We start from the raw sequence: 72,089 nt of genomic DNA on the forward strand, positions 1-72,089 counted from the left end.
AATTGTTAGTAATGATTTATTATCTTTTATGGAAAATATCTTTTAATTAACAGATCAAATAATATTTGGTCGTGTGCAGGCTATTATGAATACTGACTTCCATGGCTGCAACATAATGGGAGCATATTTTTGAAAGGCAGTTACCATTCATATAAGCCTGAACTCTCTTTTAAATCCCGATTTGATTTTGTTTAGATTTCAAATCAAGATGGAAGTGGAAGTTGTTGCAACAGTGTGTACCGTCATCTTGTTCGTGTTTGGTTTAATCGGAAATACCTCAATCATAGCGTTGTTCTTTAAAGTTCGTAGTTTACAGACTGTCTCCAATACGCTAGTGACGTGTTTGGCCGTTACTGATCTCATTGCTACGGTGTTATACCCAATACAATGTCTGGTGGACATCAAGGTACTGAACAACAACCCAGAATGCATGGCGTTCTTTTCTGTTATTATACTCGTATCTATAGCGCATACTTTCTTTAAGTTGTCATTATCCGTTGAGAGGTACATCACCATAAGTAGGCCACTGACTTACTCTACCATCTTAACAGAGAGAAGATGCTACATTGCCATTGTCATATTTACTGGATACTCTGTCACGATTGGTGTTCTTCCGGTTATGATGCCGCTATTTGGAAACACAGGTTCTCTTGAAACCGACTGCCGATTGGCAACCGTATTCATCAACGGCTATACTCCATGGATTTTCGCGAATTGGATTATTCCTCTTCCAGTAATAGTCGCCCTGTACATCCGGGTGTTTATTCTTGTAAAACGTCACGTCAAGCGAATACAGGCATCCGAAGTAACTTCTCAAATATGTGCGCAGAATTCTGGATTTAAACTAAGACGGGAAGCGAAGACTGCTCTTTTGTTGTTCTCTATGGTTGTGTATTTCGTTATAGTGTGGATTCCATTGATTATCTTGATTTTGAATACAGATCCTTCCGAAAGGGTCATGGGGTATATAATAACGCATTTTTTAACATACAGTACATCTGCCGTCAGTCCGCTTATATTTGGTTTTGGTAATAAACAATATCGCAGGCATTTCCTATCGATTTTGAAAAGAAGAAACATTGATGAAAATCAAATAGATTCTGTTTACCACGCGAGCTAAAACTTATAGTTCAAATTAATTTTCAAGTTCGTTTCAGTTGCATATTGTTTTAGTATGAAGGGTAAATATTATGCAGTTGCCATTGGGACATTTTCTGATGTCACTTGGTGGTTTGATGGAAAAGACGGAGAACATTGATCGAGTAACCTGCGTTGAAAATTTAACAATATGGTAATTGCGAATACAATGTTCCTGTTGGTAGTAAACCTAAACATCAGGATCAGAAGATGCATTTTTCTTCTCTTCTCTAAACGCCACTTTATTCACATTAATACATGTCGTCACCATAAAATCATATTATTTTCATTATCATCACATTTGTGTTAATTTGATCAACTTCATCAGTAACATTTTAAATCTTGTAAATCCACTTTGTATTTGTTATAATCTTTGTATTATATTTACCGCAATTTACACTTCCAATAGAAGTTTAAGAAGTTAACACAAAGACGATATGCCTAAATAACTGCATCGTTAAATACAGAACTTAACTAGCAACAGCGCGTTTGACGAATACAATATAAGGCTGAACAAATATATACAATGTTAAACCACCTGCCGGCCTCTGTACAAAAATACTGAAAAATAAAAATGTAGTGATTCATTTGTTCATTTTTTATAAAGTTGGGTCAGCTTAATAAAGTAATAACAATTACAAAAAAAAACGCTCTCTCTCCCTCGAAATGTATTCAGAGTTTGACAATTGAGGGCTACATATCCCCTTTTTCTTGGCCTAATACAAACTTTTCATCTGGGAGCTAAATTGTTTTGGTGAGGTTCCCTACTTTTGGCTATACCTACTCCACTCCTACCTTAAACAAATATTTGAATAGTACAGAGAAGTATAACTTGACAGTTTTTCAATGCTGATCACGTACCGTAACTAAAAGTATGAATCTATACCGTAAATTAAAGAATCAATATTTTAGATACATATTTAATAATATGTATCTAAAAGAAAGGACATGTTGTAAAAACTTTAAAATATTTAATAAATCTGTTAAAAAAACATATATTTCCAAATATAATCATAATGACGAATGTGCCGTAGTTAAATTGGTATTAAATGAAATATCTTGAAAAAATTTTTAACATTAGAAAATGATGTTGTTGTTTATTATTTCTTCTGTTTAGGGATTGGTATAAGTTAATTTACTTCTATTTCTGATCCCTGAAACAGTTCCTATTATTGTTAACATTTAATTTATTGTAAATGTAAATGTATGATTTTTACTTTTATTGGTCTGTTTTCAAATAAATGTGAATAAAATGACCAATGTTAAAATAAAAATTGAATATGTATTTGAATAATTATAAAAAATTTGTCTAAAGTTAAAAAAATTTGTGTAAATATTATTATTAACTGAGTGTCACACTGTGTGACAGTTGATTAGTATTGAATTTCAACAGGAAGTTTGGAGTATTTAAAACCATAATATGGTTTTGAATACTCCAAAATTCCTGTTTTATGAATAAATATAGCTGAATATATATTATATGGGCCTATTCAGCTATATTTATTCATAAAAAAGGAAATCAATAATACAACGGCAGCCAAAAGGCTGAAAAGTAGTATTTTACAATATTTGATAAAAGAATATATAAAATGTATAAATAGTAAATTTTTAAACTAAAACATTAAATATTAGTTCAGCGGTAAGTTAAATAGTGCCAGCCTATTCAATATTCATTGAAACATCATCATTAATGAGTCGGGCTAAGAAAGGGACTGGTGAAGATCTAAATCTCTCTGTACGACCAAACGGGATTTCGAGTCTAAGCTTACACGCAGACCTTAGGGTTCTGCTAATGTCACGAACAGGGAGAAGAATACTTCTCTAAATGTATCGGACATTATTAATCCTTTACATATAGGCCGTTATTGACGGTACAACAGTGTTTTGGCATTATCTTATATATGGGAAGGGATATACATTGCGGACTCAATTCCAGTTAGGCATAATTATTATATTGAATATCTTCCTTAATACCGTATACTGGACAACAAGAAATAGGCGTTGTTTATTTGTTTATTTCTGTCTGTTACGCTGTTGGCTTCTTGGTTGAACAAAGTATGGTGGTTGCAGCTAATGTTTTGCCAAGGACTTTCTCTAAAAAGCAGAAAGACGGTGCCAATTTTGAGTGAGCACATGATCAAATTTTCCGTGCCCTGTTATCTTTAGATACTAATAAATCCCCTGGGCCCGACGGGATTACCTCTATGATGTTGAGTATGGCTGCACCTGTTATATCCCCAATTTTGCTTAAAATTCAAATGTCAAATGTCCCTTGACCAAGGCATAGTGGTGAAGGAATGGAAATTGGCCAATGTTGTGCCAATTTATAAATCTGGTAGTAGAAATGATATAAGTAATTATAGACCAATATCACTTTGTTCAGTTGTTGGTAAAATTCTAGAACGTATTGTGGCTGATAATGTTTTATTTCATCTTCAATGTAATGGGTTTGTTAGTCCTGTACAGCACGGGTTCTATCCTGGAAGATCTTGTGTTACACAAGCTTCATCCATATACCACGAATGGTCCAAAATATTAGATGGTACGAACCAACCAGTCGTCGATGCTGTATTCCTTGAATGGGAAATAGCATTTGACCGTGTGAGTCACCCTAAACTATTACGTAAGCTCCACAATTTTGGTCTATGTGGTCCTATTTTGAAATGAATGGGCTCCTTTCTTACTGATCGTTGCCAACAGTTTGTCCTCAATGGACTGATATCTGACCGTACACCGTTTGTTTCAGGTGTACCTCAAGGGTCGGTACTTGGCCCATTACTTTTCAACTCGTTCGTTTTTGACCTCCCTATGTCGATCACCTCTCAAATTAGACAATATGCCGACGATACGGTGGTGTTTAGGCCAATTAGATGTGAATATGATGCGATATTACTTCAGAAAGATCTAGATAACATCGATGAATGGTGTCAAAATAACATGATGAGACTTAATGCTAAAAAATGCAAAGTTATCCATATTACTCGCAAGCGTAATCCCATTCATGCTCGTTATCATATTCACACTAATGACCTTCAAGCAGTTACCTCCTACAAATATCTTGGTATTCACTTTGAAAGCAATCTCTCTTGGTCAACGCATGTGTCCGCAATTACCACAAAATCTTTCCAAATTGTCGGATTCATAAAGCGTTTTGTGATATTTAACGACCCTGTAATTTTGATGAGGCTTTTTAACGGTTTATGTAGGCCTATACTTGAGTATGCTGCCCCTGTTTTGGTGCCTCATCAAAAACAACATATTACTAGCATAAATAAACCTCTTCGAAGGATCACAAAATTGTGTGCTAAGGGCGATTACGAGCAACGGCTCGAACATTTAAATTTACCATCTATGGACGTGACCAGAGAGTTTGTTTTCTCAGTATACTTTTTATTATGAAATGTTTGTATGGTTGAATTGATCTTAATATTTATTATATGATTTTGTTGGTTTTTATCCAAGATATTCTGAATCAGTTATTTTTAAACACAAATATGCCAGAACCAATTCTTTTAAATATTCATTGTACACTAATTTTCCCGTGTATGGCAAGAGATTCCTAATTATTATTAGAGAACATTCTTTATTTAGTTTTAACACATATGTGACAGCTCTCCGGTATTTTTTTTTTAATCTTTAAACAATCACTTTTATCTGTACATAATTTTTAGATTCAATTTTAACGATTGTTCAATTTGATGCCTTGCAATTTTTCAATTTTTATATCTTTGTATTTTTATTGTTTACTTATATGTTCAAGTGCAGTATATGGAGAGCCATCTCGATAGTGCTTTGCACTCATTGCAATCCTCAGGGTGCTGCACCGCTGCATTTTTGTGCCTGAAAATTGAATAAAATAAAATAAAAAAATAAAATAGCATGAAGACATTTTAGGGGGCGCTAAGCATGTATTGCCAGCTCTTTGCCTTACGATGGAGTGACTTGATCTGATGAACTGGTTCAATTATTGGGGTTATTATATAATAATTAAGAGAGATTATAATATAGAGCTCTCTCGGATTTTCAGGTAAAGTCTTTTCATATTCAGCCGAATGATGATCATGTAAGTCTTATAATGGATTTGGTGACGATGATGTTGAAAATGGGCTTTCGATGCCATGACAGGACAAGTGGAAAATGCTTAACACGATGACAGTACACAACACGCCTTGGTAATGGACAACATAATTCTATTTTATTAAACTGACCTAGAACTACGTTAATTGGATGTTTAATTTCTCTGCTTTTTTCTATGATTTTTGCGATCTTTTAAAGGTCTTGATATTAAATTTGAAAATCTAATTGTTATCGCTTTATTAATAATTGTTATAGACACCTTATTAGTTCTAATGAGTTCCAGCGTCAATACTTCAGTTAATAATATTAATGTTGTACTGTAATGACGGAGGACATTGCTTTGTGCTTTATAATTAATATCATATCTAGACTATAATAAATAAATTATCATTCACCGTATTGGTCGAGAAACAGACCCAAGGCAAACTTCATCAGACATACTTTGAAACACGTATAAAGGCCTACAAGTTTACCTGAAAGTCTATCATGCAAGCTGTTCTCTCGATAGTCTGGCTGCTGCTGCACAACATAAATGTGGAAGGTTTAGACAAAGAATAAGCGTAAGTCAAATCTGGCAATTATTGTTCTACTGATTGGGAGTTGCCTAATGGTAGGAAGTTGTTTAGTTTAAGTGTGGTGCCACTGCGAGCCCGTAAACAAAGTATGTCATATTGTGATATTGTTGAATAAAATGGGACACATAATTAGATCGGGACAACGTTTCTTGTTTTGCTGGACTCATAGACTCTCGTTAATCAGTAAATGAGAAAGTATATTATGTTGATTCTCATTTCTACAAATGATAATTTAATTGTTGTCTTATATTGTGCTTCTTAACCGTGACGAGTTGTAAACAATCCTAATTTAGCATATGCATAATATGTACTCATGGTTTGAAATCTTTGTTTACTTTCGCTCGTGACGATTTTCCAGATAATAATAATAATAATAAATTAACCTAATTAGGCTATAATCAAGATGGAAGTGGTTGTTGCAACAGTGTGTACTGTTACCTTGTTCGTGTTTGGTTTAATCGGAAATACCTCAGTTATAGCGTTGTTCTTTAAATTTCGTAGTTTACAGACTGTCTCCAATACATTAGTGACTTGCTTAGCCTTTGCAGATCTCGTTGCTACGATGTTATACCCAATACAAAGTCTGGTGGACCTCGATATACTGACCAACAGCCCAGAATGCATGACGTTTGTATGCGTTATAATAGTCTTATCTATAGCCCATACTTTCCTTAAGTTGTCACTATCCGTTGAGAGGTACATCACTATCAGTAGGCCACTGACTTACACTACCATCTTAACAGAGAGAAGATGCTACATTGCCATTGTCATAATTACTGGATACTCTGTCACGATTGGTATTCTTCCGGTTTTGACGCCATTTGGAAACACGGGTTCTCATGAAAGCTACTGCAGGTTAGAGACCTTGTACACTAAAGTGTATGTTAGCTGGATTTTTGCAAACTGGATTATTCATCTTCCAGTAACAATCACCCTTTACATCCGGGTGTTTATTATTGTAAAACGTCACGTCAAGCGTATACAGGCATCGGGATTTAAACTAAAACAGGAAGCGAAGACTGCTCTTTTGCTGTTCTCTATGATTGTGTATTTCACTATAGTGTGGATCCCATTAATTGCCTTGATTTCGTCTACAAATCCTTCTGAAAAAGCTATGTGGTATATAATAACGCATTTTTTAACATACAGTACCTCTGTCGTTAGTTCAATTGTCTTTGGTTTTGGTAATAAACAATATTGCAAACATCTTTTCTCGATTTTGAAAATAAGAAATACTGAGGAACATCAAATAATTATATAGATTTCATTTTATACTAACTACAGTACTTTTATTTATGCAATACAAACTGTACTTTCCAATTGCATATGGTTTGGCATGCCATTTTCTAATCGATGGAAAAAATGGAGAACAATGAAAGAATGATAATTACGTCAAAATTAAGCTGAGCTGCTTCGGAGATCAAAGGGTTTATCTGTGGCTGCGATAGATAAGTTCCACTTATTTATATATAAGGATATATTTTAGGACAGTTTACTAGTTTCGATTTTATTTACTTGGACATCGGTCTTTTTTATTTCAGAAAATTACTGGAATATACTCGGCTTCATTTTTTAATCAATTTAATTAACGATTTTTTATGCATCTGTAAAATACCCACACTTGGTTGTCCTACATTGATTATTAATTTACACACGTGACACCTGAAGCAATCTATTTACAGTATAATATGAAGCATCTAGTACCTATGGTAACGCCGACGATCTTCGTTCCTCCGTGGTCAAGCTAGACTAGTCACGGGCGTCCGTAGTCTATTTTTTTGTGATAAAACTCCGGTGAAATAGTGGCAAAGCATTCATACTACCGAGGACACTATACAAAGACGTTGTTAACCATTGGAAAACTATTGGTAAGTTGCTGTGACATGAGCTTTTTTTTTCTCTATCATTGACTTCGTTCATATTAGCTACTTACCTAGATATCGCTAACTTTTGTGTGGGTAGGAACCAACTTACTTTCGTTACTTACTAACGGGTCAATTGAAAGCAAACGAGACAAGTTTACTTTTTTGCTTTTCCTAACATTGTATTCACTGTAAGTAATTAAGTATGCATAGCCTATGTGACAAAATAAATGTTTTATGTATACAGGTTGGTACAGTAAAATAAAAAAATATTTATGATTTTAAATGTCTGTAGTACTAAATTAATTTAGATGGAAAACTTAAATGGTAAAAGTTATTGATACAGACTGTTAATTGATCAGACCAGGAAGAGTAGGCCTATGAGATTGTAATATATTTATATCAATTTGATTTATATCGCATGAATCTTAAAGATGTATTGTCCCTAAAAAACATAAAAAATGAAGATTGAGTTATCCACATATGTAAAACAAAAACAAAAATAAACGGTTAAATTTAACGCAACATATTTTGCTTTAAATTACATTTTTTTTCCAGTTAAATACAGTTTTTGGTCAAAGTGAATAATTATTACGTGACATTAAAATGGCATATTCAACAAAAAATAATTTAAAAAAATAGAGGACAATATATCTTTAAATGTAGGCCAATGCTTTCTTACGCGTTGTTCCCACTAGATATTTCATTTCATTTCATTTCACATTTATTCAATTAATGAAAACTTAAACAATGTAAACAATATAAACAAATAATGATTTCATTAATTTGGATCAGACTTAGAGGCCAAGGCCTGTCTCAGAAAGACCCAACAAAACATAAATACAAAATAAAAATGTGTACAAATTAGATAAAAGTGGCATAATAATAATGATATATTTATGAATGATAATTTTCCAAATAATTAAACTTAATTTGATGTCTGAATATTTTTGCATTTTCACATTTTTTTTAGATTCTCTTTTAAGTTATTCCACAATTTAGGTCCATGAACTGTAATAAAAAATTGGCTTTTGCTAAGTCTTACAAAAGGAACGCAAGATACGTAACGCAATGACGTACGCGCAACGCCCAATGACAAAACGTTGCGTTATGAACTTACGTTGCGTCAACCAAGCTTTAATTACGATTTTGTTACACTTTATATTGGATGATCTACTAAAACATTTGATGAATCGAAATGATTTGATGAATCGAAATGATTTATTGCGTAAATGTCATACAATGTTTAGTGACGCGTTAGGCCTGTCAACCTCATTCTTTATGTTCTGTGTATTACCATGCAGCGGTACATTAATCTGTTGTAGGCAAATTGTAGGTCTGAGCAATTTCATCCGGTTTAATCTCTCTCTCAAATACTCAAATAGTTTCCTATAGTCAACACTAAGAGGTAGTAAAACGCAACAAAAAAAAACCGGTCACAAGACGCACTATCGGCGGCCGAACTTCTTGTTAGCGGACGACACACACCCCCGGACACCAGGGTGTTTGACCAGTATAATTTAAAGGGGTATAATTTACTATTACAATATAAAAATTGTAAGTATTGGCAATAACTGATACTTCCAAGTACAACAAAAAATGATAGAGAACATTTGTTAAAATCAATTATTAACAAAGGAAGTTAGAATGCAGCTATTAAATTCAGCACAGCACTTAATATTGATTATAAAAAATGGGTTATGCTTTTACATTACTGGCCTTATTGTGAAAAATGTATAATGACATCCATTGGGCCAATTGTGTCTAATGAACATTTTCTAAACATCACTCAGTTATTTAGTGGTTTGTAATGTGTCTTGAAATCAGAAACTAAAAAAAGGTCAATGACTGGTATATTAATTAATTTATAAAACGGAAAATTAAAAATAACTATATCAAAGGCAGGAGCGCGCCACTGCATTTTTCATTACTAAAGCTTGTTTCCAACTAGAGACGCAACGCAAGACGTAACGCAACGTAAATGATTTTACCAATCATATGCGATGGATTATTCGAAAAGTGGCTTGTCATTGGTCAACTTGTCTGCGTTGCGCGTACGTCTTTTCGTTGCGACTCCAGTGGGAATCACGCTAAAGCTTGGTTCCCACTAGAACGTAACGCAAGGATGTAAACGCAACGCAAGCGTTTTAACCAATGACCTTGTGTTGCGTCGCTAGTGGGAACCACGCTTTAACTCGCTTGGACGCAGCGAGAGCGTAAGCAAACTGCAACTGACCAATCACGACGTGATAGATCATCCGAACTGTCGCTTGTGATTGGTTGTTGCGGTGTAATTGCTTTTAAGTGAAAACCAAGTTTAATCTGACGTCGACATTTCCTAGTTATATGGTCGCGTATATCCAAGCTGTCAAACTTTTGAAATTGAGCTTGTGGACCACTCCGACCGGAGCAAACCATAACGTTGTCGAGTCCGGGACAATAATTACGTTGTCGAACTACGTGTAACATTTTACAATTCTCGATGTTGTTTTAGGCCTATTGGGTAAAATACACAATATACATATTAATGATGTATTTTCCCCAAAAAAATTGAAAAATGAAGATTAATAAAATCAGACTTTAAATAAGCTATTTTGCAGTTTTAATATTAATAAAGTTATTCAATCCTGTAAAAAAAAAGAATTATTTCACTTATAAAAAGACAAACGAAACAATTAGCCTAAATTTTAACTAAGAACCATTGTCTGACAAACAATTTAAGTAAATCTAGTAAATTTAGGTAAATCTTTTTTTTTCGATCCAGTTTTTGGTCAAAGTGAATAACTACTACGTGACATGGTAATGGCATATTAAAAAAAAGAATATCTTTAAATTTAGTATGAGGTAAAAAATTTTTCGTTTATTTGTCTTTATTTAATATAGTATAATAGTACAATAGTGATAAAACAAAGTACAAATTGTATCAAAATGCTTTGTAAATTTTAGATTATCTGCAGTCAATAAATGCTATAGATAAAATTGTTATTTGACTATACACAAAGAAAATCGGTTACAAAAGAATGATAGATCCACTGTCACGCCAAGATCTTAATTCGTATAAATCAACAATTCAACTATTTCTGTTAGACCTATTGTACTTCGGTTTAATTATAGTTCATTCGGCGCAACGAGTTGTAAAGCAGAAAATTAATACAAAAACACAAATATTGTTACAAAAAATAACATTTACAACTAGAGATGGATACTTGAGTTAAACAAATACGAGGATATATGAAATCAAGAGTTTGAATAACAATATTATTAAATAGACAAACATCGATGTTTTCATTGTTGTTATTTTAATTCCAAAAGTTTTTTTTTTATACACCTTTATCATTCCAATATTAGTGATTATATTACTCCTGAGAGACTTCTTTCACACTGAGGATCGGTGATTGGCAGTTTAGCACAGATAGCAGTTTGTTTAAACATTAATTGAGAACAAATCTAGATTGGTTTTTTTAATTGTCTACACGCCATTGGGCAGTCTAAAAAATTTGGATTCAATCAAAATCTTTATTTATTCACGAAATTCTAAAATACAAAAGTACAAAATATAAAACTTGTTCACCATGAAATAAAGTTCGTGATAGGTAATATAATATATACAAAAAAATACAGTGTATACACATTTATACAAAAATATTAAAAGAAAGAATTTATAAAATAATACAGCATTAGGCTTCCAGTTTAATTTTGTTTTGCAATTTCTTTTTTGAATACGTTCAGAGATTGTGGCATCTTATTGATATCAATATTATGTTTATTCCAAGTTATAACCCCCCTATAAGAAATACTACGTTTTTTATACTCAGTGCGAGGTTTCGGAACATAGGTTTGTATCATTATGTCTAAAGTTATAATTGAAATTATTTTGTTTAAGTAGATTTGATAGATATGTGGGTGCACGCCCCGTCATAACTTTATAAATTAACATGCAACATTCATACTCATCTTTAGTTGAGAGGGTAAGCCAATTTACTCGCTGAAGTGCATCTTTACTTGGTGTGTCCCAAGATAGGCCAAATATGATTCGGGCTGTTCAATTGTGTACAGTTTGTACTCTTTTTAGAAAGTTCGAGCCACAATTACCCCAGATTACACTACAATAAGTTAGATGTGGAATAATAATAGAATTTGCAATATCTCTTAATATAATATTTTGAAAAATGTGTCTACATCGTTTAAGCATACCTAAACCTTTTAGAGCCTTCGCACGAGTATATTTCATATGGTATTTCCAGCTTAGCGTTTCATCAATGTTTACACCAAGATATTTACTGTAGCATACTCTAGGAACTTGAACATTATTTATGTGGACAGAACGTTCTCCGTTTTCAATTTTGGAGAGTTTCTGATTTGATTCTATTAGCATAAATTCTGATTTTAAGATGTTAAGACTTAGTTTGTTATTCTTCAGCCAATCATAAATGTGTTCAAGCTCATAGTTTATTGTTTGATAAATTTCATTTTCATTTTCTGATGCATAATATACAATAGTGTCGTCTGCATACATACTAAGTTTACACTTTTAACAACACGTGGCATATCATTTATATATATAAGGAAAGCCAAAGGGCCGACGATTGAACCCTGCGCACCCCGCATTTGATGACCGTACGTTCAGATAACATATCATTGACATTTGTGAATTGGGATCTTTCAGAAAGGTAGCTTTTAAACCACTGTATTGTATAATTATTAAGTCCATATAATCTTAATTTACTCAATAATATGTGATGGTTTACCGTATCAAATGCTTTTTTGAAATCAAGCATGCATAGACCGACCATCCTACCCTGATCGATTTCACTGTACCAATTTTCAGTAATGTTGGCAAGTGCTGTAGATGTAGAGTACGATGGACGAAAACCAGATTGATTTACATATATTAGGTTATTAATAATTAAATATGTATATAGTTGATCAACGACAGCACGCTCTATAATTTTTGAAATTACGAAGGACGATAGTTACTTGGGTTCGAGTTATCACCTTTCTTAAATATGGGTTTTACCTTTGCAGTTTTCCAATTTGTAGGAAAACAGCATGTAGTAAACGAGTGATTTATAATATGCGTAATAATTGGGGAAATTGTTTGAGCAGCTATTTTATAAATATATGGGGGTAAGTTGTCAAACCCAGTAGCTTTATTTGTTAGAAGATTTCTCGGATAGCTAAAGACCCATTCACATGACACGGGTTCAAAATTGAATACATTGTCTGTGAAGGGTTCTCTTCCATCATAATCAATTTTACTTTTGGGTTTATCTATACCTGCTGCAAGACTGGGACCTACGCTTGAAAAAAAATTGTTCATGACATTTGCGATTTCTTTATTATCCATTGATTTTATATTATCATTTCAAATACTTTGAATGTGTTGACTTTTCTTATTTGATGGTATGATATGTCTTATTACATTCCATGTTTTTTTTAACATCGTTTTTATTTTCGTTTATTTTGTATTTAATAAAATCTGACTTACTTTTTAAAATCAATTTGTTGCATGCATTTCGACATTTACGGTATTTTTTTCAAGGTTTTTCATCATTAGAATTATTACCTATTGTTTTTAATTTATCTCGTTCTCGCATCTTTTTAATAATATCTTTACCAAGCCAAGGAGCCGTTTTCTTTCTTATTCTATGTTTTTTCAAAGGAGCGTGTTTATCAATTAGATTTATAAGGTGATTTTCAAGTAGTTGAGCACTTTCGTCCACATTTCCACTATTTATGATTTCATTCCAATTTATATTTTGGAGATCAGAGATAGTCATTTTCATTAAATCTTTTAAAATTTCGAACAAATTTGTACTTGTGTTTCTGTTTATTTACCGTGTTATGGTTTGTTTTCCCAATATATAGCGTATATCATGGAGGGGTCACTGAGACCAGGCATGTATAACGCCGGATTGTGAGACCTTTGAAACGTTGCTAAAGAACATTACATCAATAAGCGTTGAACTATCTTTGGTTATACGAGTAGGTTCATGTATGACGGGCTCAAGTTGAAAGTTCGTAGAAATTTCATTTAATCTTTTGGTGCAACAATGTGGTTCGATAGATAGGAGGTCGCAATTGTGTTTAATAAGAGTATATTAACTTTGAACAATTCAACCACACGCGCTGGTTTCACCTAATTTGACATTTATTATATTTGCCAATGTATTTAGGTCATTTGACACATTTTTAGGCCTCATCGGCCAAGCTAATAAAATCGATCTGTGCGCTTGCATTACATCTTTTATATAATGACAATTCCATAATTTGTTATGATCGATGACGTCAAATGGCTTTGATAAATCCATGTACGTTGCGAATTAATTTATTAAAATTATGTTAACTATGTTAATTATGGTGGAGTGTTTGTAACTTCTAGTCATTTAAAGTACATATTGTATTTCAACAGGTAGTTATACAATCTGACGGAATTAACAAAATAGTTGTAGAAATAGTAGTAGAAATAGTTAATAGTTACGGTATAAGTTGACTTACCGATGTTCAAAATAAAATTTGTAGCTTATAACTCCTTCCCGATTGTTTACAATATTTTCCCAGACTTGAGTAGATCGGACTTCCCCGGGAAGAATTCAGCTTCGATCCAGCTCGGTTTTCGTACACATGATTTCGTGTGGATTTCTCAAGACAGAGGTTTCAAGTTCAAATCTTTGATCGGGTGTCTGTCGGACATTGTATATATAACTTCATTATGTACAATTTTTAATAACATAGTATTATTTTATATGTTTGTATTTTATATAGATTTTTAAATCAAGATGGCAGTGGAAGTTGTTGCAACGGTGTTTACGGTCTTATTGTGTTTATTCGCTTTCATCGGAAATACCTCAATCATAGCGTTATTCTTCAAAGTTCGTACATTACAGACTGTTTCGAATACGTTAGTGACATGTTTAGCCGTTATCGATGTTGGTATCGCTTCTTCGTATCCCATACAATGTTTAGTGGACCTCAAGAAACTATCCGATAATCCAGAATGTATAGCCTTCATGTGTATCATCATGTGCTTATCTGTAGCTCATACATACTTTACATTGGCACTATCAATTGAGAGGTACATAACCATCAGTAAACCATTGAAATGCTGTACCATCATAACAGAGAGAAGATGCTACATTGCCATTGCCATAATTTCTGTAGTCTCTCTCGTGATTGGTATTCTTCCGGTTATGATGCCGCTATTTGGAAACACAGAATCTCTTGAAACCGACTGCCGATTAGCAACCGTATTCATCAACGGCTATACTGCATGGGTTTTCGCAAATTGGGTTATGCCCCTTCCAGCAATAATATTCCTGTACATCCGGGTATTCATACTTGTAAAACGGCACGTCAAGCGGATACAGGCATCCGAGGCAGCATCTCACTTGGGTGCGCAGAATTCTGGGTTCAAACTAAAACGAGAAGCGAAGACTGCTCTTTTGTTGTTATTTATGGTTGCATATTTCATTGTAGTCAGAATTCCGTTCATTCTCGTGGTTGCTGTTACAGATCCTTCTGAAAGTGTTATGGCGTATATAATAACGCATTTTTTTGCATACAGTACCTCGGCTGTTAGTCCATTCATCTTTGGTTTTGGTAATAAAGATTATAGGAAACATTTTCTATCAATTTTGAAGATAAAGTAACAATAAAGTATTCAACTAAATTTATCTAAATGCTGTCACAAGTTGATTTCAATCAAGTTTAAGTTAACCCTTCACAATAGTGGCATTATGGATTGGCCACTAAATTATTGATAATAATGTAGGCCTAAATTGGTATATTATATATATTCGTAATATTTTGTAAAATTATTCCGTAGTATTTGTAAAGTTGCACACTGATATGAAGTGTAAATCTTATTTCCACGTGTGATTCCAAGTGTGTTGTATGTAAAAGAAACAGTATGCATATGTGGTTTTGAACCTCTGTCAATGATAGATTGAACACAATACACATAATAAATATCTAAATGTATGCAAATAACACTAGTAAGGTAAGGGTTGTGGTACACAAAGTGATTCCAAAACACGAATTAAATGTAATGTTGAGAATGTCGTTTTTTTAATCGTAGTCTACAATTGGCAAACTTTGCCAAACATTTATTTGCAAACTCCAGTTTTCCACAGTTTGAAGAAGATACTGGAGGCCACCAGCAGAAACCCACGATTACAAACTAGTGTGGCCTGTAAACTAGTTTTCTGCAGTACATACTTTCTCGGACTATAACCTTCTCTTACAATGTAGTTTTAGAAGTATGTGTAGTTTTAGAAGTATGTGTAGTTTTAGAAGTATGTGTAGTTTTAGAAGTATGTGTAGTTTTAGAAGTATGTGTAGTTTTAGAAGTATGTGTAGTTTTAGAAGTATGTGCAACATGAGAAGTATGTGCAACATGAGAAGTATGTGCAACATGAGAAGTATGTGCAACATGAGAAGTATGTGCAACATGAGAAGTATGTGCTGCATGAGAAGTATGTGCTGCATGAGAAGTATGTGCTGCAACTTTTCTTTCTTTTCTTCAATTGAATTGTATTCATCTTATTGGCAACATTTCAGCAATATCGTAATATTCTTTTTGTTGGCAACATTTCAGCAATATCGTAATATTCTTCTTATTGGCAACATTTCAGCAATATCGTAATTGATACAAAGCATGTGGAATTAAAAAAAAACAAGTCCTTCGGTGCATAGCAGATTTTAAACTGGCATTATTGACCACCACACCCTCACCTTTATAAAAATGAATAAAATCAAACTGTGAATATACCATTTTATAGCCTTAGTCAATATAATAAATATTTCAACGGTTAACCAAAAACATGTTGTCTAACAGCCAATGCTTTAGGTAGATCATATTTAGTTTGATCCAATTTTCAGTGTTATAATGTTTATTTCTTTTCAGAGGAATATAGACCTATACTTAGGTTTATTGCAATTTTAAAATAATATTTGTATGTTTTGTAATCTGATCCACCATGTAGTTAAATATTGAATGAACAATACGAGTGTATGAATGAATGCAAGTGTCACTATCACTACTATTATATATTAACCTAAATAAATTCCTCGGCGTTGCCTCGTTGATATGTAACATTTCATCATTCATCTCATGCCATTATTTGTACCATTACTCATAAAAATTCATTATTTGTATATTATTGTTAGTCTCGCCGAATCACATAACACGTTCACAGATATTATTTCAAGATCTAAATCAATCAATTAAAGTAACATTTTTTTCTCTTATAAGTTCATAATAATAAATTATCAATAATTTGATTAAACTAAGAGAGGCAAATAAAAAAAAAAGAGAGCGAAGCTTGTGTGAGGCAGCACATGCAGCTTAAACTAAACAAACTAAATAAAGATATGTAATCAAGAATGGGCCTAGATGTTTTGGAAAAATGGAGCAGATGGGTTGTCGTAAATATAAAAATGAAAATGTGTATAAAATGAAATTCAAATGATAGTGTTAAGTGGCTTTTCGTTCGAAATTTAAGGACAACAGAAAATAAATATGTTAAGGAACACAATGCAATTATATGCAAATTAGCAAGCAATCCATGTGAATTCCGAATTTAGTGAATACGGTACACGTTGTTTTTGTAGTGCATTATTATAAATATAGCCTATATATTGTTGAATGAATTAAAAATATATATGTGGAGTAAAATGTTCATAGCGTTTTCTTTAAGTTAAACTTGAGATTTATGTCAAATTATTAAATGAGCTAAGCAGGCCTGTTATCTGATGGTTTATATATTTCACTAAAAAGTTAACAGAGATGGCGAGATAAGAATACAAAATTCACCGCGCACGCATGAATATTCTAATCAATGAATGCTTATATTTCTAATTAATGACAGTCCCAACACGAATACCTTCGCATCAGAATATAGGCAACGGTGAATCAGCCTGGCTTCTACAACATGATGGTTTAAATTGCAATATTCTTCGGTGTACAACCACAACCATAACACTGCAACTAAACACTTCTTTAGTATTCTAGGATTGCATAATAAATACTATACTTGCAATACATGTTTGTTAATAGTATAAGTAAATGAGAATAGTCGTACTTACAATGGTCACACTGGCAGAGAAGTGACATCTCCCTTTATCGAAATGCGAGGCGTAGGCCTACCCGTTAAATTCTATAACGTAGCTTGCACCTGATGGAACATATTATGCAAATCATTATTGTCACCTGTTATACACGTGACGTATGACCCGGACTGTGACAATTAGCTACACAAAAAGTATACTACCCAACAAACGTAATCATGCAATCGCCTGATTTTGTGTTATTATATACATAACCACTTAACTACTAGGTCTAATGTGGGAGAACCGTGCTAAAAGTAGCACATAGTTATATGATAGATACACTCCCGACCCCTTCTCCAACAGAAGGTTTTGTTTGAGATCTGCATTAAAAAAATATTTGCCGCTCAAACATCCCATACCAATGCAAGCATTTTCTTTGTCGTTTATTTTTACCTTTATGTAGAACGTTCATCTGCTGGTGTAGAAATTGCGATTAATACATATTATCGTAATTTTTAAAAATCATTACTCAATTAAACATTGTGTTTAAATTAGTAATATTTCACAATCGTCTTGGGTGAAGATAGTTTGCAAGAGTAAACTTGAAATAAAGCCCACCCAAGAGTAATAATATAAAAGAAGCCGATGGTTTTGTTGTTTTTCTCTGATAAACAAATTCAATCATGTAGAGGAACAGGTTGAATTCAATTAAATTCAATTCGTCAAAGTTCAACAATAATGCTACTTTTATTTTTTTACCATAAACAAGGACAACACAGGAAACTTGCTCGATCGTTTATTTACGGATATGACGTCAATTATTATTTAAGGACAAGATAAAGTAAACATCTTATTAGTTACGTAAAATGACAAAAATAAAAGAAACACCCCAACATTTTATAGCCTACTTATTTGACACACTTTTCATTAAAAGAATAGTAAGCAATAAACTATTCTGAAACAATTTGCATTGATTTGCGTAAAATAAAAACAATGTAGTAAAATTATACATTAATTTGATCAAATAGCGTTAATTTGTAAGTGTAAATCGGTAAAATATAGGTAAACAGTTTTGCATATTATAATGAATCACACAGTATTGTGATAGTTAAAACATGCAAGTACCGTGTGCTTAGTGATACAACTAATTATAACTCCTGAGAAATATGAACATGAATAATGAAGGATATCTTAACTGAAATATATAACTATACAGTAGAAACTGTAGAAAACCCTCCTTTGTGACACCCCACATTTTCCAGTGAAATATATGTGTTAACTCTATGGCCAACCCTTATTCAGGGGACACCCTAGTAAGAAGACGCTTGGTTGGGGCCCAAAAGTTTTCCTTTACTGGTTGTACTGTACAATGTTAAACTTAACAACATTACATTCCAGTTACTACAGACCCACCACAGCAACCACAGTTCCAAACACAATCTAACCCTAAAGTGTAATGTGCACATTTATGTACACAGGACCAGTGGCTAAACGTCCTTCCTGAAGGACAAGACAAAAGAGTAAAGCATTTTCAGGAAGCAAAAATGCACATGCTTGTTCAATTCAATTACCATTGCTTCATATCTCCTAACTAGATATATTTATTATTTACACAATACACATAATTATACATGTACAATGAAATCTCTATGAGATAACTTTACCCCAAATTTACCTCCCTCAAGTTCCTTGTTATAACAAATATACATCATATTTTATTGAAGAAGACAAGATAATTAAAACTATAACTGCAGCATCAAACTTATTATGGAAACATCACTAATTTGTACATTATAAACAACACAGTGGAGTAAAAACAAAAACAATCCGATATTATTAGTATTGTTTCATGACTGGCAAAAATAATACAGATTGATGACTAAAATAACATTCATATCAATTATAGTTTTTATAATATATATTGTTATATGACGTTCCCTGTATGAGATATTTAGGAAAACATTTAAAATGTACTGTATTACGTTTCACTATATCATATTATATTTTTTTTTTAAATGTGTACATATATAAAGCAGGCATATACAGGCCTTTTCTTTTGAGGCGAGCGAGTGCGATCACTTACCTAACACACTCCTAAACTGCCCTTGAGGCACGTAACACACTTAAATTTGATAAACTTACCTACACACGGAAACACAAACGGCACACCTACAGCACCCCTGAATGTATTGAGGAGTGCAATTTGTAGCACACTTGCACTATTTGTTTTAAAAAAAGGCCTGCACATAGGGAGAAATCAGATCTATTGCTTTTTTTGGACTCAGTGTGTGAAATAAAAAAATAAAAAAAATCCAGCTATGGTTTAGGCAGTTCCAGAATTGTTGAAAAATACTATTAGATTTATTGCTAGCTTCTCAATATCACAGTATTTCATTAAAAAAACATCCTATCCTAAATAGTTTAAATGCTTTACTTATATCTCCAAAACTACACCAATGTGTACAATAAGTAATTTGGCATAAAATATATTATTCTAACATAATAAATAAAAAAAACAATTATAAGTAAAAACAATCTAAAATTTGGCACCCAATTTATATTAGAATAGATTAAAAAAAATAAAGGAATATGAATAATTAAGAATTATCAATTATGAATTATTATAATCAATAAATTAAGCTTGGGATAGAGTTTTGTCGTTTAATTGAACAGAAAAAGAACATTTCATCCTTGGAAATGAAAATTATATTATGAAAATGTGGTGTGTGGTGTTGCGTTTGTTCAATCTGTACATAATTAGTTCTTTTACTTATTTATAATTACTTTTGATTTACTTTCATTTAATGTTGTTTTGTTCATTCTTCTCCACCACCGATATATAAAGGTGTTATTGTCAAAGATTATAATTCATTAGGTTAAGTAATTAGGCATTAATGCAAAGAGTAGTCTAGCATTCCATATATGATTAGTTATGTGACATGGGAATACAACTATATATTGCATTAGTAGGACATTTTGCATTACCTAGCTATTTAACATGTGGATGTATATGTTAAATAAGGTTTAGTGGGAATGGAAGAAAATCATATAAAGTAAGAGAATAGTCACGCAACACCATTGCGGCTTGGATAGGTCATAGGTCATGTTGCCAAACACTCACTTGCATAGTTGTTCTTCATATCATATTAACATCGATGATCAATCGCTGGAAGTTGGAGTAGAGTTTAGTTTGTTGCGTGGCACAAAGTTGCGTGTATTTGTGTCGGATTCCGAGTCCTCTACATCCACATCACTTTCATCATCGTAACTGACTTCATCTACGGTAGGCATTGAGACTGTTACTGGAAAATCTTGTCCCTCCATTTCAGCCTCTGTGAAGTAAACCATTGGTAAAATTAAATTTTGATTTGATTTCCAGAACATAAATTTGATCTCATTTGTAATTAATTTGTTAATTGTTAAAATCTTTATGGCATTATATAATAAATAATGTAATCTCTTTAGTCGATGAGGACTTCACTTATTTTACAAATGATTTTATTTTAGATTAGTTTTTCAAGGACTATCTTTTGCATTTGTTTTGCTGCTATTAAGGCCATAACATCATCTGATGCCAATTCAAAATGTAAATGATATTTGAATGTTTGTAGCATTAATAATCAACTGACTTGTTATTCCAGAATCATGACCTTTTGTGAAATTGTAAAATAAAATAATTGTAAACCATTATGCCTATAAAAATTAGAAATACAAAAACAAAATTGGTCGATATATTGTGAAGGCTAGGAGGTTTAAGCGCATCACAAGTTTGAAATCTCTAAAAAAATAAAACAGAATTGTAACTCTCGGTGTACACAATTGAGAATTCTTATGTTAACATACACAGTGAATATTGTAAGGTCAAATAATGCAATCATTAATTAGGGTTGTTCAGATCCATGAAGTTATGCTTTGTATCGCAAGCAATGTCATATTATAATTAGTGTCGTAACAGCAAAGTGTCACCGATTTGGGCGAACATCAGGGGTGGATTGCTATAAAACAGTCTTAACTGATGGGATGGTCTAACTCCCCGATTAAAGATCAGATAGACGGTCTTACTAAAGCCACCCCTGTTAGACCATTCCTATAAAAAAGGGCGTACTTTGCGCGTAGAATACCAAATAAGGTAATGTTCGTCATGCTTGTTCAATTCACAATCATAACAGTACGTACGTTTCTACGCAAGAAAATCTATTCTAGGCATAAGAATAAAATCACAGTTATTATTTGATTTAACACTTAAAAACTCGTTCAATTGGTTGTCTTTGATAAATAATACGTAAAAGCAACAAAAAGAGAAGTTTCAGACTGTTTTAAGAACCTTCGAGTAGGCTTTAATTTTAAAGGCCGCTTACAGGTTAGACCGCGGTATAGCAATGGTGTATAAATAAAGACTACTTGCTACGTCACGAATTATAGCCGGCTAAGTGCTAAGACAGCTTATAGCAATCCGCCCCTGGTATGCAGGATCAAATTTGATAACTTATGTGTTTCATGTGAAACTGTCCCTTAATAGGAGTGTCTACTGAATACATGTGTCCCAAAGGAGGGTATCTACTATAAGGGAAAAATAATAAATATATTGTCCCTCAAAAACATGACAAATGACGATTAATAAAATCAGACTTTGAGGAAGCCGGTTTGCAGTTTTAATACAAACCTACAAAAATAATGATAATAATAATGAACTTTACTTCACCGTAACGCCCAAAGTGGTGTATTTTTTAAGCTGATTTATTACAAATAGGTAGTTCTAATGTCAAAATAAAATACTGGGGTAATTTAAAAGCAGTGTTGCCAGAAACATAGGCATTTTTATAGATTTATTAAAAAAACAACATGGTATATTAGTAAAAACATTTTATTTTCTTTGATTATCTGATTATAAACTCATTAGTCAGAACAATTCTTAATGTTTTATATAATTCTAGTTGTGTTGTGAGAAAAAAAACCAATATTTCTAATTATAGATTCTGTAATTCCCAGTTTTAATGTCATTTTCTAAGTTAGATCCTCTTGAAATTTGAATAAATTATCAGATCGTTGTGAATTTTAATATTTGCAACAGATTTCTCCTCTCCTATTTTGAAGCTCCTCTTTTATTTTTACTTCTTCTATTTGCCAACCTAAGCAGATCCCACATGCCCATCCATCACCACTTACCTCCCCAAAATCAAACGTCAAATGATATACTCAGGTATGTTAATGCTACGTAACAAATATTGAGGTCCTGATGTGAAATGCATTTTTACCATTTTTAAATTTAACAGTTTTTGATACCATTTCATTTAAGGTCAGCATGTAAAATATCACATTTTATATCAAATATTGGTTTTAAATCGTTTTTACTGTGATTGTTGGATTCAGTAGTAATTATTAATTGATTATTAATTATATGATAGTTATTTAATTTCCCTTAGTTATGCATAAAAACAGTTACTAAAATTGAGATATTCTGTTGATTTGTCATACTATCTTATAAAAATTTTAATTTGTAGATTATTAGCAGGCCTGCCTTATTTGCATTTTCAAAATACCATTTAACAAAGTCATATTCGTAAGGACTTTCTTCTGTGATTATTTTTATTCATGAAAACCCCATATTTTATTTACAGTTGAACATCCCATAAGCGGCCGCACTTTAAAAAGCCTGTTTGTTCTTCCTATCTAATTAGTGCATTTGGTACTTCCCGTAAGCGGCCGCAGCCACTTTTTTTTAACTAAAACGAAAAATTCGTATTTAAAATAATGGTATCAACCAAACTCCATTTTGTAATTTGTTTATACATTAAATGGAACTCAATACAGTACTTGGTTGTTTACACTGCTATAAACAAAAACTGCGTAAAAGTTTTTTTGTTTAAAATAAGTATACAAGTTTGTACTTCTTCACTATAGAAAATCCGTGAAAAATGGCAAAAACATCAACATTTGGATAATTGACCGTTGTCATGGCAACGAAGGATAAACATTAAAATGAATGTTGTAGATATGCTTTTTATTCAAGTGCCTATTCATGGTCAAAATTTGAGAGAAATCCATTTTTTTACATCTGCCACCAAATCTTTGATTTTTACAGACAAATGGCTATTAAATAATTTTTGCTTTAAATTAAATTTTTTAAGGTAAATAATTTTTTTCGATTTTTTTCAATGTAAATAACTATTATGTGAAATTAACAACAACAACAAATTTTTAGGGGGACAATATATCTTTAAGAAGTCTCACCTGGTTCTGGTGTTGGGACTTCAAAGATTACTCGTCTGGCTGGTACTGGTTCAAGACGTGAAATCATGGCAGCAAGATCTGTGAATTGAGTAGGTATTTGTTTCTGCTTTGTCTGCATCTATTTAAAAAAAACTAAATAGGTTAGTTTTATTTTGAATACAAATGATAAATAACAAATCCAGTATAATTTGTTTGTTTCCTTTTGTCTGTTTGTTTTGGAGTCCCTGACACAAGCATTTGCTTTCTTGGTGATGCCACCATTATTTTGAAATAACTATTATTATTATGATGATTATTCTATCATCATCATCATAATCTTCTCTTCAGAACCTCATTTTGGGTAGTCACACATGTGACTCCCTCTTTTCGGTACTTCAACTGTCCATGACCAGGGCTACTGGTCTGAAAGATGGACAGGCGAGACGTGAGTAATAATCAAAAACAATCAATCAAACAAATGTATTAATTTAACAATTGAAAGATGCAATATCAAGAAATGTAATCATTTTTTTTTGTAGGTTTGTAGCTTAAAAATGTTTACATTTAAAAAAAATAATATTTTCACTTTTTAACAACAATTGCAACACAGAGATCATAAATAAAAAAACATTTATATACAGTACCTAACCTAAATACATGCATAAAAAAACAATTATTTTCGATAAAAAATAAATAAATAAAATCAAAATAATAGGACACCTTATTGGAAACCACTTCTCGCTTCTCTACAGAATCTTCGCCAGTAAGTTCCGCTAAGAGTCCACTCTTACCCCAGCCAGACAACACAGTCTGTGCATGCTGATACCCTACATCTTTGATCTCCTCAAAACGATTGAAGTGAAGGGTCTTGAATCTGAAACAAAATCAAAATAATGAAGCAAAAAAAAAACAAACAAACAATTGCAAAACAGTAGGACCTCTATTAAGGGACCCAACAAAGTTTTCCTGAATATAAGTTTGCTTAGTTTAGACACATTTTAAAAATCCCAACAAACTTTTTCATCCTTTAAAATTAATATTAAAAAGCATCTGGTCTCGGTGTATGGCAGGAAAGCATTCTGTTCTGGTTTATTTCTCTCTACTTCCTTTTGAATCAATTGGAACCCATTTTCCTCCATCTGAATTATGTCGATGACATGTTCAGTCAAAGAAGATATATGTTATAAACCACTCTACCATTATCTTTTTTCTATTTATTGAATTATTGTATAGTAACCTCATTGTAATATTTTTTCCTATTTTCTTAATGGTGGTCTCTGCTTAAAGTCTATTTCTAGAATTATTTTGACCATCATCCACATTTATGTAATACTTAATGATTTATAAAAAAATTATTATGTATTACTTGTGGAAATCAAACAACAATAGTTGTATATATAAATAAATTGTATAATTAGCGTTCTAAAATGAAAAAAAAATATGAAAAACTCACAAAGAGAAATTGTTCTTTCTGTGTAAAATATTTTAAATTGAGATGGATAATAATGATCATGTATAATGAAAGTAATATGTTATAATGAGGTTTGGAAACAAAGAGGTTATTTAGACCAAACTTCTTTTGTAAGTGTATTGTAAAATATAAGAAAATTAATGAAGAAAGGAGGTACTGTAATACGGATTTCAAAAATGTTACTGATGAAGGATGTTATGATTGTAAGTAATGACATGAAAGATAATATGAATGTGAATAAAAGTGGAGTTTACGCCAAAAAAGAAAAAAAAAAAACAATAAAAGTGGGCTGTAGTGTTAAATAAAACATTTTCATTTGTTTGATTCATATGAAACTGCCTTCTTAATAGTTTTGTTCCCTGGTCATGAGATAAATTATAGTGATATTAATGCCTGGTTTTTGCATCACAGAGGGACACTTAAATCTCTATGTCCGATATTAGAAATTATTTTACATACAAAAAATAATATACTCTGACGCTATAATAATAGAAAAGAAAATCTTTCTTATTTTCATTAGTGAATTTGTATTTTGATAGGACTGTAACTGTTTGCACAACACAACAAAAATAATGATAATGGTTGTAGCTATAATAAGAACTGACAGAAAATAATTTTATAGATCAGTGAAACACAAATGGAGTATATAATGATTACAGAAGCAAAAAAGTATTATACACGGCTGGGTGTTTGAGCCTACACTATAAAACTAGTTGTGATGTGCCCAAATATGGTAGTGATATACCCAAATATGGTAGTGATATGACATCACATTTTTTTTGTCACATACAATTTGAGAGTGTAGACAAAGCTTAAGATATTATGCCACACAACCGTACATAAAAGTATGTTATAAATGAGCAAAGTGAGATGTACCTCTATCTAACTAGTACATTATATTTTTACCTATCAATTGGAGGTCTTATATATTCACACATATCATTCTTCATAAGCTCTTCTTTCTGTTTCATACATGATACATAAGCTAGTCTGCTTTGGATGTCACTCATGTCAGGGACCTAAAACGAGAAAATGAAAAACAAAGAAATGAATTAAGCTTTTCTTGTTAGCTTCAACTCAGAGCACTAAATACATTTTTTGAGTTTTTTTAATCATTGTTTTTTTTTATTGTCAATTTTATTAATTTTCAATTTTATTATTTTGTCAAGGGTGCAAATTAGCTTAAAATATGCATCCTCCATGTACATGGATATGTTGGACGTTTATGTAAAAAATATAAAATATTGAATTGAAACAAAACAGATTCAAATTCATTTGTGACAAATGCAACACAATGAGGGGGTTGGAAATACTAGTAACTATTATAAAGATATTGACTGCTTGAGGTTAAATATAAGATTTGACATCCCCGAGGGAATGATATTATGTTCGAGGAATATTCCCAAGAACTTAATATCATTCCCGAGGGGATATCTAATCTTATATTTTACCGATATAAAAGGCGATATCTGTTATATTACATAGCCAACAACAAGTAGAATATCTGCTGGGCCGGGTAGCTAGGCTAGGCCTCCTTTTTGTATTGTATGTATGTAAACAAGATGCCCAGACACCTTACCTTTCGAAGAATAATATACAGATAATTACTACGGTAATTAATGATTCCTTGGCAATGAAATATTCACTAGCCTAGGTCGTTTAAATAATAACAGAAGAATTTCCATCAATAAGCCTACATTAATAATAATATTATCAGGTAGGCCTAGGCCGAATAAATAATAATTCGTCTTCATACTTCGAGCCGAATCACCGGATGTTCAGTGCGTCGCGCGCGTACCAGTTACTACTGTGAGTATTAACCAATCAAGAAACGGTGTTTCATCACATCTAGGGAGGACTAAAAATAAATGAGGGCGCTATGTATGCATAGTTTAAATAGTTTAGATGATTAATTTCTTCAAGCAAGTTCCGTGGCGCAGCGCATGAAGCGTTGTCTTGTGATGTAGTGACAATTTCATCGCGAGTTCAAGACCCAGTAGATGACTTTTGTTTATTTATCGGCAAGCGCGAGTGTTGCCACACGAAATTTACTCAGTCAATATCATCGTTCTCGAGGATATATACAATTTACAATCCTTGCAGTGGTAGTCATGTGATGCAGTTTCAACCAATCACGTTCGCGTATTTACATAGGCTATGTAATATAACCTAGTAGTTTGTAATGTTAGGTGTTTTGTATAATATTACACTTTTACAGTATTTATATTTGTATACAGTAGTAGAACCTGTCCTATTAAGGGGGCACTTTTTTGGTCCTGTCCCTTTTATATAGCTTTTACTGTAATTATTCTAATGTGGCAATGGAAGTCAAATCTACTGCAAATGTTACCACAATATGTTTTTAAAAATGTCTTACTTTAATTGCCTCTGACCAAGGATTCCAACGTTTCCAGAGAAGCCACCAACCAGATAGTTCATCTCCGTAATTGGTGAGATTGGTCTCATCTACACTGCCGACATCTACAGCAATCACGGTCTGTGCACCCATCGCCTTCATAATGTCAGCTGAAACAAAGAAAGAAAGTTTTAATAAATCCAAAGACAGATGCTGCAGTATTAACTATTTTTTTTAAATTTTTTAATATTTTAGACGATGTAAAAAATATTTAACAGACCCAATAGCGTCCAAGCAAAAAATTACTATAGTAATAAATAAAACAAATAAAATAAATTTTTATTCTTATTATTTTAGTCGATGTAAAAAAACATTTAACAGAGCCAATAGTGTCCAAGCAAAAAAATTACTGTAGTAATTTAAAAAAAAAATGATAACTAACCTAAATAAAACAAATAAAATAAAGTTTTATTCTTATTATTTTAGTCGATGTAAAAAACATTTAACAGAGCCAATAGTGTCCAAGCAAAAACATTACTGTAGTAATTAATAACAAAAAAAATTGATAACTAACCTAAATAAAACAAATAAAATAAATTTTAATTCTTATTATTTTAGTCGATTTAAAAAACATTTAACAGAGCCAATAGTGTCCAAGCAAAAAAATTACTATAGTCATTAAAAAAAAAAATGATAACTAACCTAAATAAAACAAATAAAATAAAGTTTTATTCTTATTATTTTAGTCGATGTAAAAAACATTTAACAGAGCCAATAGTGTCCAAGCAAAAACATTACTGTAGTAATTAATAAAAAAAATGATAACTAACCTAAATAAAACAAATAAAATAAAGTTTTATTCTTATTATTTTAGTCGATGTAAAAAACATTTAACAGAGCCAATAGTGTCCAAGCAAAAAAATTACTGTAGTAATAAAAAAAAAAAATGATAACTAACCTAAATAAAACAAATAAAATAAAGTTTTATTCTTATTATTTTAGTCGATGTATTGTAAAAAACATTTAACAGAGCCAATAGTGTCCAAGCAAAAAAATTACTGGAGTAATTAATAAAAACAAATAAATAAAAAATAAATAGATAAATAAAATAAAACAAAAAAAACTCCCTTTAATACAATTATTTAGCAAATATAAGCATATTTTTCCCACATCAGTATTACTGTACTTAAACACTGTGTATGCAGGGAAATTATAACAACATGTACAAATAAATTGTGCAATTGGAATATTAACCAACTAGGCAATTGAATAGCACTAAGAATGTAAATAAAACAGCTCAGAATTGCCTGTGAATTAATTGCTTCATCATGATTTTTATTAACCATTGACTTTATATATATTTAGCTTTTGTAGTCGGATGAAAATATGCTATGATGAACATTGAAAAGTCGTAAACTATAGAATTTCTACATATGGAAATGATCATCTGATGGTCATCATGCAGATTGTAAATGAAACAAATTATTCATTTCAAAACATGTAGCAGTATTTTAATGAAATAAAAGCATGCTTAACAAGAATATAAATTTGAATTTGTAGCCAAATGTTTTTGTTACGGCCATGAAGTTTCTATTGGAACACAAAACAATGGGATGGGGTAGAAACGGTTTTCAAATTTGAATTTTTGTATCACAGTCTGATCTCTAAGATAGAAACCAGTAGGTGACATGATGGATTAGAAATGCATTAGGATTGTCTATGTCCACACAACAATCTGTAGACAGTGCAAAAAGGTAGAGTAGTGAATTTGAAAGCGTAATCATAAAAAGTAATTAGAGAGGAGGATATACAGGAATAGCAAAGAATGTAAGCTTGGCTACAATAGAAAGGAGAAACCAACAATACAATACCCACATAATTATAACAAAGAGACTAAAATTAGTGCTGCAAAACATGCTTATACAATTGCACCAATAAAATTGAGGCGAAGATGTACGACCTGGTGACAGGAAGCGATCAATTGATCTCACCTGGTAGATTATTCACATAACCTCCGTCCAAAAGCAGATGACCGTCTTTTGGGTCACATAACGGTGGCAAGTAGCCAGATAGCGACATACTGGCCCGGACATACCTCCAGAGGGAGCCTGCAAACATAACAGTTGATTAGCATAAATAAGACATTTGGTATCTTATGCAAATTAGTCCTCACCTGGCAGATTATTACAATATGCACCGTCGACCAAAAGGTGGCCGTCACGGGGGTCACACAGTGGCGGCAGGTACACTGCCACCGACATGCTGGCTCGGACATAACGCCAAAGCGAGCCTGAAACAGAACAGGTGATAGGGTGTGAATGTTGTAATGCATGTTAGTACATTGTGATAACAAAATCGACTTCAGTTCGAACAATTTGAAAAAAAGGATTTGGAATAATTTACAAAATGTCTTGATTTTAACTTTCTGTGTGTTAAAGGTAACATTCATAAGATAATGTATTATGTTTATTTTTTAATCACTGTATGATAAGATTATGTTGTTTATTACATATAAATCGAAAGACAAATTACTGAAAAAATGACAATTCTGTGGGTATTAGTGGCTGGATCTTAACGAAGATACAAAAAAAAAAAGTGAAAGCTAAATCAAACGATAAAGTAAAAGAGCCAGAAAAGTTAGCAGAGCTTTCAGGCAACACTAGCCCTTCATTAGTGCAAGTATACATATTATTATTACATATGACCTCTGTTTCATAAAATTCAAACAAATGTTAAAATAATACAAAAAAAATAGAATGAAACAATTTATCAGATCTGCTTTATAAAATGTGTAATAATGCTAACATAAGCAAAACAACAATAAGCTTGACATTGGCAAATTACTAAAGTTGTAATTGTTTAACAAACATCATTACTAAAACAGTGTTTTCAAAGTATTGCGCTTTCGTCACACTCAAGAAAAATTCTTAATTTTGGATTAAATTGACGTGTTAGTTGCTATGGTGACACAATAAATTCAAATACAAACAATAAAAATTAAACAAATATTGTTTCTGTAAGTATCTAGTAATAGTATGTACAATCAGTATTACGTATAATTTGAACTTAAAAGTTAAAAAAAATGCCATGCTAAAGTGGTTTATCAGAAAAGGACTTTGAAGAAAAATAGATATTAATTAAATCAGACTTTGAATAGGTTATTTTGTAGTTTCAATCAAGTTAATCCCTTCCATAAAATAAAAAAAATGTTTTGTCACATAAAATGACAAAATAAATGGTAAAATTCAACCAAAAACCCATTGCTGGCAGCCAATTTGACTATTTTTTGCTTTAAATTACAGTTTTTCCAGGTAAATTTATTCAATATTATGTGACACTAAAATGGCATATTAAAAAAAAAAATTTTTAACAATTATCTTTTCAGGTACACCCTTTATTAAAGGGACACTTTCACATGCAATGAGCAATATGTTTTAATTAATACAGCCTACTAAGGCTACACTTTTTAATAAGGGGACAAATATTGTTGTGGTCCCTTTAATAAGGATTATACTGTATTTATGTCTAGTTATGCATGGAAATAGTAGTAGTACCTATACACTCAGAATATCACTAATATAAACTGCGTTAAAAGTTAAAAGGTGATCTGGAAGTTATTACTGTCCCTCAATATAGAGTTTAATACATATTTACAATTGCTCATTTGATGTGTCCCAAAGCAAGGGTTGTATACTGCTTGACTTTGTCACAATATAATTGTTTTACATGCCACATGCCACCAGCCAAACCACAAAGCTACTGATTCTCCTAATCTGCAATCTGAGTTACCATGAACGCAATTTTAATCAAGTAATCTGTCGCTGGCTTTATAACTATAATTCTATTATTTTTTGTAGCACATTTTCTACATACAGACTCATACAGTTGATAATGTTATTGTGCATCTCATAGATAAAACTAATTAGTTATATAGCTACAAATTTTCATTAATTTGTTGAAAAGATTTCACATGAACATTTAGTTGCCATGGTGAAAAAATACATTAAACTGCAATAAAGATCAATATTGTTTCTATATATAAGTATTTAGTACATCCCAATGCAGCATAATTTAACCTTAAAAGTAATAATAATAATAATATCAGTTATAAAGACAACATGAAAAGAAAAAACACTATTGAAATATGCGAGTTTTTAGGAGAGATTTAAATTGAAAAGGGGATGAAATGTAACGGATGGAACAAGGAAGTTGGTTCCAGATCTCATGTGCTTGAGTAGAACCCCCCTCCCCCTTAAGACACCTCTATTCAGCAGGTAACCCAATTAAGAACGCAATTTAAAATGAAACAAACAAGTGAAAATATATGTTTCAACAATCGCTATTCAGGGGATATTCCAATTCAGGGGATATCCCAATTTAGGGATATCCCAATTCAGGGGATATCCCAATTCAGGGGATATCCCAATTCAGGGGATATCCCAATTCAGAGGATATCCTAATTCAGGGGACAATTCATTGGGTCCTGAAGTAAACATTTTACTGTATAGTGTAAGTTTTAAAAAAATGACTGGAAACCAACCTGATGTATGGATCCTCATTTGTGAGACACTGATATCTGTTGTGATCGTAAAGTATGGAATCCACAAGTCTTCTATTTGTTTTTCTGCAAACACATCTTTGATAGTTCTATTAAATCCCCGTCCTAATAGAGAAAAAAAAACAACATTGATATTTTGAGTAACAGATTCATTTTCTATTCATTTATTTTATTCAGCCAGTAAAAACAATACAAAAAATACAATACAAAGATGAATTTCATTGTAGGCCAAGGACGCCAAAATTAAACCAAACAGCGGGCCTGGCAGTCTAAAACCCTTTTCACATCTGCATAAATTGTTAAAACTTGTGACAACTTGTAACCAGGTTTGATCTCCCGATTTATTACACGTTTTTATACAAGAATTCGCGAACCCTGAGAAATCTCGGAAGAAGAATTATCATCAAATGCTCATTTTGATGAAGCAGTCTAAACACCTGCATTTTAAAATGTCATAATTTTAATAATCTTTCAATCCAGTTTTTCAGGTCTGGAGCACAAATAAAAACATACCTGAAAACATAGCTGTGAATGGATATGTAAGATCAGCCAATTGCTTCCAGAATGAGGTCATGACCTTTGACCAGTTCTTTGCTCTAACCTCCATCTTCTGCCAGCTTAGGTCCTCACAGTACAATGCACCATTAAAAGCACCGATACTGACTCCTCCTACCATGTCAATTGGGATTCCATATTCTTGCAGACCTCGTATGATGCCAATTTGCGAGGCACCTCTGTAACAATGAAGCATGTGGACTTTGTTTTATAACATTGCAAAATATTTTAAATAAATCATGCGCTAAAAAAATATCTTGAAAATCGTGTAAAGAAACATAAAAATCAAGTAATAATAAACAGCAGAACCCCTATTGGAACAGATTAAAACCCCAAAAAAAGTGTTCCCGGAGTAGGGATTGGCCATAGTGTTAAAACATATATTTCTCCTTGTCCATTTGACAGGAGTGTCCGCTTAATAGGGGTGCTCATTGAATAGGGGTGTCCTAAAGGAGTGGTTCTACTATACTACTTAGTATTTTCAGTCCAAGAGCATTAGTTCATAAGTATAGGCAGACCTGCAAATTTTTTGTAACAAGCTGATTTTTTCAGAAAAAGTTCAGAACTCCAACTCCATCTTAAATTTCTCGGAGAGCACAAGGAGGATTTTTTAAGACTTTTAGTATGATGTTCCAATCATAGTTCTGGACCTTTCCTGAAAAAATCAGCTTGGTATGAAAAATTTGGGGTCAAACCCTAAATGGTCTTGCTCTCTATTTGCCACTAATAAAACATATACTTACTTAGCCCCACCACCACCAAGCACCAATCCTATTGAGGTACCAGTTAGAAACCGTGCCACTCTTGAGAAATCTGAATGACGATCTGGTGGTTTTTGAAAAAGTTTGTCATAAGTTTCTCGTTGCTTTGCCGGAGACTTTTTTGAGAACATCCGCCTAGGACATCGGATGTGATGATGAGTAACGCACCAGCCGCGAGCATTGAGCCACTCAGCCGTTCTCGTCGGCGGCTTGTATCTTGAATCTTTTTCTCGGTGGAGCAACATCAGTTCTTTTTGAGCACGAACTGCAAGGTTTTCTAATTGTTCTTCCATCTCACTGATATCATTTGGATCTTTATCTGCTAATGCCACAATTAAAATGCAATCAGCCTATTACAATAAAAAAAGAATATAACACATTACCAATAGTACATATTTCACATATTAATGTTATAATTATTATTATTTATTAATAATAATATAATCAAGAAAATAAACAATGGAACATTAGAACACCAGCATATATATATTATATTTTACATATTTTAAATAAAGAAAATTTAAATCATGATTATAACATTAAAAAATACCATATACTAAATACACAATTCTAAAACATCCATATTTAAACTAAACAAAGCAATGAGATGACTAAATAAATAATTGGACAATATAACAATTAATAAATAAAGCAATTAAATTAATGCAAATCTTTCATGTATATTTGTTGCTTTTTTCTTTCCCCTGTCTATAATGATGTACAGCTATTTTTTTTAACTTGGTGATTAAAACCATATGGGCTTATTTGTATTCTACAGACACAATAATATTGTTCAAATTTTATTATAATAAAATGTATAGGATAAATCTATACAGTATATTCTCTCACCTGACGAATACACCTTTGTGTCCATGGGGTCATCTTATAATCAGCCTGATAGAGGACAATACGATGAAAGTCTTCCTGTAAACCTAACCAACTTGTTAACCGGAACTCATGTATACTGTCAATGTTGTGAAATAAAGTCTTAATTAAATAATAATAATCGGATTCCATCAAAGCTAAATTGTTTATCTAACTCAGTAGGAGGAGCTAATTACTTAATTAGACCTCAATTAGCATTTCCTGTCACCAACTTTGGTGCTTAGTGCACATAATTATTATTGTTTTGTATTCACTTGATCTTGAAAATGGTTCTATGATGGTACCGAAACGTCGATTTCTCTTTTTGTCATTAAATTTTATATTGAAATTAAATAATAACACAATTATTTAAGGCTTAATAGTACAGTAATTATGAAATCAGATGGGCAGAGTCTTTGAAATAAATAAATAAAACGTCAATGTGTGCATTTCTAGTAAAAGGACACCTTTCATACGGAGGAAAATCTGGAATAGAAACCTACTTTGTAACACCTCGAAGGACACACTAATAAAGGGACACTTTTCTGTAAAATGAATGACACAAGGGGAAACATATGTTTGACCCCTACTCTGTGGTCATCCTTATAAAGGGAATACTTTTTAGGTTCCGAAAGTGTCCCTTAATTGGCTTTCCACTGTAATTAATGCTTTTAGCATCTCTTGTAAACAGTCACCCAAAAAGTTGTTGACAATGAATTCAATTACAGTATCAAAATTGATCGGCTTTTTTTTTCATTGGGAAAACCATAAAATATCGGTTAAAGCTCAATAAACTCAAAGGCACTCAGTCCACTTAGTTTCAACTGTATACTCTTTCTTGTTGCAATTAAGGGTTTATTAAAAATATGTTACCTATCAAGAGCAGCACTACCAAGTGTCTTTAATATATAGTCACTGGTTAATCGAAGACATGGACCTGCAAGTAATGATAATCGATCAATTTATTATATTATTCCAGATATTATCAAAATAATGAATGTTTATGAGTTGAAATGGAAGCATAATGTATAGTATAATGCATAATGTATTTGAGGTGTTGCGTAGCGGTAGACGTTTACGAATCCATCATCTCTCATCAAAATAGATTTTGTATCAGCTTTTATCCAGCTGCCATTCGAGCACTAAATGCTTGTCAGTATACAGTACGAGAGTGATGTGACATTTTGTAATTGTTTTTTTTTAGTTTTTCATCTGTTTTTGTATATCTCAGAGCAAACATAATATCTATGTATATTTTATATGCAGATTACAATAAATGGAAGTCATTTTCCACTTATGAATGAATTAATATTTGTATGCGGAAAATTGTTTTATTCAACAGTAGAACAGTCATGCTTTCAATGAATGAAAATATTCTCACCATTCAATGATTTCAAACCATTCATTATTTGTTTTAACACACCTACTTCTATAGTAAAACTATTCAATTAGGCCATTTTCATCTTGAAACTGATATTAAATGATAGGCCATGTAAACATTTGGTGCTTAGATTTTGGCCGTGGTACAGTGCAGTGGCCTTTTACAGTTAGGTTTCTCATTGCATAATAGTCATGTTGCACAACAATTTTAATTTTTTTACAGAAAGCTGCAACAGTAGGCCTACCTTCACTTTTTTTAAAAGGAACGTACAGCATGTGATACCAAATCATCAAATGGTACGTTTTCACTCAGGGACAGGAATATATTTTTGTGTTGTATTTTTTTACAGGCTGTTAGTCTACAATTACTATTAAATTTTTCGTTTTTATACATTTAGGAAAATTGCAAATGATAACCATAAGCGAATTCATTCACTATCCTTCTTAAAGATGGCAATCCCATTCACAAAACAAACATATACTCAAGATACTCTACATAAACAAAGTCTTATTACAAGTCTTTGGGAGTGAACTTGTAGTTTTGTCATTAGAAAAAATCCTGACATATTGACAGGATTTGAACACAGGACCCTTGGATTGGTAGCCAAGCATCATAACCACCAGACCACAACTCCACTCCACTTCATGGATAATTGTTCATAAATCATAACTTACCTATTGCACAAAGAGAATGGCAGAGTTCTTGAGCAAAGTTTGAGAGAGGTACTTGGTCTGAGGCAGCTATTATTGCACACGTTGACAAGTTATCAACATTTGGGGGACTACCACGGACACCGACATTTTGGGAAATTGCTGAAGGAATATAATAAATAATATTTTCTATGTAAATTGGAATTGTAACACCAAATGACTGAAAATTAAAAATATAATATTTAAATTATTTCATTATTATATTTCAACAGTTTGACTCTGAAAATCTGTGGGTGTGCGGTCATCCACAAAAATGTTAACACAACACAAAATGTGCTCAGGCGAGTAATTATTTATTTAAGTTTTTAAGTGTTTACAACAAGACCAGTCAATTCTGGCTTATGAGTGTACAAATATATTATATAGCAATAGACAGATAAAAACAAAATAACAAGTTTTAATGTTAAAATAGTTGACTAAAGTGACAGTGGTAAATCAAATAACTATGCATTGCAGCTAAAAGTTGCACAGTGATAACCAATTAAATAGTGTTTAACACAATTTATTTTGAATGAATTGAATGCTATTTTTTATTTTCCATAAGAAACAGGCCTCTAAAAATGTTGATATTACTCAGAAATACAATTGAATATGAAAGCTATAACAGTCAGGGGAAAATGGCAAAAGGTTTTCTACTTTCTAGAATTTTTATCAGATAATCTATATTGTTTTGACAACTCTTGTAACATGATCATATATATTACGTCTGTAGCAATAAAATATATTGTTTACCTCTGAGTGGATTTGATACATTTTTTTCTTTCACCTGTCCAACAAGTTTCTGACCAAGTATCTCAATGAGTCTGGTGACAACCTGAGGGAACTTCCTCTTTATAAGAGTCAGCATACCAGATGGTAACATTGCCAGCTCAGTATCTCTAAAAAACGCAATGTCAATAAGCCTGTATTTCTTCACCTAATTGTTCTTGACATGCTATCCCTTAAACCAATACTTTCCGTTTCTTGTTTCTTAAGCTCTTTCTGCACCATCAAAAAAAGTGTGATGTGCCTAAATATGGTAGCGCTATGACATCATCATATCCATATATAGGCGCATCAAATTTTTTGTTTGTCACATATAATTTAATAGTGTAGATAGAGCTTTAATCAGTCAGGGTCACCTTTTAAGTAAACCAGCCCTTTTGAAACCAGACTATCCTGGCCTATAGTAAAGATGTATTGTCCCGTTTAAAAAATAATTCTTACACATTTTTTTGTTAAATATGCCATTTTAATGTCACCTAATAGTTATCCACTTTGACCAAAAATTGGATTAAAAAAAATGTTTTTACCTAAAAAACTGTAATTTAAAGCAATAAATAGTCAAATTGGCTTCCAGCCAATGGGGTTTTGGTTGAATTTTAACATTAATTTTGTCTGGTTTTTTTTTATGAAAGTGATTAACTTTATTAAAAGAAAAAAATTAATCTATTCAAAGTCTGATTTTATTAATCTTTATTTTTCATGTTTTTGGGGGACAATACATATTTAAATTGATTCTGACTGATTGAGATAATGTATACGTTACCTAATAGCATGTACTGTAGTAATTCTTTCTTTCTGTGTAAGAACTTCAATCATGCCAACCATCTCGCCACGACCAAATTCTCCTAGCAATTCTTTCTTACCATTTGGTAGTGTGATAACAGACCTCAAACGTCCATTCAATACAATGTATGTGCTGTCACCCTCGTTACTTTGCCTGCACACAAAAAAAACCCCAGAAAAACAAACAATAAGTCACCTCTGTCTAACCAGGATAAAGTACCTTAACAGCAATTTTGCTGTTTTGGGATTGGCCAAAGTTCAAAATGTCAACTTCAAATTTATGTAACTAAAAAGAGATTGGTACGTTATTTCACAATTTCTAAACTGAAGATTTTTTGTTGTTTACAAAAACTACTATTCAACATCTGACTGAATCTTGTTTTTTATAGGTGACACAAAACACTGGTCAACAAATCTTGTTCAATGTAAAGATGACATCATTTCACAATATTTGTTCAACATTTTTAAAATGAATTTCCTTAAACAACTGCACTGAAAACGTCATTCTATTTTTGACATATCTCCCACAATGCATAACATAAACAAACATAATTTCTAATGTGAGGTCAACAAATCTTGTTCAATGTAAAGATGACATAATTTTAAGATATTTGTTCAAAATATTAAAAAATGGATTCCCTTAAACAACTGTATTGAAAACATTTTTGACATACCTCCCACAATGCGTCAGGACATAATGAATACATTCTAATGTGAGAATTAACCATGTTTCACTGACCTATACAGGGCTTTACCGGCTTCTATCATCATCCAATCAAGAGCAAAGTCAGTCTGCCGAACAAATGATGAGAGCTTTCTAACCACAAAATGACCAATCTTTAAAACAACTTCAGGTTTATTCCTCATAATACTGTAATAGGAGATATTTTGAATCAAAGATAAAGTAATGCATGACAAGTTAACCAATCAAATGGCTCAGATGTGTTTTAAAAACTTGATAAAATAGAAGTGGAAGAATTGTAGTGGAGCTGTAGCTTGGTGGTTAATGTGCTTGCCTTCCCAATTCCAAGGTCCATGGTTCAATCCTGAGCTAGTGCCAGGGTTGTAACTAACGACTCTTTCAACTCCACATCGTATACCTCAAATGAGACTTATTATAAAATAGTTTATCCATCCTGTAATTGGCGAGTTTGTGCTCGCTGTTGGATACGTATGCGATAGACATATGAATTTAAAAAAAAAAAGTTTGTCCTCGCATTCGTAAAACCAGGTTCAGTTTTTTCTCACTGATTGTACTTAAACTATAAACAAAAAATAATGTCATACCTGTAAAAACTGGTCTTGCTAATTACGACAACTCTAGAATAAATAAGTGCTTTAACAGTAAAGAAAGCAGGCTCTCCAGTAAGGACAGCTAACTCTCCAATGAATTCACCTGGATGTGCTTTAAATACACCCTTCTCTTCAGCACTGTCCACCGTCTTCTGCATCATGCCAAGTTTACCACTGACGATGAAAAATAAGCTGGCATCCTACACAAAAATTAATACAATATATTATCATTAATAATAATATCCTGGATTTATATAGCACCTAATGTTGTGAAATCTCTAAGAGTTGAACTTTATCACCTCGGTCAATTTTTGCATCAAACACGTATGGAAACATACTCCCATAATGCAGCTAGTAATCAGCACAAAATTGTGTCTTGATTTAACAGGGGATCAATTTTTACACCTGGGTGGAGAGAGGCAAAGGTAAGTATCTTGCCTAAGGATACGAGCAATGCGGTGAGAGTTGGATTCGAACCACAGTCTCATGATCAGTAGTCCAACATCCAACACACTGCGCCACACACCCTTACATATATATAGATACATTTGTTAATTATCCAATTTAGAAATTTACTAAACATTCCCATAAAACATTATTTTTTTACATACATATGCAAATAATATGTTAAATAAAGTCCCACTTTTTGGACACCATTATTCAGTAGACACATTTATTAGGGGAATATTTTTGTGGGCTTGACGGTTCTACCCTTTTCGGGTCCTAATATATGGTGATCAAATTATAAAAATTTAAGATGCAAAAAGTTAGAAAGTAAAATTGATTCCAATTGAAACTTGTGTTGGGTAAGCCATTACAAAACAATTATTGCAACATACATCTGATGCATTTGTTTTGCAGACAAATGAAACAGAGTATTCTCACCTGACCATGTGTGATCGTATATTCAAACGAAAATTACATGGACTTAACAAAGCGAATGCATTACCTGATCACCTTCGTGGGTTAAAATGCTACCAGCGTCAACATGAGCTAACTGAAGATGTCCATCCAGATAGGCCTCATCCTGACAATAAATAAACAAAAATTACAACAACAAATGTTACAGTATTATTTATAATTATTTAAATCTGTAGTTTATGGTCAAATTACATTAATATATACTCTCTATGGTACAATTTATTTGAATAAATAGGAAAGAAAATATGCTTAAAATGATTATGTTTCACAAAGTTCTGACTTACATCACAAAGTTCTGACTTACCTCACAAAGTTCTGACTTACCTCACAAAATTCTGACTTACCTAACAAATTTCTGACTTACCTCACAAAGTTCTGACTTACCTCACACATTTCTGACTTACATACCCAAAGTTCTGAATTACATCACAACATTTTAACTTGCATCACAAATTTCTGACTTACATAACAAAGTTCTGACTTTACCTTACAAAGTTCTGACTTATCTCACAAAAGTCTGACTTACATCACAAAGTTCTGACTTACCTTACAAAGTTCTGACATAATCTCACAAAGGTCTGACCTTCATCACAAAGTTCTGACTTATACATAACCCAAGTTATGATTTACAGTACATAACCCAAGGTATGACATGCAATACAAAGTTCTAACTTACCTAACCAAAGTTCTGACTTACATAACCAAACATTCTAACTTGCATCACAAATTTCTGATTTACACCACAAAGTCATGACTTACATTACATAGTTCTGATATACTATACAATGTTGTGACTTACATCAAAACCAAATAGTTTTGTTAGATCAGTCTGTGCCAAGGCCAATATATCATCATCTGAATACATGCTATCACCAGACTTGGTTCGAGATCTTGTAGTTGTTCCTAGTTCCTCACTTATCTGTGTTGCTAACTTTCTTGGTTTCTCTAGTGGTTTTCCATCAGCATCCTATAAATAAAAAAACAAACATCATCTTTAAGCTCTGTCTACACTATCAAACTTTATGTGACAAAAAAATGTGCTGTACATATATATGGACATGATGATGTCATATCACTACCATATTTAAGCATATCACTACCATATTTGGGCATAAAGTTTAATAGTGTAGACAAAGCTTTAAGCTCTGTCTACTAGTGTGACAAAAGAGTGTGATGTGCCTAATGGTAGTGGTATGCCCAAATATGACATCATCATGTCCATATAGGGGCAAATAACATTCTTTTGTCACATGAAGTTTGAGCTTTAGATTGCTTAAGTAATTCAGTGAAATCCTTTTCTTCGGACACCCCTATTAAGGGGACATTTTCCTGTGAAACAAACATTGAGAAGTATATCATTATACACTTTGGCCGACCCCTATTCAGGGGGACACCCCTTGGACACCCCTTGGACACCCCTTTTTTGTGTATGAAAGATGTCCACTTATTAACAAGGGTTCTTCTGTATTGAAAAGGTTTTCAATTTAAAGTATCATTTTTCTTTTATAATATTTATAATGAATCAACTGCAAAATATATTATTAAATATTAACATTCTGATCTCTATCAGTGAAGTTCATTGGAAAAAAAAACCAAAATTTGTTAAATTCTTGTTGGTTATAAGGCAACACATTAAGTTTTTGCAAAGATATTTATCGACTAAATAAATCTAACTGGCCTTTACAAAAGTCATTCAATTCACATTTTTCAAAGAAATTTACTAATTTAAAACGAAATTTGAGTTGATTGATTGTGTTTGCTAAAGTTATTAGAGCACCATCTCAAATAAACTATCTCACACTCACTAATGTATATCACATTTGTAATTGTCTGTGTGGGATTTATTTTTAATTATTCGAACGAAATAAAATGGTCGTGATAATATCAAATGATTAAGTGTGGTCTAAATATTGAGGTATTATAAATTGGCTAGATTGGTAACTTCAATGTTATTGCAGTTGAAAAAGTGATTCACTGTGGAGAGGGTGCACAGAATTTGGCTGCAGCAATCAGCCAATCAGATACAGCCAGTCACGCCCACTACACAGTCACGCACCACTACACCTGTATTGAATGTATCAACGAAAGAGCGAATTCCTTGCACGTACAAATGTACATATCAAGAAATTATCCAATTCATTGCTATTAACAATATAATTGATTCAATAAAAATTGTGCTGTGCTTTAACAATAATATTGTTACATATAAGACATATTGTGTGTTATATATATGAAGTATATATATTGTAGGATTATACTCTTTACACTATTTTTGAAGAAATATAAATCAACCATTTTGAAAGCCCTATCCCTGTGTTTATCACTTTGCTGTCGGTCTATCCTTACCCTAATATACCTCAATGGGTCTAAACCATATCTATGTCATTGCGGTAAGGATTTTTGACAACAGACATACTGCTGAAATTGAATGATGTCCAATAAACTTTGTTTTTAAAAAACTGAAATTTTTAAACTTTGGTTTAATAATATTCTTCTAGTCTATGTTTTTTTTATTACAAAATTGTCATACCTTGGGTACATCTTCAAGATTTAGTACCCTAGCCCTACCAGCCGCTGCTTCAAAATCTGATGGACTCATACTCATTCTATTGTGACCAAGTTCAAATGCAGTTGCTCTTCTGATCAATTTTGATGTGGAGGCACCCTCTGTAAAAACAAAACACAAATAAAACAATGTAATTAAATCCGAGGGAATATAGAATTAAAGACTTATGAACACTCCAGTAAAGTTATTCTACACTCTGAATAAATGCCCTATTCCCATGAAAGTTGATAGTCTCAACAAATATGAGCCTTACACATAATTAACGAGTACAAAGGTATTGGAGTATATCCATTTTGATTATACACACAAAAAAGAATTAACCAGACACATAGAAGTTATTAGGGAGCTTTTGTATTGACCTAGTACCAAATGTTAAATCAACTTGTGTATACAGGGACCTTTTTCTTCCTTGACACCGAATTCTATGACCAGACAACCACCATTAATGCATAGGTCATTAGTCCTAGGTTGTAGCTAATCAGAAACTCTCTATTAATTATTTAAGAACTTACGGGATGATGTTCGTTTCACACGACCTTCATTTTCACTATCTGAAGTTGTACTCATGTATCTTTCTGTTAAAAAAAACCAAAAAGATAATCATTATTTATATACTACAGAATATTTTACATACAAAAACAAAATACAACAAATCGTCAATTTGTTATGTACAAAATTTGGCTCATCACCAAAAAAGTTCATCTTTGTTTTTAATCCAGAGATAGATGGTGAAAAACAACAATGTGGAAATATTTGTATTCTCTTCATATACCCTACTCTTTAGGGAAAACCTCCTTTATTAAAGACTTCACGCACAATACAATTACATAGCATTTGATTATTGACCAATAGATAGGCCTAACATTCTTGTTTTGGCCATGTTCAATTTGGCCATTTTTTTATTTTTTTCTTTAATTTGAAAGAATTTACAATTTGGGGGAAAAAAACCCACTTTTCGCTAGTTCTGACCTTAGAGTGAGCGTATTTGACCTTAGCATGATTGTATAAATTTTTGATTAAGGTTTACTGTCTGTTCACAGGATTATATAAAGCTTTTAAATTCTGGAAACACCCAATAATAAGTTTACCTCCTCCCTTAATGAGTAACTCTCGTATTTTCTCCTCATCTTGATAATCTATGACTCTTGTAACTTTTTCACTGCTACTGGAAGAGCTTGCTAGTGATTGGATGCTTATTTTCTTACTAGGGCTAACTTTTGGTGATAGTTGATGGATAGATAGTTTTGGATCGCTTGTGTCTTCCTATATACAAAGTGGGATAATAAAACTCATTATTCACATACTTTTCTTTTGTTTAGTTTCTTTTTCATTATCGAACCAAATGCTACATTTTATCTTAATGTGCTACTCAGTAAAAGGGGAACGCTGGCTCTTAGAATTTAGTTCCTTTTTGTGTGATCCTGCTACTTTTACTTCGTGGTTCTTCTGTTGTTGTGTTTGTGATGTTTTGGCAATAAAATAAATAAGAATAAAACCATTGCAACATCAATCATAAGCAAACAAAAGATATGACTATCCAATTTACAGGCAAGGAAGAAACCTACGCAATTTCAACTACTTTCCTAAGCGAATTTTTTTGAAAAAACCAAGGATTATATATCACCATTTAAGTCAAATTGATAAATCGACCTCTGGTCCGAGAAAAGAAACAAACAATACAAAGTTAGTTAAAATCAAAATCGTATGGCATTTAATGAACAGGCAAACTGCCTTAAAATACTGACTTGTTTCGATTTTGATCTTAACTCGAAAGTTTGGTATCATACATGATTTATCTGACAAAGTTAGTTATTTTTAAATTTACCTTATTGATTAACTCATGTGATAAACCTAGATAGTTATGAAGGGTCTGGAATGTTACTCTCTGAAGACGCACCATGATCATCTGAACGACTCGAACCATAGACTCAGGATATCGTTCAAAAACATTACTGAACGCAATGGCTGGAAGACGAAGGACCACGGTGTCTTCTGCAGCTCTTGCCGATACAGTTTTATAAGGTGCAAGATGACCCTAGTAAAATTTATAAATGAAAATAAATGTTTGAATTAAGCTCTATCTACACTATTAAACTTTATGTGACAAAAAAATGTGATGTGCCCATAAATGGACATGATGATGTCATATCACTACCATATTTAAGCAATATCACTACCATATTTGGGCACATCATAATTTTTATCAAACTAATTTGATAGTGTAGAAAGAGATTTATATGCATGTTGAAAGTAAAACAAAATTGATTCAATATCATTGTACTGTATAAATATATTATATAAATATTGAAACCCAAACAATGCAATGGAGAATTATTTTTTACCTCCGCCAAGGAGGTATATGTAATAGGTCGTGTGTTTGTTTGTTAGCAGGATTACTCAAAAAGTAATTACAAGATCTTTACTAAAAATGAATACACATATAGATATGTGATCAAGGACCATTCCATTAAATTTTGGGACCATGGTCCTAATTCTGGACCACTTTTTAGTATACTTTTCAGACCTGCTAGTGTTAAAAGATAGGACAGAATTTTTCAAAAGCTGGCGAGCAGTCTTAAAGTAACAAGTAAACTGAAATTGCATTTTCTCGAGAACTACTTGTCCAAAAAAGAGGCAAGAGTTATATTTGTGATTTTTAATTTTAAAACATAATTTGATTCAATGTGCACGTTTTTTGATGCGAGTAGTTTAAAAACCCTATTTCTTTTCAAACACAATCGTTTGATTTTCGCATTGCTGTTCTATTGTTAGTCAACTGAAGCTAATTGTTAATTGAAAGGCTTGTTACATAACCATTGCACCAAACTCGCATACATGCTTGTAGTGAAATTAGCCTAAATAAGAAACAGCATTAAGACACACACAAATATATATATATATATATATATTTTTTCCCGGAGAAATCTTATGTAGGAGAATTTTACAGTAGGCGGAGGTATGCACTCTCGGAGTGGCTTTCTAGTTTTTAGTAATTTAATTGATTTTTTAAATTTCCAGATGACTTTATATTAAGTTTAAAATTTATGTTTAAAAACTTAATGTATGGTTGATTAATCGGAAATTGAAAACAATTTCAGTATAGTGGATCATCCAATGTGAAACAGTTTCTTATTCAAGTGTATACACCAATCAGTGTTCATTAGCATCTTTGCGCAAATAAAAATAAATCTATTTACACATTTAATCAAGAAAATGTACCACCACATGAATGTGTGGGTGTAGCATTAATTGTATTGTAATTTTTTTTTTTTAATGACCATAATAAATACTCAAAATGTGTTATTCAGACAACAATGAACTTGCTTTGATGTACAAAAGATGAGTGGGTAACTATTTATAAAAGTGTCAACATATTTGACAGTGATAATAAATTGTACATACTGTTAAAACATCGAGTATACTGAGCAGGCTGTGAACACTGTCACCCGTTGTGACCTGTTTTACTTCAAACTCTTCACCGCTCTATATAATGATAATAATAACATTTTTATTTTAAAACAGAGGCTCGTTCACAACATAATGTGTTCTTCCACAAGGCCGTATGAAATAAATAAAACTACTATATCAAGAGTAAAAACAAATTTAAACAAAAATGAGATTACTCTATGTTTTTGATTTAACTTATTAATCATATTATATTATACTGAATATGAACATGAGGTAAAATTAGGGGTCAGAAGATTATACTGATACTAGGTTTATCGCAAATAGAGTGCACTGCGCATGATGGGAAGGAAATGAGGGCACACACGTTTACGAGATTTGTTTACATTTTGCCACCATGCATTGTGCAATGACGTTCCTCGTAATAACGAGTTATTTGCGATAAACCTTATGTATTAAAAGTCTGAATTTAGCTTAAAATAAGGGTGTAATTTTCATTGAAATTAATGATAGAGAAAGCATATGCATGAATAAAAATGAATTCCAATAGAAATTACATGATGATTAAACTACGTTTAGGGAGCTTTAAATGAATGAAAAAAGAACATACTGGCTCTGTGATGTATACTTTAAGTCGTCCACTCTGAACTACATAGATACTGTCATCACTCTGTCCCCTCCGGAATAAGGAAGCTCCGGCCGGAATAAACTTGGATTCAACTGACCGACATAACTCAAGAAATAAAGGTTTTTCAAAATGTCCAAATACTCTTTAAAAAAGAATAACAAATAAATACTGTACATGATCTATTAGTATTAACACAAAAGAAGCAAATTGTTTCAAATTAATTAATTAAATTTCAGTATATCACTGGGCGGTTTCGAATTAATGTTCATTGCCTAATGTGTTTATATATATAAATTAAAAGTATTTCTTCGGAGATCCCGCCTATAAAAAATACTGAAAGATGAGGGCGTATCAATTTGATCTCCGGTGCGCATGCGTACAACTGAGGACTAGTGCTGTTTCGCACTTTATTAGTACAATTCTAATGATTTTGATACCCCATGTGTGCAATTAGCAAACATTTTTTATAACAAAAATGAAGATTCCGACACAATTTTTGCAGCAATATTGGATCCAAAACAGAGGATAATTGTCTAATTTATAGTAGTTTCAAACCTTTCCAGTACAAATTGGGTTATTTTGATACCCCATGTTTATGGATGCTTGCAATAGGAAAAACTACAAAACACATAATCATACAATACCATCTTCAACGTTCAAATAACATAAAACAATAGAATTAGTATCATTTACAATTATAGTGCAATTTAAATAGGTGGAATAAAGGCATAGATAATATTACTTGTCAAATTTATAAATGAGGTGATTATCTTACAAGGTTACTGGTAATTTTTGTACAGTATTACTATTAAATCTGTGAACCAGCTTGGATTTCAGCAGGTATAGAATATCTGTTTCATTTTAGGGAGTACATAAATTAATGAGAAGTACAGTAGTATCAAGAAACAAAAATGAAATGCCATAAACCATTCTGGGACAGAAAAGTATTTTTTAATATTTTACTTTCCTTATATATTCGGATTCCCAGAGAGCACCGTCACAGCGTTTTTTATAAAATTGTTTGTTATTTCACGCATTTGTACATAGTGGAGCGGTGGGGGGTGGCGGGTATCAAAATGACCTGGGAAGGTTTCTTTCATGGTATCTTTTCTAGTTAACTGTAACTTTATGGATGTCAAAATTATTCTACTGCAGTTACTGAAGTAACTATAATAATAATAAAAACTTTATTTAATCACGGTAACACTTGTTCACCTCAATGGTGTTTTTCGACAAGGCCGTATACATTCTTTAATTGCAGATGTATGATTTTAGTTTGTTTAAAAGTTTATGAGTGTATAACACCAGAAACAAATAATAACTTCCCGTTAAAAATTAAACAAAATGTAGTTTACTACAGTAACTGCAGTACAATCATTTTGAAATAGTCCTATTTCTTTTGACACATACCTTACACTTTTTAGCATGTAAAGAACTTCATTAGGTATATGTAGTTCTGGCGGTAGTTGCATCTCCTGCCAGTCAGCCTCCAGGATAGCAGGAGGAGGTTCTTTAACCTGCAAGACTGGCTGATTCTCACCAGTTTCGTGCAGCTTTAGTATACTAAAGAAAAGAATGGAAGTAGATGTAGAAAGATCAATGAATGATCTACTGTAGATTACAAAATACAATCTACAAAATATTCGACAAAATGTTTACTTATTAAAGGTCTATCTACACTATCAAACTTTATGTGACAAAAAAATGTGATGTGCCCATATATTAACATGTCATATCACTACCATATTTGGGCATATCACTACTATATTTGGGCATGTCACTACCATATTTGGGCATATCACCACCATATTTGGGCACATCACACTTTTTTTGTCAAGTTTGATAGTGTAGACAGAGCTTCGGGTGTCCCCTGAATAGGGGTTCGCCATAGTGTTAATAATTCCTCTCGTTTGATATCTCCTCAAAAGGGGTGTCTTAAAGGAGGTGTTATACTGTCCTAGATCTATTTTTCCTCTAGATTGAAACAAATAATAAGGTAATGTACATTATTATTCTGTTTACCTATACTCAAAATTAATAATCACATTGTAGAGGTTTTTTTTTAAAGATATTTTTTGTTTGTACTGACCCATTGTGATAAGGCACCTACTTCTTTTAATTTATCTTCTTGTTATTCAATAAACAGGTAGGTAAAGAATGTAAAGGTCTAAAAAGATAAATGTAAGTAATAAATCGTAACTTCACAGCTTACCTTTTAAGACCTCTGGCAAGGTTTATAATATCTCTTTTCTTTTTTAGTCTATTACGTGCAGACAGATCACCATAATGCACCGGCCCCGAAAAAGACTTCACCTGCAGGCAAAACAAAACATTGATAAATAACACCCTTTTCACACTGACACCATTAAAAAAAATATATATTTTTTTGTAATTAGTGTGTAAAGGGAACTTCTTTGAAATACAGAAGAATTTCTATTAAATTAAAATTGGTTTTCTTATAGTATAAAATATAATACAAAAATGATATTAATGAATCTTCAAGAATCAGCAAAGTGTCCGAATAGATGTTGATCATAGTGTTAAGACATTGGTTTCCCCTCATTTTTCATGAGCTACAGTAGCCTTCACCATTTGATTCAAGATTCATTAAACATATCATTATCATTTATGTATTATATTTTACTAGTATTAGTACCCATCTTCGACAGGTATGAGCCCCGCTGATTAACATATTTTTCAACAGCGCTGAGGAACCTTGTCAAAACATGGAGGAAATATATTTCCTCCATGGTCAAACGTATAGTGCAAAATTATAATATATGCAGGAGTTGAAGTCTCATTTTCTAAATCCATTGATACCAAAAGAATTGAAATTAAGTTTAACATTACATACGTCTAGTAGGCTAAATGCTTATTATAAGTATGCAATGTATGCGGTCAGTACAATTCATTGTACAAAATAAATACAGAACATTTTACACTATATATGTATATATACGTTTTATACTGTATATATAAAACGCATTTCATCATTTCTGTTTAATAACAATTGTAAACACTGCACTATTTTTAATGTAAATGATTATGTGATGTGATGAATTCAACTTACAAATTCATTATTTGTATACCGTTGCATGACATTTGACATTAATGCAAAATCATTTAATTAGTGCATATTATATTATCATTTAAAAGTCTCAAGAAAAATCGTTCGTCAAGGAAATTTCTGACACAACTTGGAATAATCTTGCCTGTTTGTTGCAATTAATAAATAAACTGCTCCATTAGCAGCTGTAATGAAAAAGTTGCATTTAAACTGTGTCAAAGTATGCAAAAACATGCAGGCTATTAACAATACTACACCTGTCAATCTATGTGACTCATTTTACATAAGAAAAATGCAGTAAAATGGGTCATAAGATCTAGGTACCATTATTATTAGAAATACACACTAAAATTAAGTCTTGTATTTTTTACTAGAGCTTATAGATTAATATGTGGACAATTTTAAAACAGTTAGAAGGTCATATACTATGACAGCAACGATCAATACACAGACCAAAAGAGGAAACTCAAGATTATTTGTAAGGCTTCATTAGAACATAGACATTTTCACCAAAAGGGTGTGTTTGTGGTCAAATTTAACTTTCTGATAAAAATATGATGTATAATAATGGATTATCATAATTTAGAAATATATTTACCTTTCGTAGCATTTTTCTTCCATAAAATAAAACTTTGTCTCTTTTTCTAAACCTTGGTTTAGGTACCGCTGCTGCTGCCTCTTTTTCTGAAAAGGTGTTAAGAAAAAATAATTAATACAACAAAAATAAATAATTGACTGTTCTTGTAAAAAAATACTTTCATAAAAATATTTACCCAAGGAAAACATTGTATATTGTAGAACCTCTTTTTAAGGGAAACCTCTATTCAGAGAGAACATATTAATTATTATGGGGTGTGTCCCCTTGATAAGCATTCTATTTTACTGAATATATTACCCTTTTGTTTATTTTTCTCCATAGTGTTAAGTATATTCATGACGACAGTTACTCCAATGACCACAGTACTAATTATCGCAATCTGCAAGAACAACAATTGATATCTATAAAATGAACTGGTTTAACCCTTACCACATCCATAGCATCTACATTAAAGTTCATCAGTGTTGCTGTCCAGGTCTAAAATCATGTTTAAATTAGGTACTGTACATTAACCTTGTCAAATTGTATAACTCACTATACGACTCCCGGAGAGGTGCGTCATTTGTCCGATGTGCGTCATACAGTACCTTATAAATACCATGATGCACCCCTGCGTCAAAAAAAGTGAATTACCTTTTGGTAACCATGATGCACTGATTTGAAGAACAATTACCATGTTGTTCATGATATGGCGGGTGGTAAAGTGACGGACATTGACAAACCTTTTTATATTGATGTGACGTACCATTTTGTTTTTTTGACGCACCCCTGCATCAATATTTGTAAATTACAAACCTCTCCCGGAGGTCATATAGTGTGCCATATAAATTGAGTGTATTAACCTAGTAAATAGCTTACTATCCACTATCCACTTACTACTGTGCTAGTTTTTTTCAGTCAAATATCAGTAAAGTTGACTCAAATTTCATTATCTTAGGGCTAATAATAATCAATAGTATAAGATATTTTTGATAATTCAGCACAGTTAATTTGATTCGATTTATTTGCATCTCTTTAAAAAACATACAGGTCTACCTTCTAATTAACACACTTCTCATTTACAACTCTTCTATTTTACCAACGGTCTCTATGTAAAGTATTTTTAACTTTTGTTAAAGTTAAATTACAATGTTTTGTAGTATAGCAATTAGTAATCACTACTATTAAACAAATTAATTATTTTAATACTTCCAAGTACTGATGATGTACTGTATGTAGGGTTTTCTTCTAAACTTCTCATTTACAAACTGCTTTCAGACTAGGGAATTGCTACACTAGTTGGCAAAGACGATGGTAGAGGCGTTTCAAACTCAAATGATCAGGTCAACTAATTAAGATAATGGATTAGATAATGTATAGTTTGATGTTTGATGTTATACAACAATTAAAAAATAACCATAAGCTTAAAAAGACTAAATAGAAATGCAGGATTTATAGCCCATTAAAACATTTTCCAATATGGGGAAAAAAAAGAAATACAATTACAAGTACTGTAACAAACAAATAACAATCAAAATCAAAACATGTAAATAAATATAAATATTAAAATAAAAATTAGATACTACTAACTAGGCCTAGATATTTCATATGTACATAAATCAGACAGTCAACAAATAATAAATAGGTCTATCATATCAATATTATTGGTATGTGACATGCTAGGCCAGCCTGTTGAGTGTTGTCTTAGACTTAGACTGGGCATATCTGTACAGTATACTCTAGGCCTAGTGAGAGTAAAGGAGTAGGCCTCCTGTCATGTGGTATTGTTTTCCTTTTAGCCTGCATGCGAGGCGTGCGCCCTCCTCCTCTTTCTCTGTCTGTCTTTCTGCGGACGGGTAGGCCTAGCATTTAACCAGGCCTAGGATATCAATGCATTATTATATTATATACAATTTTAACGTATTGCACTCTAGAAAAAATATGTTATAAACATACCGAGATTCCTTTATTTTCAAAGCAAAGGGACAGAACATTTGACAGTGTATTGACAACACTGTCAAATACGAGCCCCAAAATTGTCCCGTCTGCCATTTTGAATGCACATAGGGCGCCACCAATGGCATCATTTATCATCATCTTTAAAACTTTTTTATAAAAATAAGATCTCTCGGCCCGATGGTGGTAGTTGATTTAAATGTTAGATTTGAGTTATATTATGTTTAAATATAGGATCAGGTGCCGTTTTTGGCCACCTCGACTTTATATTCTTTTGTGACAGTGATCTTGTATATAGTTTGTTATAGATTAAATTATCTATATATTGTATAACTTCACACTTAATTTCAATAGTATAGCATAGGACGTTCGGTCTACAAAAAAATGTTTATAATTAATAATATAATATAACAATTTATATAGCGCACATATCCACTAAAAGTGCTCAAGGACTACTTCTAAACACTTGGATTTATAACTCCATGCTTGGATCATTTTATGACGTTCACATTACAATGTAAAAGGGCACACTAGAAACAGAGACTATGCCACGATAATTTAAAAAAATGGCATTCGCATAGTATTGCGGATGTGTACAACATTATTACGGTTCGTCGTTTGTTTGTATGTAGCCCTAGTACCAAAATGATCGATTGACAATTGTATGTGCGCCGTCAGAGTCGAGACATTTTATACAATAGTGTACACGTAAGCCTCACTGTTATACATTCAGCCGTCACCATAAAATTGCTTTAGTGATCGTTCGATAATATGTTGGCGGTCTTGTTTGCTTGATTTCTCCCGATTCCTCTCAAAGCGAGGCCTAAATTCATTGTTATTTACTTGATGTATGCCTACTTTTTTAGTCGCGTGCAAACGCAACTCTACATCTCATTATGTCTGTCGTTTGGTTGGTCGGTCGGTAAACACTAACTCAAATTTGAGCACGCGACTGCAGCCATATATATGACCTTGTTTTATAATGTTTATTTATAAAGTTTTAAATAATTTTTTTTTTTGTTGGAAACCGGCGCGCAATATAAGATTTTCTTATTATTGTTATTGCTACTATGAATGAATAAATAATATACACGACAAACAAAGTGAAATTTGACATTAATCATTTGATGCGATTTCCGTAATATAAAAACGGTGATTCCGACCACGTTTATACACTTTGCGAAGAATGAGCGACTAAAAGTTCACTTGAAACCATGATAAATGATATTACGCCTGCTTTATCGTTTACTAAAACGTGATTGATAGAAAAAAGAAATTAAGACAGATTGTAATTAAAACAAAACATTCATCAATTTTGTTTACCAAGATGATAAAAAAAAAAGCTAATACGAAACGATTTGTTGTGATTTAAAAAATAGGCTAGGTCACCGTAGTGAAATATACACTAGGCCTGGCCGGCTAGCCAGATTATCTTATAACGGTTTTGTTTGTCCTCTATCAATGATTTGATATTTATTAGACCTTTTTATACAGGAGAGGAGAAGGCTATTAACGTGTGTTCTTTAAAAACATTATTCAACTAGAAAATGTGACAGGCAACATGTCTACATTGTTGTGATTTACAAAAGAAAACCCTGTTTACCGTATCTTTAGATTAGAGGTCGAACAATGTACAGACCGAATAAGACAGTATATTATGTATAAGAATGAAGGGCTTTTATAGGGCACAACTTACAGTTTTTATATAATTTCATAAATAGCTATTTATACGTTATAAATCAATTTGTTTTATATAATATTAAATTCAATTGAATTAGGCTATACTGTGCTTATAAGGTTTAGTAAATCCAAATTACTATCATACAGCTTTGAACACTACGATGTTCAGGCACATTAAAAATAACCCGACCTAGTTACCACCACTTGTCACAATAAGGACAGGCAATACTATAACAATAACCTAATATAGGCCTACTATAAGTATACATATCATGAACCCTCTAAACTGGCAATAATTGACGTCACGCGTGACGCTGCAAAACAGTTTTAACATTGGTGTCTTTCTTTCATATTAATTATTTAGATACTATTCTATGTACGGAGAGAATAATTTTAAAGTAATTCATCCACGATTATCGCGGGTAGGCCGACATAAATTGGCTATCGGTAACCTACAACAATTCTTGAGATATTATTTCCTATACTGCTTATATTCATCAGGTGTATTTATCCCAGAATTCCCCATCGGCTTCATATTCTATAAACATGGCAAATTGATGACATTATAGTCGAAAAACAAAAACAAAAAACATACTGCAAAATTGGCAAATTTATAACAGAATTTCGCCTCTTCCACCAACGAAAAAAGTTTACCGAAGCAAATTAATATAAAAAAGACACAATTTTACCTTATACATATACCTATTTAAGTGTAGGCCTACCGACTTGACAATCGCATACACACCAGAAAAGTACAACTTTAGTGCCATTTAATAATCACATTGTTTTGGTATTTTGTTACATAATTATTTGAAAGTAAATATTAATGAATTTCGAACGACATGTCATTATTTGTCAGCCTCTAATATCAAATATCCTATGAAAGATATTGTGTGTAATGAAAACAATACTATGTTCAAAGTGTACGCTATACTAAAAGCCGTTAATGGTTGTGTAACAAACACGGACCGGTCAATTAATATGATCTTACATTTGCAGTAATTACCTCATCTAGTATTGGCATTGGCTATTTTAGAATCAAACTACCATAGCCGCGTATAATTATAACATCATTGCGTATCATATCGTAAAGTACTTACCATACAATCTACCGCGTTTCTTACCAAAATAGTTGAGAATTGCGCACAATGGAATAACCAATGACTGTCTTGGATTAAATGACGTCTGCTGAAATTTGTTTAACTGCATGTTTAAAGGCAAAGCAATTTGCTGTATTTCAAAACTGAACAAACCCCATTTCTGTTCGCATACTATAGGCTTGACTTTGATATTGTCGTGAAGACAAGGTTGAGGGAAGTAGCTGAGAACTATGAAAAAGGGAAAAGTTAGGAACAGTTTCATTCCAGGTCTTAAAAATCACCAAACACAAATTGTCCTCCATTGTAGATAAACAACACATTTTCCCTGAAAAGCCTAATTTAGTTTACCAATAAGAGAAATAGGCCTACTCTAAGCCATCAAAGTGTTTGAAATAAATAACTTGAAAATGAGAAAATCTACGACAGTGAAAAAGAAAATCATCTAGTATTATTGTGTCTTCAATATAATTGGTACTGTTGGTATATTTTAATAGATTTAAAACGTTTCAATGTTTATGTAATTGGTCAGTTGTTTTTGTGGGGCAAAGCAACGATAGAGAAGGAAGGATGAAGAGGATACCCACATTCATCTTCAATCAAGTGTGATGAAGAACTGGAAACAAAACATGACAATGAACTATTCCTAAACTAGACCAGCTGTGTTACTCATTCAAATGATGGATAATGTTAACACATCCGGGCAGACTGTCTGTCAAAATGTAGATGTAAGATGAGCACATCATTGGTCTAAAACTTGTATCAAATTTTTCATTCCAAAGATAATTAAGTTTGTGTATGTATTCATATGTCATGCTTCTGTTTCTTTGTTTTTATCTGTAGGAATAAATATACTAACTGTAAACGAGTTGAGTTTTTAAGCATCAGGACATTCAAAACATGTTTGCCTCTATATTGTCATAGAAATATAGAAACAACTTTGGAAATATTAAATAAAAAGTTATAATTTGTTTTCATTGTATAATTATAATATAGTATCTCAATAACATCTCAGTTATCTTCGTGTACCAAGCATTTCCACCGATTCACTTGTCATTATTATATACATCTTACTATCGCAAGTCACTTGCTGAAGAATATGCTGGTCATTCTTTGCTACCACTAGCAATATAATTTAATGTGTTAAATCACAACATTTAACATAACTTATTGTGGAATCCATGCTTATTGCATATCAGATAAGCATATGCATCACATGTGACGCCAGTATTAACTAAACATCATAAAACAAGCGTCACATGTGATAAGCATGGTACTTACCAAATTTGCCTGGAATTATACTGGACATATACAGTAATGCCATAATGATACTGTAGAGAATCTTACCACATTTTCCGTACATGATTTTTAAGGAAACAATGAGAAAAACAGATACAGACTTATTGATAATTATAATTAAATTTCCAGTAATAAATAAATTGGATCGGTTCTCAAGTATGGAGCTTTAATATGAATCCAGAGAAGACCCATTAGTAAGACATATTATTAAAGATTTAACCTTAATGTAATAAAATCGCTATTTAGATACAATGATCCAGGCTAATAAATATTATTTGTTAAAAGGTTTTTTTAGAAATTCATTCTAAAAATCAAGGCTGTCCTTTCAGCAAGCTATTTATTTAGATGTTTTGGAGGTTTGTAAAGATAGTAATGAGGCTAAGTGTTAAATTGATTAAAGTTAAAACTTAGCAGTGAGACATTATTCGATTCTCAGACATATTTTAACGCAATGTAAAATAAAGTCGATTTTCTCATTGGATGCAATTTATATACAATAAACATGATTTTTTAATAGAAATTTCTATTAAAACCTTTTAAAAAAAAAGTCTTATTTACACGCTGCACAGAAAAATAGAATTGAGAATCGGTTTTAGAAAAAGTATAACAGTGCATATTACATCTTGGCTAAATCGAGATATAAGGTAAAATATAAAGTCAAAATGCTTTGTTCATAATTTGTCTTAAATCTAAGTTGTTCATTTATTTCTACACTAATATAGGCCCTATATAATATATAGAATTAATGTTCTTTGCCTCTTGTGTTTATATATATAAAAGTATCTCTTCGGAGATCCCGCCTCGTGAATAAAAATACTGTAAGATGAGGGCGTATCAATTTGATCTCTGGTGTGCGTGCGTACAACTGAGGACTAGTGCTGTTCCGCCGTACCACGCCGAGAATGTTAAAGAGTCGCTATCCAATCGAGTTCGAACAATACCATGAAAGCCCCAGTGGTCTAATGGTTAGGACATCTGCATATCAAGCAGGCGGTCCGAGTTCGAGTCTCGGTTGGGGCGACTTTTTCTCATTCTCACAGATTTCCTCATCTTTATCGTTTCGAATTAATTATTTAAATTTCAGTATATCACCGGGCGGTTTAGAATTAATGTTCTTTGCCTCTTGTGTTCATATATATAAAAGTATCTCTTCGGAGATCCCGCCTCGTGAATAAAAATACTGTAAGATGAGGGCGTATCAATTTGATCTCTGGTGTGCGTGCGTACAACTGAGGACTAGTGCTGTTCCGCCGTACCACGCCGAGAATGTTAAAGAGTCGCTATCCAATCGAGTTCGAACAATACCATGAAAGCCCCAGTGGTCTAATGGTTAGGACATCTGCATATCAAGCAGGCGGTCCGAGTTCGAGTCTCGGTTGGGGCGACTTTTTCTCATTCTCACAGATTTCCTCATCTTTATCGTTTCGAATTAATTAATTAAATTTCAGTATATCACCGGGCGGTTTAGAATTAATGTTCTTTGCCTCTTGTGTTTATATATATATATATATATATATATATACGAATTTGTAAAGCGCCAATTCCAGCAACAAGTGATCAAAGGCGCTGTGGACTAAGATGAAAACATTCTTCTCCCCTAAGGGTCCCATCGTGTCATCGGCAGCCAACTACGCCGCCATTACGTCTGTCCACGACAGTGTGTGTGTTTGAACTAGTACACCGGGGTAACCCCCAACTCGTCTCGAAAGATGTACTAGGTTCTTTAAAGTTCACATGAGCCAGATGTACGCTGGACCTACGGTTTATAGTCCTTATCCGAGAAGACTTGTTCTACCACCAGAACCATGGAGCGAGTGAGCCTCGAACCCTTGTCAATGTTATGGCTATGGATTACGGTTTTACTGTCGTAACCGCTCGGCCACACTCTCACTAAGTGGGAAAAAATCCTATTTTAATTTGATTTTCCGATTTGTATTTTTTTTGTACAGTATAATATGGAATAATTATTCTGAAATAAAGTTATCAAATCAACTTTCCTCAATGGGTTGTTTATATATTGTTCTCAAATTGCGTACATGTTATTTTACATAACGGTACCTGTACAGTTTAGCATTACATTTGAATAATAACATGTACTAAACACAGTCTCATTTCAAAGGCTATTCGATAATCCACAGTAATGTAGACTCAGATTAAATTGGGGTTAAAGTAATCCTTCGTACGGACCATTAATGTTAGAGTCGAGTCAAATCGTTTGTCAAACGTTCAATAGCGTGACTCATTATTTTTATAATCTTTAAATAAATATTTATTTTCTACAACGATACATTCTAAAACAATGTAAATTCAGGAATTAGCAAACAGTATTGGCTAATACAATACCGTACAAGCAGTAAACGTATTTTATTGTAAAATGCATTTTTATGTTGTGTCCTTAGTATTTAAGATTAGTGACATTGACAAACAACTAGAATTATTTTAGAATTTTGAAAAATAAAGAACTAGATAAATTTCAGATCATTTATTTATTTTACACAAACAGTGGATAAAACAAAACTATATATGAAAGCTTTAGCAAAAAGGGTATACTGAAAAAGTATGTCTTGAAGTGAATTTGGAGATAAAAGTAGGCTTATTTCCGAAAGAACAAGCGGGATCTTTAATAAATACAGGTAATAAAGTCCATAGTACTGGTAATCTGGAACCGTATGTTGCATTTACATTTGGTTTAGAAACGAAATTTGTACTCCATCTTTTGAAAAAGCTTTATTTAGGCCTAAGTCTGTATTTAGCTATGCTTCTCTCTGAATGAGTTAAAGAAATGCACCCGTTTGAACAACCAAATCCACAACTTTCGACTGATATTATGCCTATCACGGAGTAAATTGAAGTGCTTCTATTTCAGTGTATTCATTTTACTTGTACACAAGTTGGATGTAAGATTAAATAACATAAAACTGAATAAGAATAAAACGAGCCCCAAAGAGGTTCAATCGGGTAACGGCGGCTTACTTGTATTTCAAGTACCACTGATGACGTCCTCATTGAACTAAATTACAATATTGTCATTATTTGTACGCCATTCCCTTCGTCTGTTGATTATGAAAGGGGAAAAGAAAATTTAGAACACACGGCATCTCATACCTACATGTGAAATATCTGAAACTTTATTTATGCAAAAAAGATGTATTTTTTTGTTGTTGAATATGCAATTTTGATTTCACATAATAGTTATCCACTTTGACCAAAAATTAGATCGAAACAAAATTTTATTTACCTGAAAAAATTGCAATTTAAAGCAAAAAAAATGGTCAAATTGGCTGCTAACAAATGAATTTTTAGTTGAATTTATCCATCTATCATGTTATTTTATAAGTGAAAACATTTTTCCTTGGTTTATTTTTTCTTTTTTTGATTAAAACTACAAAATAACCTCGGAAGCCAACATTAACGAGCTTTATTCGATCAATAAGTGTGTTGTTTACATTGTGATGTAATTTTGCCTACAAAAAGGTCTACCGCCATGCTCAGAGTAACAAGACAAAACTTTAACCATTGGTGACGCGGATAGTACGTACGTAGGTACATAATAAACTGCGCGGTGACAAAGGAACTTCAACGATTGGCTAATTACGCGTGACACTGCGATATGCCACGCGATGACGACACTTTTACAAGTATCCGGGAGGTTCAATTAGCAAAGGTATAATTACTTTTCGAGCAGGCTTTATTAAGGTTTCACAAAGAAGACCGGATTAAAGGATTTATCCACGTGTTATTGTTAATTCGCAAATATAATAATTAATGTAGAGAAGGATAATTAGCTAAAATAACAATGTAAATAATGACGTCAAAACAGTTCTCTTCAGTTAGAAATTATCCATTCAATGATATCGTGTTAGTAATACGAATGATCATTATTATCCGAGTGTTTTACGTTTTTGTTATGTTACCAGTATAAGTAATAATAATCAAAATTGATTCTTCAATACAAACAATATTGAAATTTATCATTAATGGTAATAACAGTACCTCCGTAATATTCATTCATTTTACTGAAAATACAGAAATTAAATTGAGATTAGTTCTTTTCGTTATATTCTGCACTCACCTTGAAAAAAAAAACATAAATAAATCCATGAGACATTCTACTTCGTATCTCAAATAATAATTGTGTATGTTTAAGGAAATTTCCAGAGGTGATATTGTTAGTGTATTGTAGACATATTTTGTCTATTTTGGATAATTAACTATCATTAACATTAAATCAATCATGTTACATTATACCTTTTAGCAGAGTATCTACATTATTTTTAGATTGAAATCATAATATAATTACCATAATTATGCTTTATTTGGTAAAATTGTAAAACTATTATTTCAAATTAATCATTTCTGATCAGATCGCGTATTTTACTCTACCAGTAATCTAGAGATTTGCTTTGTTTCGACAAAGGAAAGTCGTCGATAATTAGGCACCGTATTAATTGTCGTAGATTTCTCCTAATGGAACAATTCGCATTATCCAACCACTAACTCCAAATCAACACATTGTTTTTCTTCTTAGACTACAAGTTAAATAGTCCAATAAGCCTTGTTTGATAAAATAGACATTTGATTTGCGTAAGCAGGCTTGAAACAGTTTCATCGCCTCGATGTATCTTAATTACCGGTGATGTGGCAGTTGGTTGGACATGCTAAGTTCTGGGCTGTACCGTCCGTCATTTTCTAATCTTGAGACACATAAAGGAGGGGTGAATGCATTCATAGATGGTTTGTTGATTTATAAATACAAGGCAATCTCAGTTATCTTAGTATTCTCCTCTTTGCTCAACTCATAGTATATAGATTTTTTTTATGTTATAACTGAGGGAAGTTATTTACTATCATTCAACGTCGTCGGGTGATAAAACGTAAGTTCATTCTAAATCATAAATGTTTGTCGTAGGTATAGCTGTTTCTTTTGCAGTTTATATACATATATTGATATTATTATCACACTTACGCAACTTTGCATAGGTAGGCCATTATCTAGAATGTAATAATGATGTGTACTGTGTTTGTAGGCCTACTGTATAAGCAGAGAGCAAATTGTATATAAAACGCAATAAAAAAAAATTATTATCAGAAATATTAGGAAACGGTAAAAACACAATGAATTAAATAAACAATAATAATATAATAAAGGATTACCATATTCAATAAAACGTATACATCCATGTTTCGGTAAATGTGAATGGTATAAAAGTAAAATATCGTGTTTAAGGAATCAGTTTGTTTACTGGTGCGGATAGGAGAAATAATACGTCTACATGGTTATCTTTATATTATCAATGCATTATATTGATTAAGTTTTATTGGTAGGTAACATTCTAATTCGTGAACATATTTAGATGATATCTTAAATAATAGGATGATCGATTTAATAAATATGATTGCAATAATAATAATATACAAATTTAACTAATCAAATATCAGTTTTAAATAATTGATAACAATAAATGCTTTATTTTTAATTTAGATATTTAGCAAGGTATTTATGTGTTTGAATGATTTACAATGTGTAAAGTTGGAGAATAATCATTTAAATAATAATAATATAAAAATATAACTAATCAAATATCCAATATCAGTTTTAAATAATTGATAACAATAAATGCTTTAATTTTACCTTACATATTTAGCGAAGTATTTCTGTGTTTGAAGGATTTAAGATTTGTAGATTTGGAGAATAATACAAATCAGTATACAAATAAAAGCAGACACGTATAAGCACGAGCAACTGCATCACAAACAACATAAACTATAGTATAAACTAAATTAGATAAATTTTTCTTTACGATTACGAAATGTTAATTCGAACATTGAATTGAATGTTGATATGCTCTCTCTTATATTCTTCGTTAACAAGATGTCTTTAACCAATTGACAATCGCTATTGGTTAATAGGGTCTACTAAATGGCTACTTGAAACTACTAAAATTCACATTAATATATTGAATTGTTTTCCCTTAATAACATACGCACATTGATTTAAACAAAATTATTTATACAGTAGTAGTAGTGGATGCAACTGCGATCACCGATATTACATTTTTAGTCGCGTGGACGCGACTCTATAGTTCACTATGTCGGTCGGTCGGTTTGTCGGTCTGTCTGTCGGTCCGGTATCACTATGCGTTTTAGCACGCGACTTATGACTGTTGGCCTTGTTCCATAAGATGCAGGTTTTTGTTAAAGGAATGACTAAGTAGTATATTTTGTGTGTGCCCCACTTTATTCTCATTTATACAGTATAATATTTGCATGAGCATGGATTTTCTTAGACTAACGTATAGTATACCAAATTGTCTAACTCAACTCAGCAATTTGCATTATTCCCATTCAAACTTTCTCAACCAGCAAGTAAATAATAAATCTGACATTCTATCATTTTGATTTCGTATTCAATTTGGTAACTTTTGTTTAAAAATCCGTTGGCGTTGAAATTGTTGAATAGGCCAGGCTACTTTGAACTATTTATTCAACCACACAATGTGTTGCGTTGAGTTTGCGTTGATATATATATAACCAATAGTAGTGGAGCTGTAGCTTTGTGGTTAACGTGTTTGCCTTTCAATCCAAATGTCCAGGGTTCAATCCTGACCTAGTGCCAGGATTGCGACTCTTTTATTACTCATAATACTGTAATAGAAGATATTTTGAATCAAAGATAAGTAATGCATAACAAGTGATATGAAATAAACCAATCAAATGGCTTAGATGTGTTTTAAAAACATGATAAAATAAAAAAGTGGAAGAATTGTAGTGGAGCTGTAGCTTAGTGGTTAATGTGCTTGCCTTCCAATTCCAATTTCCAGGGTTCAATCCTGACGTAGTGCCAGGGTTCAATCCTGACGTAGTGCCAGGATTGCGACTCTTTCAACTCCACCCCCGAAGCCTCAAATGAGACTTATTATAAGCAGGCACGATAAATTACAAAATAGTGTATCCATCTTGTAATTGGCGAGTTTGTGCTCGCTGTTGGATGCGTATGAAATTTAAAAAAAAACAAATAGTGAATGATCTTTAAAAATTCATGCCAAGAGGAAACCATGCGTAAAAATCTGAAAAACAATATTTAAGTCTCATTTAATTGTTGTACACCATGTCATATAATACAAAATCTACGTTGCTGCCTTTACCTTTACTGTAAGTTGGGTCACCGCAAACGACCGTCATTAACTACCCCACGCAACACCCTAGGCATTGGGAATATAAAAGGTATAATGCCTACATCCAGTGCAATACACTTTAACAAGACAGTGGGAGACTAATAAGTAAACAATGTCTGTAGACAATCTAGGTGCAGAACTCTTATCTCTTGGCACGTCAGTCTGAATCAAATAAAATGTCCATCTACTTTACACGCATATTAAACAAAATATATATGCTTCATTCGTTCTGTTTGGTCTGGTTTTATCAAGATATTAAATATACTTATGATCTAAAATTTAAAAATCTTGTATATTGCTTTACATTATTAATACCGGTAATTTTTAGTTGGCTATATAGTTACTAACACGATTTAAAGCGAAAAATAGGCCTAAGTGTTCTTTTATCCAAGTCAGTACATTAATTGAATGGCATCGAATACATTATTAAATATGACCCTATATAAATGTGGCACACTCAAGCGAAAGTTGGAATTTTCAAAATTCAGATTTTCACATACTGAAACTACATAATACACGATTTAAAATAGTGAAAAAATATCTTAATACAATGTTTTCTTTCAGTGGTGATATCACAGTTTAAATTTTGGTTGTTAAAGTTAAATAACAGGAAATGACAAGTACACACAAAAAAAAACAAGGCGTTTAAGTCTACGCCTTAGTAAAGGTAGTCTACTGTCTGTAAAATATTATTTTAGCTTAAGTAGTAAAAATGTTATTCATTTTTTCAAATGATTGTGACTAAAATCGGATGTAAGGGTACTCAAGCAATACTATCATTTTGATAACGTTCGCATCAACTTGACTGCAATTCACTATTCAAAAGGTGTCAAAAAGGGGGGACGATTGTCTTGGTGATCGATTTTAAAGCATGTCGCAATCCTTAAGCCTTGTCTGCACTATCAAACTTTATGTGAAAAAAATGTGATGTGCCCATATATGGACATGGATATGTCATATCACTACCATATTTAAACATATCACTACTATATTTGGGCACATCACACTTTTTTTGTCGTCAAATTAGTTTGATAGTGTAGACAGAGTTTTAGGAGAGATCAATGAAGACAAGATCTAAGGCGACATTACTTTCCGTTGATTCAGAAAATGATACGTAACAATAGACACTATATTTAGAGTTTAAGAGAAGGCTAAAGCAATCATATTCCTCAGTCAAGGAGTAATGTGTAGTATCATCACGCGTCGGTTACCTCATTAGATTACTAATTTCCAATTATAACACCTGTAACCATTGTCTTCGAAAAAGTTCGCCTATGTGTAAGATCAGACTCAGAATTTTCTTAATTAGCACTTTGAATATGGTCAAAGGTAACGTCATTAATTGACGCCGAAACGTCACAAATAGCGTAGTGTTAGTGAATCGTAATCATTCAGGAAAGAAAGAGCAACCAAAAAACAGTTCAGCAATCGGGGCTTGATTTAATAAACAAGAGTTAGAAATTGTTGTAAGTATAATTTTAGATTATAAGATATAGCCTGGGTGTTAGGTAACTTAAGTGTTACTCCCTATCTACTGTGTAGTTTTGTTATGGACGTGGGGATATGGAGCGCAACAGGCATTTCTGGGGCGATTTGTCAACTCTGACCCTACTCAACATTCACACCTATTGTTTTGTTTAGCTTTATATTCAGTTTTATTAATATAAGGATAAAATATCTATATTATCAATATTATTACTAATTATCAATTATACCAATATTTTACATAAATGTTGTATGTTGGTTGTATTCTTTATAGGCCTATTTATCTCACTTGCACAGGAAGGATTAGTGTTATCCGAAAGCTTTACAATTCTTTTCTGACTGTTACTTTATCGTTTTGATTATTTTAGCGTTTTAATATTTTATTTGTATCTTCATTGAGATCCCGCCACTAATACGCATTGTCACTTTTTAGTAATTTGCTTTTTGATTTATAATATGTTAAAAGTTACGTATAATTTATTTTACAGTAATTAAAATACATTGATATTTAATGTGAATACATTTTACTTAGGCCTACTGTAAGTAAAATTGCAAACTATTGGTTTGTTACGTAGGCTACAATTGCTGTTTTGTTTAGTTCCTAATTATCTACATTTACATAACATTTTGCATTTACGGATTGTATGCCTATTCTGGGACTTCCGCTTATATCTGAAAGTGGAAAACCGTACTCAATAAAATCTTCCAGTTATTCTAGTTATTGGCAATATTCAATGTGTGGAGTTTAGCGGAATATCCTTGATGTTTCATACATCGAATAAATCAAAAGCAAACCAGTTAGATGTATGCTTACTCAGAGAAGTAATTAACGAATAAGCTTCAAAGGACAAAAAACAATGGTCTTATGCATAATTTAGGTCTGTGACGCACATAAACTTAAATTATATCGTATATTATGTCATTATGAAGGTAGTTGACCCAAAACCATTGCCTGTGTACTCTCTACGACGAATACATTTGATTTTTTAAGAAACTAAGAAATTATCTTGAAATTAGTTAAATGCAAAATCAAGTAATTTGAAATCTGTAAGGTTAAACAACTAAACAAGAGTGAAGTTACAATCTTCCTTGATTGGAACAACAAACAGTTTTCTTAATCAATGACCAATTCAATGGAAAAACGTATGGAAAAAGTAAGTTCGATGAAATTGAGATTAATCTCACACAACCTTAAATGTCTGTAATGCCAGGGAAGAGTTAAATAAAGATTACAATTGTAATTTAACTCTTCCCTGGTAATGCTAAATGATAAATTGTATTAATACAAAAAAACTAAATCACCGCTATCCATTATATCATTATACTATGTGTTTCTTCTATCTTGGAAACATTTAACAAAGTTATTTGCGAATATTATTCTTATAAAGAATGAGTTTAATAATGACAGATATACACAATTTTTAGCGATAATGAATTTATAACTTTAGTATACACAGATGGCGTTACACGGTTCTGTCATTTATTTTATCTCATGTACAACAATATTGAATGCCATACCATGCGAAATCAGTACAGTATTGATTAATATTTATCAATATCACTACGATAATATTTAAATTCAAATCTTATTTACTACATTCTTTGTAATCCTTGTCATGAAAACTTTAAATTATAGTAAGCGTCTCATTCTTTAAATTGGTGAATTACCTATAAATTGAATGTGCATTAAGTTGTTCAACTTAATAGACAAGTTAGTTACTTATCATTTCTGACACTGTCATGGCATATATTATTCTAATAATGAAGACATATAAGCAGCTTAATAGTAATCCCGTGTTAAGTGTGTTAGTTAATGTTCAATTTCGATTGTTTTGCAACATTTTCATTGTTTTTGACAAAACGACATATGTGAGCAATAGCAACGATTATACTCTCTTTCTATAAATCCAGCACGTCTCTTACAATTACCAAGTAAAAAGACAAACATTTAAATCTGTTAATATTCAATGACTGAAATTGATTAGACCTACTATATGGCCATTTATCCAGCCATAATTTATATAACAAAATGATTTACTTTGCTTTATAAAAACTATGTGGTAATAAGCAGGAATTGTGTGAAAAAAAAGTTTAGCACGATTCTATTCTGAGAACTGAGATGGCGTGGTACAATCCTCTTGGACCACGCTGCTCTCACGTCTCCAATAATCATAGCTTATTCTTAAGTTTCTGTGTATAAAAAATCACTCTATTATGAATAAACCGTAATTTAAAGGAAACAAGTTAACCGGAAGCCCATTACATTGTTTGGAATGGGATTTGGTAAAAAATGTATAACTTGATTAAAACTACACACAATCGCCTACTCAAGTTTGATTTTACACATCTTTATTTTGTAATACATGTGTTTCAAAGATTTTACTTAATTTATTTCAGATGTCAAGAAATATGGTACCCGTACCCGTGTCATTATTAGGAATGAAGGGGATTCTTGTATTTGGCGTCACACTGTGTATTCTCGCAACCGTTTTACCTAGCAAAGGTGCTAATCGCTTTCAAGAGAATGTGGCCGAAGAGCAAGACAACGACAGACGATTATCGGATGGCACAACAGACGAAAACGATCCAATAAACACGCTTTTACAGAGGCTTTTAAGCGCCAAAAGAAAACACGTTACAACTAAAAGAGCGGGACTTTGTCCGGATCCTACCAAATGCGTCGGATGGAAAAGAAGTATGGCTACATACCCGGGAAAACAGTACTCCTCTGGATTGAGGATATACAGCTCAGACTACAACCCAGATCAAAAACAGCCTTGGTACTAAAGAAAAGAAAGACTTGATTATTTTAATAATTTGTTTTCTTTGAAGTCCACCGACAGAAGCTATTGATATTTAATAATGATATTATACCACGATGCTTATGAAATAAAGTCGCTCCTTTTAATTACTAATGACATTTGATTAAATTATTGATTTACTTAATTTTGCTTGATTAGCACAATATTAACTTTTTCCTGAAATACACTGATGAAATTTCTCTGTTAAAACATAACTATGATGAAAGTGAATCTATAGCTTTTAAAATGTATGAACATTTTATGTATCACTTTATAAAAACATTAATTAATTCATAATAATTCATACACACTGTTGAGTGACGCTTTTAGAAAAAGTTTAAATTTCCATTTAAATATGTAAATAATAAGCTTTCAATTTTTATGAACAGTCTTTAATAATATGTTTAAGTTAAGAACTATAATTCAGATTTTAAGTTCATATTAAATATTTGTTCAGCAAATATCGATTGTAATACTGTTATTATCTTGAAACTTTTAAAAATAAATACCGCCCTCTCGAAATTTGATATTCTCCTACTCGTTAGAGGGCGATACCTATACATATAGAATCTGAATATTATGACGTTTACCATTTTTCTCCTCTACGGAACTCTAACTTACTTTAAATCTATCTCTGTAGAAAAAAAGGTGCCAAAGTTTAAAGGAGCTTTATTCCAAGTCATAGAACTGAACTTATTACGACCAAACGGTGGTATTCTTGATTCAGAAAATTATAAATGTAAGTCAAAATTGCCGACTTACTACTTATATAAAATTCTGTGATATTTTTCTACCGAATAAATTACTTCTTACAGACGAAAACTGAATCCGAAAAATACCATTTCGGGCGCGTAATTGTCAAAGACGCCCTCATTATTGTTATGAATTCTATTGATGGGTAGCATAAAAAAATGTTTGTAGACTGCCGAATATCATTTGCCCATCATTTAACGAGTTATGTACCAACGATTATGTTTTATTAATATCATTTAGAAGTACGATATTTATTCTCGTTTTAAGTCATCAGCAAGGGTAACCTGAGTAACTAGAAGCACAAACTTAAGTCGCCATTTCCAAATGGGAAATGTACCATGATTATCAGATTAATTGGGTCAAAAAGCATTAAACAATAACGGCCCCGTGAGAGTATAGGATTTATTTGGTTACAACCATTGAGCGATCCTATTGCGACTGTCAATGCGTTAATTGTTGTGCAGTATTATTTGATGTAAACGGAAGCTGTGCTGGAAATACAAACTCTAACGGAATTTGAATACATTGCTGTAATAACAAGTGTGTAATAACAGAAAAACAGAAGAATCGTTTGTTAATATGTTGTAGAACATTAATCTAATTGGGCTGATTAATTCCGACAATCATAATTTTGTCATTCATTAAAAATAAATAAAGATAACATAACAATCTAAAACAAGTTTTAAAATTAATATTATCCTGATTTCTTATTTTTATACAGTGTAGGCCTAGTAACCGTGATGTTAGAAGATCACAACGAGTTAAAAAAGAAAAAAATCATAAAAAAAACCCAAATTTTCATGGAAACCTTTTTTTTCAAAACCTGGAACACATAGGCCTTAATACACCTAATCCAGACTACACATGTTTACATTCATATGCTAATTTACACACATGGATGCCAAAGGAAGAGGAGGTCTCTCCACGGTGGTGGAGACGAGAGAAATTTCACTCTTCCCTGTGATAGTTAGTAACAACAGGATAAGATATTAAGGTAAGGTATATTGATTTTTTATATTATATTTACCTGTCGTCTGTGTTTGTAAATAGTAAATGAAACCATAGTGTTTTATGAGCTTTTAAAATGACCAGAAGTTCTAATATTGCGCCACCAATCACAGAAATGCATGTGACGTGCACAGTTAGGTGTAAGTTTTCTACCATAGTAGGCATATGAATTTCTAAATTATTCATAAACACGCTTAGATGCCATGTTTTTTAACGTTGTAAAGTGATGAACGTAATTTTTGACATTGATTATGTCATCATTCCGGATGGTGACATAACAATAATGTCGAAATATTTAAATCCTGGCGTTAGTTCCTAACATATTTTCACACGGCCGAGTTCAATGGATCTCCTCTTGCATTAGCTTCTCCGTGTATTTTCTCCTAACTTTCCATGTCACTTTGACGGGAAGAAGTTGGTTTCATTGTTATTATTTAAAAAAATTAAAAGCATTGTTTAAAACTATTCGGTTTATCTTATATTTAATATTACAAAATGCTGTAGCAAGCCAAAATAATTGACAAAAATGAATGAACCATACTGAACAATTAGTTAGCAAAATGTGTGCTGTAAATAGATTTTGAAATCTACTATAAACGTCAGCACAGAATTACGTAATTATTTTGGTAGGCCTATTTAAAGCTGCAACACTGCACCGGTAACTTTTAAAAGCCTTCTGCGTCGTTTAACGACATTTTAACATCATAACACTATTGACAAGCGGTATCCAAAAATATCAATTCATCCTACGATTTAAAAACATAACAACACATTAATCCCTTCAGAACTCATGGGTGTTAAACATCATTAGTATAACGCCTAGGACTGTGATACAGTAATTAGAAAATGCAAGGACACGTAAAAGAAACGGAATGAAATATGATTTCTTATGATGATAATGATGATGATGATGTAATAATAATAATTGCTTTGTTACACTATGTACATTAACAAAATATGTGGCATGTAGTATACATAACTTCAAGAACGTGATGTAGTGAGTTGAGTAAACAACACTGCTGCACAGGCGTAAGTTAGGCTAGACCCACGCCGTACGTGTGAACATTGCTAGGTATCATGAAATAAAAATTTCAGTAGTATCGTATGTGAGGTACTGTCAAAAATCCTAATCTCACCATTACACATTTGATAGTTTACTACTTTACAAATTAGCCATTGAATCAGAAACATGGACTGGTGCTAAAACCCATATCCGTGAGTTGGTGCGAGAGTCGGATTGTTTATGTTTTCGCGTATTAAACCACCAGGGAGATGTAAGCCTATACAAGGCATATTACGTCTCAAACTAAGTCAAGTGTCCTATTGATCCATCCATTAATGTTTTGTATTTCTGTCGTTTATGTGGCTGTGGATGCTCAACTATCTATCCACGGTTAATAAAACCGTCACAAAATTGTATAATGATGAACGGTTTCTACGTAAAGAATTGTTGTACACAATATAGAACAGGTAATGCAGCACCGCGTTACATTAGTCTCATCGGCACAGTTTATTGCAGAGATGTAACCCATTCGCGTAAATCAAAATCCTGCTCAGAGTGGACGCGCACTCAGCGTGGGACAATTTGTCGTGGAGAATTGATTTGATGGATTAAAATGACGGATACGTTGATGTCGTCATTCGCGTGCAAAACCAGTGTATTACTCACCTTCCAAAGCACTATTAACGACCTTTATTCTTATGTGCACGAAATACGTTTACATAGACTGGATGTATTTATAAAGTTCGAATTTTTAAAAGCTATTAACCCATATACATCTCTCTCTTACACAAACAAAACGAACCAGTACCTATAATGGGTTGCTGTCTTTGAGTTTACTATAATTCGCCCGGGAGATTCCATCATTATAATAATTGTAATTTTAGTTAATTGACACACATATATAAAGTATCTAAGTATTGATTTGAGTCTATGATGTAGGCCTTATTATGTATATACATACAATCATGTTGTAATTATTGAAAGAAAAAATTGTTTGCTAAGTTTCCGTTTCATATGCTATCCATTTCATGTTCAGGACATTCTTAAATACCGCCATCAATCTAAAGCAATGACGTAATAATAAGTTGTAAAACAAACAATTTTAACATATAGAAAAAATATATACAGTTGAAGCGGCCACCGGTAAAAGTGGCCGCTTACGGAGGTTCAACTGTACTAGGCAATGGTTAACCTCAATGATTACTTATCTATAATCATTACGGCATTATACCGTTAAGAGTTCCTGATTTTGATGAAAAT

At 32.2% G+C, this 72,089-nt stretch overlaps 3 protein-coding genes across 3 annotated transcripts; 2 read left to right on the plus strand and 1 right to left on the minus strand.

Moving 5' to 3' along the window:
* The first annotated feature begins 208 nt into the window (after window positions 1-208).
* Window positions 209-1,120, plus strand: LOC140047708 (alpha-1A adrenergic receptor-like). The gene has a single exon (XM_072092745.1). The coding sequence runs from the start codon at window positions 209-211 to the stop codon at window positions 1,118-1,120; it is 912 nt and encodes a 303-aa protein (XP_071948846.1).
* Window positions 1,121-14,430: 13,310 nt separating this feature from the next.
* Window positions 14,431-15,300, plus strand: LOC140047709 (adenosine receptor A1-like). Its single transcript, XM_072092746.1, has one exon. The coding sequence runs from the start codon at window positions 14,431-14,433 to the stop codon at window positions 15,298-15,300; it is 870 nt and encodes a 289-aa protein (XP_071948847.1).
* A 3,116-nt stretch (window positions 15,301-18,416) lies between these two features.
* Window positions 18,417-52,607, minus strand: LOC140046963 (patatin-like phospholipase domain-containing protein 7). Its single transcript, XM_072091742.1, has 29 exons — window positions 52,529-52,607; window positions 50,891-50,972; window positions 50,594-50,679; window positions 49,141-49,241; window positions 48,339-48,491; window positions 46,911-47,070; window positions 46,298-46,378; window positions 44,721-44,930; window positions 43,984-44,158; window positions 43,408-43,470; window positions 42,860-42,996; window positions 41,129-41,296; window positions 40,358-40,435; window positions 39,403-39,608; window positions 38,855-38,986; window positions 38,096-38,269; window positions 37,300-37,445; window positions 36,532-36,669; window positions 35,350-35,413; window positions 34,462-34,576; window positions 33,595-33,962; window positions 32,810-33,030; window positions 32,279-32,401; window positions 29,730-29,846; window positions 27,760-27,908; window positions 26,289-26,401; window positions 24,632-24,785; window positions 23,933-24,050; window positions 18,417-21,033 (listed from the first exon to the last, which is right to left on the minus strand). The coding sequence occupies exons 2-29, from the start codon at window positions 50,928-50,930 to the stop codon at window positions 20,861-20,863; spliced, it is 3,963 nt and encodes a 1,320-aa protein (XP_071947843.1). The 5' UTR covers window positions 50,931-50,972; window positions 52,529-52,607; the 3' UTR covers window positions 18,417-20,860.
* Window positions 52,608-72,089: the final 19,482 nt, after the last annotated feature.

This window comes from Antedon mediterranea, chromosome 4 (genome assembly GCF_964355755.1).
Source record: "Antedon mediterranea chromosome 4, ecAntMedi1.1, whole genome shotgun sequence".
In the NCBI taxonomy this organism is placed as follows: Eukaryota; Metazoa; Echinodermata; class Crinoidea; order Comatulida; family Antedonidae; genus Antedon; species Antedon mediterranea.

Excerpts from the sequence above, each read along its gene's own strand:
- LOC140046963 (XM_072091742.1), bottom strand. The coding sequence starts at position 50,930 with ATGAATATACTTAACACTATGGAGAAAAATAAACAAAAGG. Across the intron at positions 44,931-46,297 it reads GTATACTCGATGTTTTAACA|GGTCATCTTGCACCTTATAA; the intron begins GTATGTACAATT and ends AAATTTTACTAG. Across the intron at positions 33,031-33,594 it reads CTTGGTGGTGGTGGGGCTAA|AGGTGCCTCGCAAATTGGCA; the intron begins GTAAGTATATGT and ends TCATTGTTACAG.
- LOC140047709 (XM_072092746.1), top strand. The coding sequence starts at position 14,431 with ATGGCAGTGGAAGTTGTTGCAACGGTGTTTACGGTCTTATTGTGTTTA.
- LOC140047708 (XM_072092745.1), top strand. The coding sequence starts at position 209 with ATGGAAGTGGAAGTTGTTGCAACAGTGTGTACCGTCATCTTGTTCGTG.